The following is a 72089-nucleotide window of genomic DNA, read 5'->3' as shown; positions in this document are numbered from 1 at the left end:
AGTCTCTTGTCATCCTCACAATTCATTTTATTCTGAGTTTGGTTTGGTCTCCTGGATGAGAGACAACTTCCTTCAGCTCAACGTGCGCAAAACTGAGGCCCTCCTGATTGGCTCGCGTCAGCGCCTCCGCACCTCAGGCGCTGACAGCATCAGCATCCAAGACTGCACTCTCCACCTCTCAAAGCCAGTCAGGAACCTCGGCGTTCTGTTCGACCCTGAGCTGTCCTTTCTTCCTCATATCCGTGCCACAACTGGCACTGCCTTCCATCACCTCCGAAACATCACCAGACTACGGCACTACCTCACCCCTCACGCTGCTGAAACTCTGATCCACGCCTTTATCACTTCAAGGCTGGACTATGGGAACTCTCTCCTCGCCGGCCTTCCCGGCACCTCCCTCCACAAGCTGCAGGTCATTCAGAACTCTGCAGCTCGTGTACTGTCCCGCACCAGGCTTCGCGACCACATCACTCCCACCATCGCTCGCCTCCACTGGCTCCCCATCCCCCAGAGGATCGAATTCAAGATCCTCATCCTCACCTACAAGGCCATTCATGGCCTTGCTCCCTCCTACCTCTCCGACCTACTATCCCCTTACTTACCTGCTCGTACCCTCCGTTCCTCTGGCTCCGGTCTGCTCCACATCCCCCGCCCCAACTGCCCTACTATCGGTGGCCGGGCCTTCAGCCTCTCAGCCCCTAGGCTCTGGAAGTCCATCCCACAGTGCCTTCGCCTTGCTTCCTCCCTTTCCTCCTTCAAGGCCGGTCTCAAGACCTTTCTCTTCGACTGTGCCTTCAGCTCCCCTCTCAACTCTCTACCCTCTCCTCACTCCCTCCCTTCCCTCCCCTCCCCCTGACCATTTCCCCCCTGCTCGGGTCCCGACCCATTTGTCCAGCGCCTTGGGACGTCCTCCCGACGTGAAAGGCGCTCTATAAATGAAATCTTGTTGTTATTGTTGTTGTTGTATCCCTGAACTTTGATACTGTATCTACCATATCTAGATCAAGGTTGTTAATATATATAACGAAAAAATATAAATGTCTGAGCACAGATCCAAGAGTAAATATCCTTTCAACATTCCTCCTCGTCCAAAGAACATGGCCCATTATTAGTTTGTTTGTTGACTCACTTGAAAAGGAACCAGTGTCCAATGAAGAAATGCCTGATGGTAAAGTGCTTGGGCAGGTAGCTATTGGAAAGAAGTAAGAAAAAATCAGTTCAACCTTTGTGCGTCAACGGATATAATAGCCGAAAATACCAAATATTACTCTCAACAGAAAAGGAGAAAATGGTTAAACAAATAATATTTTCATGATTTGAGGCATTTGGCAGGACGCCATTTCTGCTGTTTCTTGCCATTTTGCTTCCCAGTGTGCAGATTTGCGTGCTGTCCATTGTGTTTCTGATTAAGAGGTGGGCATTTTCACGTAATGTACAATGGATTATAAAAGATGTAGCAGAAACTGAGTAGAGTAAGACAGAAATACAGTTCATCCCTGGTATCATTTGCGTAAATCTCCTCTACAAACCCTGCAGGACCTTAACATCTTTCCTGAATTGAGATGCATGAAACAGAATGCAGGGTAACCAATGATTTGTACAAACCCAGCATTATTGTATAAAACCCAGACAACCATTAGATTTTCTTTGTGGTCCTTTCCATTTGCACTGACACTTGTAAGAACTTATGTAGCTGCATTCTCAAATCGCTTTGCTCCTCTGCTCCTTGTAAGATTGCCTTTCAAAATGTGCTCTTGTCTCTCATTTTTCTGCCAAAGTTAATTATCTCACATTTTGCTTTATCAGAGTTCATCTGACATTGATCTGCCTATTGGACTAATCCATTTAAGACCTCCTGTAGTCTCTTCCTCACAATTCCCTGTACTCCGAGCTTTGGATCATCCGCGAACTGATATGGTATCTCCCATATTTAAATCAAGGTCATTAGTATATATGGAAAAAATGTAAAGGCCCGAGCACAGATCCAAGACTAAGTACCCTTTCAACATTCCTCCTCATGAAAACAACTCAACCCATTATTAGTTTGTTTGCTGACTCACTTGAAAAGGAACCAGTCTCCAATGAAGAAATGTCTGACAGCAAAGTACTTGGACAGGTAACTATTGGAAAGAAATGAGAAGAAATCAGTTCCACCTTCGTGCATCAATGGATATAATAGCTGAAAATACCGAACATTACTATCAACAGATTCAAAGAGAAAATTGTTAAACAAATAATATTTTCATGATATGAATGAGGCAATTGACAGGACACCGTTCATTCCTATTGTTTCTTGGTAGCCACTTTGTGGCCCAGTGTGCAGATTTGAGTGCTGCCCATAGTGTTCCCAATTCAATAGGATTATCAAAGCAGTAGCAAAAGTTGAGTAGTGTAACACAGAAGTACAGTTCATCCCTGGTATCATTCACATCAATCGCTTCTACAAGACCTTAGTATTATTCCTGAATTGAAATGCATGAAACAGAATGCAGTGTTCCACATGCAGCCGAACCATTGATTTCTACAAACCTAGAATTACAGCTTTACTTTTGTACTCCATGCCCCTCTGTACAAAACTTAGATGACCATCAGATATTTTGTTGTGTGATCCTTTCCAGTTGCACTGGTGCTTGAAAGAATTAATGCAGCTGCACACTCCAATCCCTTTGGTCCTCTGCTCCTTGTAAGATTGTTTTCAAAATGTGCTCTATTCTCTCATTTTTCTGCCAAATTTAATTATCTCACATTTTGCTTCATCAAACTTCAACTCTTCCGGATCTTCCTTTGGACTAATGTATTTAAGTCATCTGCCATTGATTCGTCTATTGGACTAATCTATTTAAGTCCTCCTGCAATCTCTTGTCATCCGCCCCACAATTCACTGTAGTCGCAGCTTGGGATCATCCCTGAACTTTGATATGGTATCTCCTTAGTCAAGGTCATTAACACATATGGAAAGGCCTGAGCACAGATCCAAGACTAATTATCGTTTCAGCATTCCTCCTCATGCATAGAACTCAACCCATTATTAGTTTGTTTGTTGACTCTCTTGAAAAGATACCAGTCTCCAATGAAGAAATGCTTGATTGAAATGTACTTGGAAATCCCGCTATTGAAAAGAAATGAGAAGAACTCCTTCGTGCGTCAATGGATATAACAGATGAAAATACTGAATATTGCTATCAATGGACGAGGAGAAAACTGTTCAACAAATAATATTTTCATGTTATAAGAAATCCTGCTCGTTGTAGCCACTTTGCATGCTAAATTGAGCAGAATTAGCAGAAGTAGCAGAAATTGAGGAGAATAACATAGAAATACAGTTCATCTCTGGTATCGTTCTCATAAATCTCCTTTGGGACCCCTGCAAGCCCTTAACGTCCTTTCTGAATTGAGATGCCTGAAACAGAATAAAGTATTCCACTTGCAGCTTAAGTTTTTGTACAAACCTAGAATTATTACTTTATGTTTCTATACAATGTCCCTTTGTGTAAAACACAGAGTGCCATTCGTTCTTTTGTTGGCCCTTCCCGCTTCTGTTGCCACTTTCACGGACTTATGTACCTGCACTCCTAAGTCCTTTAGCTCTTCTGCTCCATGTAAGATACTACTGTTCAAATACTTCCTTTCTTCATTCCTTAGGACATCTTCTCAAAATGAAAGGCACTGTAAATTTGTATTGTCTTGTTTTTCCTGCCAAAATGAATCCTCTTACGTGTCACTTCATTAAAGTTCATCTGCCACTGATCTGCCCATTGCACTCACCCATCTCTGTCGTCTTACGATCTCTTGCCATTCTTTTCACTCTTCACTGTACTCCAAATTTGCAATCTTTGGAAATTTTGATGCTTTACCTCTTGGGTCTATATTCAATATTCCTCCTTAACCAAACAACTCAACCCATTATCAGTATGTTTGTTGACTCACTTGAAAAGGATCCTGAAGCTATTGAAGACATGCTTGAATGCCTTGGCATTGGATATCCTGTTGTTGAAAAGAAATGAGAAGAATTCAGAACCACCTTTGTGCATCAACAGATATAACAGCTAAAATGCTGAATAATACTATTAAAGGACAAGTAGAAAACTATTAAACATGTAATATTTTAGTGATATGAGGCATTTGGCAGAACACTGTTCCTGCTATTTCCTGGTAGCCACTTTGTGTCCTAGTCTATAGATCTGGGGGGTGCCAGTGTTCCCACTTTTTCAATTTAAGTGTTGAGTGTTCTCATGTAGAGGATTATAATAGAACTAGCAGAAATTGAGTAGAATAACACTGTAGATTTAGGAGAGCAAAATATTGATATTAACCCAGGTCCCTTGTAAACCTTTATTGATTTTTTTTGCCAAGAAAGTATCCAATTCCCTCTTGAATTTGTTTCCTTTTAAAACCCAGGCACTCCCACTGACAGAGGGAAGTAATAATAATAATAATAATAATAATAATAATGATAACGTGACCCACATATGGACCTGGGACCCAATGTCCTACGGCTTTGTCCAATATAACTGATTCCTTAATGATTTCCTGCTCCACGTACTTTAGACGCTTGAAGAGTACTCTGAATTTCAAGATCCTCACCGAAACATACAAATCCCTCACGTCCTAGCACTCCCCTACCTCTCTGACCAGCTCATACTCCATTCCTCTGCTCACTTACTTCGCTCAGCGAACACAAGTCTGCTCTATAACCCCAATTGTACCACACCACTATTGGTACCCCCAACACACTAATTCTAGCCAGGCTCAACTGATTCCCTATCACTGAATGGATCAATTTCAGCAAATCCATTCATGCCGATCAATGTCCTCGAGTCTCTGATTCCCCTAACAGTGGAAATAGCTTCTCCCTATTCACCCTGTTAAAACTCCTCATCTTTTTGTACCCCTTTATCAGATCCCCTCTCAACCTTCTGTGTTCCAGTGAAAACATAATCAAATACTTCAGTCTTGCCTCATAACTAAAGTCCCTCATCCCTGGTATCATTTTTGTAAATTTACTCTGCAGCCCCTCCAAGACCTTAACGGCCTTCCTGAATTGAGATGTCTGAAACACAATTTTCCACTTGCAGCCTAACCAATGATTTGTACCAAAGACAGAATACCTTTAGAGTTTTTCTTGTCCCTTCCCACTTCTGTTGCCACTTTCAAGGACTTATGTACACACATTCCCAAGTTCTGTTTATGTTTTTGGTCAGACAGATGTCTAACACGTTCAAAAAACCATAACCCCTTTGTCAACCATTAAGAGTCTCAAAGCCAAACAGAGTTCCACCCATCCCACCCACATATGAACATTAATATGTTTGTTGACTTGGGAAAGGAAAGAAACAAAAAAGTAACCAGACCAGATGTTGGCAAGGAAGATGTGCTTGGTTGAAATGGGCATGGCCGTGGCATACCTGTTATTGAAAAGAAATGAGAAGAACTTAGTTTCACCTTTGTGTCACCATGAAAGGACAAGGAGGAAACCTTTAAATAAATAATATTTTAGCGATCTGAGGCATTTTGCAGGATACTGCTCCTGGGGTGGGGAGATCCGGATAGGTTAGCGGGAATTTCCGGTTAAGTGTGATTACAATGCCAGGAATGCATTGTAGCATAGTATTTACTCGCTCGCCTTGCAAACGAGAGGACCCAGGTTCAATTCACTGCAGGGCAAAACCTTGGGCAAATTTCCTTGCTCCACCTACCTCTCTTTACTTAGCAGTAAGTAGGAACCCGATTGTTAGTCGAATGGCTGATTGCTCTCCGGGGGTAATAATCCCTCAAATAAAATGTGTTCACTCAATCTACGACTTTTTGTAATACACCACTGTGTGCAATTGGCTGCTGCAAGAATCTACCTAATTTCCACTTGAATCTGCTTACATGTAAAAGCCACGCACTCTTGCTCAGTAAGAGAAGTAGCCCACATGTAAACTTGGGAGCCTCTCTGACCTACTATCCCCCTACCACCTCTCCGACCTACTATTCCCCTACTTACCTGCCCGTACCCTCCATTCCTCTGGCTCCGGTCTGCTCCACATCCCCCCGCCCCAACCGCCCTACCATCGGTGGCCGGGCCTTCAGCCTCTCAGCCCCGAGGCTCTGGAACTCTATCCCCCAGTGCCTTCGCCGCTTCCTCCCTTTCCTCCTTCAAGGCCGGTCTCAAGACCTTTCTCTTTGACCGTGCCTTCAGCTCCCCTCTTGACTCTCTACCCCCTCCTCGCTCCCTCCCTTCCCTCCCTTCACCCTGACCATTTCCCACTTGCTCGGGTCCTGACCCAATTGTACAGCGCCTTGGGACATCCTCCCGAAGTGAAAGGCGCTCTATAAATGGAATCTTGTTGTTGTTGTTGTGGAGCCAAAGTACTATACTTTTGTGCAACATAACTGACTGCTAAGTGGCTTTGTGTTCTTCATTCTGTGAACAGTTTGGACATCTACAACAAGATCTGATGGGCTGAAGGTGGGAGGAAAACACACACACACAGACAGTCACTGCACCAAACAACATCATCAGAGGTTGTTGAAGATTTTAAACAAAGGTAAAGAGAATTCTAGATATGGCCTGATTATATTACTTGAGCATGACATCTGGGATATAATAATAATAATCCTTGCATTTGATATAGTGCTTTTCACATTTTCCAGACTCCTAAAAGCGCTTCACAGAATAGACTGTAACGTGAATTGACTATATATATTTGTGGGCGAAACACAGCAGCCAATTGCGCACAGCAGTCATGGAATGAAGTGACCAATTTATCATTGTATTTTTTTCTTGAGGGATTATTATCAGACGTGTGAAGTAAGAAAACTTGCCCAAGGTTTCACCCTGCCAGGAATCGAAACCAGGTCCCTCGCTTGCAAAGTGAGTGCTCTAACCACTGAGCTACAGGACTCCATATAACCTCAACTCATGCAGCCCAAGATCTTGTTTACTTTGTTTGCTGTTGCCTCACACTGGACACAGTGAATTACGTTTCAACAACTAACATCCTATGGCTCTTATAGTTTTCCTCCTTAGCCAAAGAGCTCAAATCCATGTTTGCTGACTCACCACGACAGCCAGGGATTGAACCCGACAGAGAAGTGCCTCGACGTCTTCCTTGTGCAGAATCTGCCATTGGAGAGAAAATAAATCAGTTCCACCCTTGTGCACTAACAGATACAACAGGTGTAAGTACTGATTATTGCTTTCCAAGCAAAAGAAGAAAACTGCTAAACAAATAACATTTTGGTGATATGATATTGTGTAGGTCACAATGTAGGGAAAATTCCTATTGGGTCCTGATAGTGTTTTGGCTACCAACTCATCACTAACTCATCATATTTGGGGCTTATAAACACGCACAACAACAACAACAACAACAACAAAATTACATTTATAGAGCGCCTTTCATGTCGGGAGGACGTCCCAAAGCACTAAACAGTCAGCTGTTGGAGCCCGAGCATGGGGGCGGGGTGGTGTAGGGGCGAGGGGAGGCAGAGAGGTGTGAGGGAGATCAAAGGCACAGTCAAAGAGAAGGGTATTGAGACCGGCCTGGAAGGATGTGAGGGAGGAAGCGAGGCGAAGCGACCATGGGATGGAATTCCAGTGTGTGGGGGCGGGTCGGGAGGGAGACATGGAGTAGGCCGGAGCCTGATGAATGGAGGGAGCTGGCAGGTTGGTAGGAGTCAGCAGGTCAGAGAGGTAGGAGGGGGCAAGGCCATGGATGGCGTTAAAGGTGAGGACGAAGAGCTTGAACTCGATCCTCTGGGGGATGGGGAGCCAGTGGATTTGGGCAAGGGTGGGAGTGATGGGGTTGCGGAGCCTGGTGCGTGAGAGTACACGAGCTGCAGAGTTTTGGATAATCAGCAGCTTGTGAAAGGAAGCGTTTGGAAGGCCGCACATTTGTTATCAAGAATGTTTTCAAATCTGTACAGAATCTAACATAATTAGTGTGAATGTCTGGATGAACGTACAGAGTGTGTGTCACCTGGTGATTGACAGACCTTTTTTGGTGGCCAATCAGGTGTCTGACACATGTGAAAACCCATCACCATTCTTAAGAAAATCCAAACCAAACAGAGTTCCATGCACCGTAGCTGGAAATTTCTGGGTATTAGGCACTATACCATAGAGGGAAATTTGAATTTGTTCTTCTGCGGCAGAGAAGCCAGTAGAGCTGAGTAAAGGATGAGAGTAATTAGACTTGTGGTCTAGTGTGGCAGAGGATGCAAACTGCAGAGTTCTGGATGGTCTGTAACTTGTGAAGAGAGTCTGGTGAGACTCCTTTATCCAAATCCTTTATTGATGTGATTGCTGACTAACCACACAAGCAACAAAATGAATCCAATGAATACTCACCTCTCCGGTTTGCTCCTGTCATTGGAGAGAGAAGAAAACAACTCAATTCCATCCTTGTGCACCAACCCCAAACAGCTAAACTTACTGAATCTTACTGTCAAAGTATAAGTGGAAACCTGCTGGACAAATAATATTTAATGATATTATTATAGGCTTATTATAAGTGATGTAGCCCAGGATCCTGTTTGCTTTGTTTATTGCTCCTTAACGCTGTTTGAACACCGTGAGCAATGACTGAGCACCAAGTCAAGTCGAGGTCTCTTTCAGTTTTACTCCTTAGTTAAGTTGCTCAAACCCATTATTTGTAAGTTTATTGACTCACCACGTGAGGAATGAAATGATCCTGACAAAGACATTCCTCGTTGTCTTCTGCATGGCAATGCTGTCATTAGAAAGAGAAGAGAACTCAGTTCCACACTTGTGCACCAAAAAATACAACAGCTGAAATGCTGAATGCATTCCCGTCTAAGCATATGTAGAAAAAAACGCTAAACAAATAATATCTAGTGATCTGATGTGTTTCGTAGATCACTGATGGGGAAATTACTGCTCTCTCCTGGTAGTCATTTCAGTGACCTACTCATCTGGAGTGTTGACTGCAAATGGATCAATATTATATTATATGTACTTTAAATACATTTGCCCACTGTTTCAATAAAACAAAACTATAATGTGATTTTGATTGTCAAGATAATCAAGCTCAACAAGACAGCTATTTCTTTACAAAGAAATGTTTTATAACAATATAATAATAATATCCTTGGATTTTGTATAACACCTTATAAGTCTTCGAGACGTCTCAAAGCACTTCACTGTAAAGTGAATTCACGGTACATTTTGTGGGGGAAACACAACAGCCAATTGCCCACAGCAGTGTCCCACAAACAGTCGTGAATTGGGTCACCAAATTATTAATATTTTAATTTTGTTTTGAAGAGATTATTACCTCCCGGAAAAGCATTTTGCCACCGGGGAACCTAATGTCTTTCTTTCAAGTACTGTCATTAATTTCTAAGTCCCAAGGATTTACCTCCAGTGTGGGTGGGTCGAGAGGAAAGTCTTCTAAATGCAGGTGTGATTGGTCTGGAAAGTCTTCCTGGCATGCTCAGCCTACTTGCTTGTGATGCTGCCAGTGAAGAGAATAAAATCACTTCAAACACGATAGTATTAAACATTGGGCTGATTTGTCTCATTATCTTCTGTCTACTAGCGTTATTTGCTTTAAGTTCTCATTCTGTGTTTCCTGAGCTAAAATAAGGTAAAATCTCATGATCTTTGAAATCTAGTGAAAGTGGAGAAACCATTAATTCTACTGAGTTGACTGGAAGTCTGGAAATTCAACAACAACAACAACAGGGGGTGAGGTGGTGGTGAATAATAGAGTGGTCAACAGTGTCAAAGGCAACAGAGAGATCGAGAACGACAAGAACAACAACAACACCCCAACTTGCATTTAATTCATTGATTGAGAACTCCCAGCACAACTTCTGAATTATGGTGGCGAAATATCTTTGTCTATCCTCATTTTTTGATTTTACAATTGAACTATTGGCAACTGTGCTGACCTACTGATGTTAAAAGAATATCTCCCCAAGACACCAAAATTCCACAAGGATCAAATTACTTACATGCTATTAATCTATAAGCATTTTTATGAAGATTGCATTGATCGTCTTTTCTGGTGAAATCACGACCGTCACCAGTTCCAACAACCCCATCACCACCAACTGATCATAGGAGTCCTGTGGCTCAGTGGTTAGAGCACTCGCTTTGCAAGCGAGAGACCTGAGTTCAATTCCAGGCAGAGGGCGAAACCTTGGGCAAGTTTCCTTACTCCACATGCCTAATAATAATCCCTCCAAAACTAAAAACAATAATAAAATTATCTACGACTGTTTGTGGGACATTGCTGTGCGCAATTGGCTGCCGCGTTCGCCCACAAATATACAGTCAATTCACTTTACAGTGTGTTCTGTGAAGCGCTTTGGGACGTCCTCCCGACGTGAAAAGCGCTATATCAAGTGCAAGGATTATTATTATTATTATTATTGTTATTATTCTGTGAAGCGCTTTGGGACGTCCTCCCGACGTGAAAAGCGCTATATCAAATGCAAGGATTATTATTATTATTATTATTGACACTGATATTTCAATGATACTCAAGGTATCAATTTGTCTACCCAAATAGCTGTCAACCCAAATAATAAAAATAATAAGGTATAAACATAGAAGTCGCTGGGAACATGTAAGCAGGTCAGGCAGCATCCACGGAGAGATGAAAATGAATTAACGTTTCAGGTCAATGACCTTCCATCAGAACTGGGGGATGTTGGAAATGAGTAGATTATAAGGATAAACAGAGAAGGGAGCAGGGAAAGAAAGACAAAGGAAATGTTTTAGATGGAGGACAGATGATGATGAGATTAGAAGTGTTGATGGTGCATGACAAAAGGCAAGAGTGGGAGATTATAGAATGAATAGATGCGTCTAGGAAGAGGGTGAGGGGTGGCGGAGGCAAGGCTGAGAGAAAAAGGGAGCTGTGGTTAGGGTGTGAGGTGATTGAAATCAATATTGAGGCCAGAGGACTGTAAGGTGCCCAGGAGGTGGGTGAAGTGCTGTTCTTCGACCTTGGTTGAGCTTTGTTTGAACAGCAGAGGAGGCCATGGACAGAAAGGTCACAGTGGGAGTGGGAAGGAGAATTAAAATGGCAAGCGACTGGGAGCTCAGGGTTGCAATTGCAGATGTTTGGCAAAGCAATCACCCAATCAGCGTTTGGTCTCCCTGATGTAGAGACCACAGCTTGTGCAGCGAATACAGTAATATTACTGTAAATGCTGAAAGGAGAGGGGAAGGAAGCATGTATTTGGTGGTGGGATCCCATTGGAGGTGGCGGAAATGGCAGAGGATTATCCGTTAAACATGGAGGCTGTTGGGGTGGAAGGTGAGGACTAGGGGTACCCTATCACGGTTCTGAGGGGAAGGGGAAGGTGTGAGAGCAAAGTTGTGCAAAATAGGGCACCCATTGTCAAGGGCCCTGTCTACCAGTGGTAGACAGGACAGATAATAATAATAATAATGTCTTGCATTTGATACAGCACCTTATCACGTTATCACTTTAAAAAAGATGTTAGGGCATTGGAGAGGGTGCAAAGGAGGTTTACTAGGATGGTACCAGGAATGAAGAACCTTAGTTATAGTTGGCGAAACTAGGATTATTCTCCCTAGAGCAGAGAGGATTAAGAGGGGATTTAATAGAGGTTTTCAAGATCATGAGAGTATTTGATAGGTTGAACTGGAAAAACTGTTTCCACTGGCACGTGAGTCAGTAGCCCGAGGACATCAATTTAAGATAGTTGCTAAAAGAAACAGAGGGGAGGTTAGAAAACAAATTTCACCCAGCGAGTTGTTCGGATCTGGAATGCATTATCTGAAAGGGTAGTGGAAGCCGATTCAATAACAACTTTTAAGAGGGAAGTAGATGGGCATTTGGGGAGGATAGGATTGCAGGCTATGGAGAGAAAGCTAGCCAGTGGGATTCGATTGATCTTTTAGGAGCTGGCGCAGATGCGATGGGCTGAATGGCCTCTTTCTGTGCTATATGATTCTATGATCTTATTTTGTGAAAATGAGCAGAAATATGTGAGGTACACAGATGAAATCCCTGACATTGGCTGCCTTTAATAGTCAACTGGGAAACTTTCCAACTGACTCCGCTCTCTAACGCTACTCCTAGATTGTACAGTGCTGGAATCTATCCAGCTAAAACCGCATAGCTTGCCATTAATATCGCTCTCTGGCAAGCTTTCCCGCTGCTTGTCCAGCTGGGACGACCCTATCCATTAGGGCTTTGGCTTGCAGAGTTAACAGGAGCTAAATTGGATGACTCCCTGCCCCTAGTGACTGGTTTGCCCTCCAGGTCCTGCCAATGAGCCAGGCTGTCTGTGCTGTCATCACCAGTGCCCTAGAATACTGCAGACTCACCTGGCTCAGGAACCAGACACAAGAGATGGTGATGGGTGTCACCCGGCTGACCAAAAAATGTTTTAATGTTTAGAGTTATGATTCTTTTTGGGTGTGAACAGCTGGATAAGAAATCACATTGTCACCAGGAGGACTTCACAGTTGAGATTGAGTTTCTGGATAGGCACAACCACAACTGCCCACATGAAACAGCAAGCTCACATGAGAAGATTGAATATTTTTCATTAAAGATCTGATCATCTGTGAACAACACTGAGAGTGAATAAAAGCCACCATGTCTGTTACGCACATGGGACAGACACAGAACCAAGCCCATCCTTTGATACATTCCCTTTCTTCAATACTGGAATACACTTGATATGCGCCCTTCCATCTTTTGTTAAAACATCTTTTGTCCAGTTGAGGAACCTGACAGAGCGGGAATGTGTTAGTAAAGTTACTTTTGCCCACAAAATACACAGTCAATTCACTTTACAGTATATTCTCTGAAACGCTTTGAGACGTCTCAAAGACATGATAAGGCGCTTTATCAAAAGCAAGTATTATTATTATTACTTTGTTTCCTGAACTGAGCAGTTTGACAAGAAATAACATTAACAAGCACATCAAGATTAAAGCAGGACTCTTTGATGGACCAAACACGACTGACCATATGAACCACCAAACTCAAATTTTCACACAACCTAATGTCTTTCATTTAAGAGTTGTTTTCACTGTTTTCTCCCACATGTTTAGTTGGACCCATTCAGGAGTGTGTTCCTCTGAGAATAAAGCTATAACATTGCTGTTGTAGCTTTCTTTAAAGATGATCCACTGCTGCCAACATGAGACACCAAGCTCATGTTATCATGATATTTTCTCAATGTCTTTCACTCAAGTTCCGTCGCTCAAGTCTTGTTCTAGCAGAGTATAGAGGTCTGTGCAGCACGTTGGCAAATTCCCTGATATCAGAACCTCTGTGTCTCCCACATGTTTATAATAATAATAATAATAATCCTTGCATTTGATATAGCGCTTTTCAGGTCGGGAGGACGTCCCAAAGCGCTTCACAGAACACACTGTAAAGTGAATTGACTGTATATTTGTGGGCAAACGCGACAGCCAATTGCGCACAGCAATGTCCCACAAACAGTCGTGGATTGAAAATGACCAATTTATTATTGTTTTTGGTTTTGGAGGGATTATTATTAGGCGTGTGGAGTAAGGAAACTTGCCCAAGCTTTCGCCCTGCCTGGAATTGAACTCAGGTCTCTCGCTTGCAAAGCGAGTGCTCTAACCACTGAGCTACAGGACTCCATTTTATTCTCTGCCTCCATTCTAGATTCTGCAATCATCACTTTTTTTGACTCACATTTTTTTGGTCCACCTGTGGCCTTAAGAGGACATGTGTTACATGAAGAACCTGACAGAGAGAGAAAATGTGTTAGCATTTCGAGTTATGACAAGATATGGCAATAGTACCAAGGAGGACATCAAGGTTGAGACTGGGTTCCTGGGTGGGCAGAACCACTCCTGACCACATGAAACACCAGGCTCACATTTTCATTAAATTTGCTATTTTCATTCAAGCTCTGTCCAATATTTATAAACCCCAAAGGTGTTACCTTGCATGCGGATGCTTGAATTTGAATACTCAGATAAGGAGAAATATAAAATAGTGTGGGGAAAGAGGAAGGAGAATTGGACTAAATGGAGTAGATTTTGAGACAGCAAGCACTGGGATAAATGGCCTCCTTTTGTGGTATAAATTTGTATATTCCATGGTCAGAGCAGTAAGACATACCTCTAAATGTGCAGTCATTTTTGATAGACGAAATGCATAAGACCTATATTTCACAATATGTAGGTTCCACACATCACCGGCATAAGATATCCCTTCACATGAACTAATCTGTTCCCTTATTAAAGTTCCTACAGCAAGTTTCCTTAACTGCTCAAAGCTCTTGGACAAAGGGTCTTTCAAGTTGCTGGGATCTAATTTATTCTCTGCCTCCATTCTAGATTCTGTAGTCAATCAATGGCACTTTTTTTGACTCACTTTTTTTTGGTCCACATGCGTTAGATGAAGAACCTGACAGAGAGAGAAAATATGTTAGCATTTCGAGTTATGATGTTTTTTACTTTGAGATTGACAAAATATGGCATTAGAGTTCTGTAGCTCAGCGGTTAGAGCACTCGCCTCGCAAGCGAGAGACCTGGATTTGACTCCGAGGCAGGATGAAACGCCGGGCAAGATTCTTACTCCACACCCCTCGTTTACTTAGCAGTAAGTAGGAACCCATTTGTTAGTCAATTGGCCAATCACTTTTCCTGGGATAATAATTCTGCCAAAAAATAAATAAATAATAAATTGGTCACTCAATCGACGATTATTTGTGGGACACTGCTGTGCGCAATCGGCTGCTGTGTTTCGCATACAAAATATACAGTCAATTCACATGACTGAAAATCCTGCAAAGCATTTTGAGAGGTCTTGAAGACATGATAAGGTGCTATACCAAATGCAAGGATTATTATTATTATTATTATTATTATTATTATCGCCAAGGAGGACATCAACGTTGAGACTGGGTTCCTGGGATGGCAGAACCTTTGCTGCCCACATGAAACACTAGGCTCACGTTTTCATTATATTTGCTGCTTTCATACAAGCTCTGTCAGCAATTTATAAATCCCAAGCTATTATTACCTCTCCTGACGGTGCTTAGAGAAGAATGTCTTTTTATTCCACATCTGCTAGGCCTGGCATGTGTTGATGAAAAACTGAGCCTCCTTCTTCCTGGTGTTGCCAATGAAGAAAACAAACTTATCTCAGACATTTTATATTTAAATATCTAACCGCTGACTGAATATCTTCTGTCTAATTTATTATATTTATTTTCTTTTCTCATTTTGTATTCCCTAAGCTGCACGAGGGCCAAATCTCTTCTCCTCTGAACTACAATAAAAGTAAATAGAATCCACTAATTTGTTTGCACTCCGTTTGTACTGGCACCGAACAGAAACCAGGCCCTGTTTTTGATACATTCCTTTTCTTCATTACTGGAATAACAACAACAACAAAAACTTGCAATTATATAGCACCCTCCCAGAGCGCTTAACAATGGCGGAGCCTGATATCGAGCCAGGTGGAGGGGGAAAGTGACCATAGGCACCGTCGATGAGGAAGTTTTCAGGTGCAAGCTGAAAATGGGGAAAGAGGGGGCGAGGCGAAGGGATTGAGTGAGGATGTTCCATAGCTTTGGGGCTTAGTGGCTGAAGGCACGACCGCCGATGGTGAAGCAGAGGATTCGAGGGACAAAGAGGAGGCCGTAATCAGTAGATATACAGTATATCATTTGAATCTTCCATCTCCAGTTTAAAGACTTCCCATTGCTGATCTACATTTCTATTTGCCAAGTTTTCACATCAGTTCCAGTCAGGTTCCACTGGCTCCCTATTACCAAATGGATCAATTTCAAGATCCTCATGCTCTGAAAGTTTGTCACACTCGTCTTCAAATCTCTTCATGCCCTGGTACCTCCCTACCTCTCCTGCCTGCTTACTCCCCAACCCACAACCCGCTCCTGCTTGTCCCTCATGCCCTCTGTTCCACCATCAATGGCCGTGCGTTCAGCACGCTACCTCAATCCCTCCGCTTTGCCCTATCCTTCCCCATCTTCAGGTCGCACCTTCCTCTTTGACCTCGGAGAATTGGACTGAATGGAGTAGATTTTGAGACAGCAAGTGCTGGGATAAATGGCCTCCTTTGGTGGTGTAAATTTGTACGTTCCATGGTCTGAGCAGTGAGACGTACCTCTAAATGTCTCACTTTTAAAACTGTCTCTAAAATACCCCTCCCCCCAGCTCTGGGATGCTACCCTGCATGAGGGGTGTTATAAATGCAAGTTGTTGTTGTTTTACTTCCAATTCATCTGCTCATGTTCCCTTTCATTTCAATGGAGTTTACGTGAAGCATTAAGGAGCATGGCGAAGATGATCATCCTCTCTAGTCAGCAAACCATGGTTCTGCTCCCCAGTGACCATTCAAAGCTCTTGAGCACAGGAGCTTTTGAGCTGCTGTGGTCTAATCTATTCCCTGTCTCCAATATGGATCCTGCAGTGGCACTTTTGCTGAATCACCTTTATTCTGTCTGCTTCCAGCCTTCGGGGAACATGTTTTACATGGGGAACCTGTCAGAGAGAGAATGTGTTAGGATTTAGAGTTGTGATGTTTCTGAGTTTAAGCAGCTTGAGAAGATAAGGCATTATCACCAAGAAAGACATCAAGGTTGAGACTGGGTTCCTGGGTAGGCAGAACCACTGCAAGTGAATAGAATTCACTATTTTTTGTTACGCAATTAAGACTGACACAGAGTAGTACCTGACTCCTTCCATTTCTCTGAAATTTAGTTGAGGTATTATGGGACAAGTAAAGTGAAGTAAGAGTTGAAGTAAAGGGTAAGACATTAAAATTAAAAGAAATGGCAAGATTAAATAAACTGTTGCACCAGGTTTGATGCGCTTAATATTTTCCAGTTGTGGGTTCAAGCCCCATGTCAGGACATGGAATCCATACGGTCTATGCAGTCTGGGGATGTCTTACATTGTCAGGGGTTCTGTTCTTTGGATGAGATGTTAAATTGAGGATCTGTTGCCTGTTCATGTGGACTATCAAAGATCCCATGGCACTAATTGAAAAGAGAGGGACTTCTTCTGGTGTCCTGGCCAAGAATCCCCCAAATATAATTGATGGCTGTTAGTAGGACATTGCTGTGCGAAAATTGTCAGCAACGTTTGCCCACACAGGATACAGGATATACCTGTGAAGCGCTTTGAGACATCTCAACTACAATGTAAGGATTATTATTATCATTCACTCTCTAGATGCTGCAGTGGTAATTTACTGACTCACTTTTTTTTCTGGCTTTCGAAGGACAACCTCTAGAGGAGGAACCTGCCAGAAAGACAATGGATTAACATTCAGAGTTACAATGTTTCTGAGTATTAGCAGCTTAGCAAGAAACGGCATTAATTCAAATACAATACAATTTACATTTGTATAGTGGCTTTCACCCCTGCGGAGTTCTCAAAGTGCTTCTCAGCGCTAGATGGGTACCCGAGCTGGGGTGGGAGCTAAGGGGGATGGGGAAAGATGTCTGAAAAGCACAACAACAACAATTTGCATTTATATAGCGCCCTTCATGGCAGGAAGCATCTCGGAGCACTTAACAGTGGCAGAACATAACACCAAGCCGGGGAGGGGGAGGTAGTTCGAAACAGTGACTGTCTAGTGCCTTGGGATGTCCTCCTGATGTGAAAGGCGCTATACAAATGTCATTTTGTTGTTGTTGTTGTAAGCACAGTCGATGAGGAAGGTCTTCAGTCGTGATCTAAAAGAGGGGAAGGAGGGGGCAGGGCGGAGGGATTGGGGGAAGAGAATGTCAAAGCCTCAGGGCGTAATGGGTGAAAGCACGGCTGCCGATGGTGGAACGGAGGGGATAAGGGACAAGCAGATCACTCGGTACTTAATACCTCAACTAATTAGGTGTATCAAGGCCGAATCTGATCATTATTTAATTTTTTTTCTGTCAGCCAGGTGTCCGACAAATGCGGAAACCCATCATCATGCTTAAGAGTATCCAAATCAAGCCGAGATTTCCATATATCCCTCCTACACATGGAAATTCCAGAGATAGATTGTTGGAATGGAGGGTGCACTCTCTCCCTGGGGGGATGCATCCGGCTTACCTAAAATTTATTTTACTTTAATAATAATAGTAAAAATCAAAATAAGGTCAATTTGGTTTCCTGTTTTGATCTATTAACAACTAATTGACCAAGAAAACTGTGGTGAGCACATGGCAAATTGACCAATCCTTTCTCATGGCAAACATTTTATTTAGACTATATGTGGATAATGAATAAGGTACTATATCAAATGCAAGGATTATTATTATTATTATTATTATTACTTATTGCAGGGAATTGCACATTCCAAACCCCCTTCTGATGTTATTTAAAAATTCCTTACTTTGAGAAAAAAAATCAAGAGTTCCTGCTCTCCCCACATGTTTAGGTCCAGTTGCTCAGCAGTGTGAGATCTCCTACAGATGGAGCTCTGACATTACTACCATAGCTTTCTTTCAAGAAGAGCATCCTTCCACTAGCAAACTGTGTTTCACTCCTAAATGACCATTCAAAGCACTGGTGTGATCTTTTAATAGTCAACCCGGGAAGTTTCAAGCTGTACGGTCCAATTCATTTTCTCTCTCTCCGTTCTAGATTTCACTGTTAATCAGAAGTGTTTTTGCTAACTCACTTTTTTTCTGTCTACTTCCAGCTTTAGAGGCCCTTACTCTAGACGAGGAACCTGACAGAGAAAGATAATTATCATTACAAGTCAACATTTAGAGTCATCATTAATTTTCAAAATGATTCTGGGTCTCAGCAGCAAGACGATAAATGGCATTATCACCAAGGAAAGAGTTAAGTAAGATGGATGCCGCCCATGTGAAAGTGAGTAAAAATAAGGTACTGAAATGTGAAAGTGCATCTGGTGCACTTGTTATCGTGTGATTACACAAGGAACAGAACTGGGGCAGGAATGTGGCTTACCCTCACTCACCGTCTGAAGGTCGGGAGCATTCTTGTGTTGGAGACACTGCTAGCACATGCATAAATAAGATTCAGATTTGGGATATAATTCAGGGTGTTTTAGCCAGTGTCGGTGAGATGCAAATCTGACTGACTCCCAAACTGTCCGCTGCTCTCCCAGGGGATATGGTAACTGATCAAAATTTATTTCTCGGAAATCTGTACATTCCCATTATGGCATCTTGTGGTAGTGTGTCATTGCTCTTTGTGTAATCATTGACTGTGGAACTACAATAAAAGAATTGTTTGACATTCAAATTGTGTGCACACTATTTCATCATTAATTGAATAATAGATACAACATTTCCTTACAAATTGGTATCCCAGATGGGACCTCAATGTTAACACCTGTTAAGAGGTCCGAACCTAAAAAGTTCTTTCAGTCAATGGTTGTCAGGAGTAGCCAGTAAGCTAATCACTGTCAAATAGTGGAAGGTGGATAACGTAACTTGTAATTAGCACGGTTTAAGAAACCGCTTCATGAGCATTGGACTCTGAAGCCTGGTGCAGGACATGACCAGGGATGTTTGTGGAGGCTGCCCACAGGGATGAGCATTGTGTAAAGCAGTATAATGAATTGCTTCAAGAAAAGCTAGAGAAAAAAAAAGAAAGGGCGCAATTATACAGGCACTTTGGGTTGGGTAACAGATCCTGCATAAGAAAGTTCAGTGCTTGTTGGAAAATTTGAAACAACTGAAGTCAGAGAGACTTGTGTGATAAGGTTCTGCAGAGGAGATTGCGCAAGAAAGTGGAACAGCGAGAATCTGAAGTGAAAGTGGTGAAAGTAAAGGAAGTACTGAGTAGGATCTGTCAACAACTGGGAAAAGATAATGAAACATTACAGACAGCTGGAGGATTTAAAAATAGCGAACACATATCAGTCTCAGCAAATGACTAATGTAAAGTGAGGTCCCTTAGTTGTCCACGATAAATACAACAACAACTTGCACTTATATAGCGCCCTGAATGCAGGTAGCGTATCAGTGCACATAACAAAGGTGGAGCCTGATTCAAACCGGGTGGGTGAGGTGGCTGTAAGCAAGCACGGCCGAAGAAGAAAGTTTTCAGGTGGGTCTTGAAAAAGGGGAGAGAGGAGGCAAGGTGGAGGGATCGAGGGAGAGTGTTCCAGAGTTTTGGGGTGTAGTGACTGAAAGCGCGACCTCTGATGGTGGGGCAGAGGGTGCGAGGGACAAGCAGGAGGTCGGTGCCAGTCGAGTGGAGGTGCCAGCTGGTGGATTGGGGAGTGAGAAGGTTGGAGAGGTAGGGAGGTGCCAGAGAATGAAGGGATTTGAACAGGTGTGAGGATCTTGAAGTCGACCTGTTCGGTGATGGGGAGCCGGTGGAGCCTGGCCAGAACTAGTGAGATGTGGGTATGGAGTTTGGTCTGGGTCAGTAGGCAGAAATGTAAGAATGTGATAAACAGATGGTGAGTACAATTAGGTATACAGAGGGCAATGATAGCAGCCACCTGATCCCACCTCCAAACAACCCCACTGACTGTCCATATGAAGGAAGTGATGAGGAAGACAGTGATGGGGAGAATATTTATTGGGATGATATGGCTAAGAAACGTTGGGATTATGGAGCAAAGTTGAGGGAAATTTTAGAGAGCTGAAATTAAAGCAGTGAGATGACCACTGACTCCTTTGGAGGCACTTGATCAATTAAGCTTGCTTAACTGCTACGTTGCAGGGCCTTGGGACATCCTCCCAATGTGAAAGATGCAATACAAATGTCATTTGTTGTTGTAAAAAGATAATGTGGTCACTCAATTCATGACTGTTTGTGGGACACTGCTGTATGTAAATGGCTGTCGGGTTTCACCCATAAAATATACAGTCAATTCACTGTAAAATATATTCTGTGAAGAGCTTTGGGACGACTTGAAGACGTGATAAGGCGCTATATCAAATGCAAATATTATTATTAGAAGTTAGTGCAGGTTTTAGGGTACGTATATAAGTTTGTAGCGATGAAAATCCGAAAAAGTAAACAAACAAAATGTACATGGATAACACAATATAAAATTCAAAATTACATTTGTATTGAGCCTTTCACATCAGGAGGATGGCCCAAGGCGCTAGAGTAAAGGAACTAAAGGAGTAAAGGAAGAGGAGTATGAAATTGCCAATTCAATAATGTTAAAAATCTATGAGATGTACGCCTGTTTGCAAAGACAAATGAGACAATACCTGCCATAGAAACACAGGAACAGAAGTAGGCCATTCAGACCCTCGAGCCTGTTCTGCCATTCTATTAGATCATGGCTGATCTATACCTCAACTCCAATTACCCTATACCAATGATGCCAATGAGACATGGTGTGAAAAGCAAATCCCAACATGCCTCTATGTTTCCAGACAAAGGGCTAGTAATAGCTGAGATACCAGGAATCTTAGTTGATGATATTGTTTTTGATCATGTATTTGTGTCAGTTGACTTTTGAAATTGAACCTTGAGCTACCATCTGGTGTGCAATAAAATGTTGGCGTACCTACACCTTTAAAGCGACTGGACTGAAACGTTCTGTCAGTTTCACGAGGAACAGGTAGAGGCTTTCGAATCGATTGCGTATATGCAACCAAAAACCTTTGGACAGGAATACAAGAACATGTTCGAACATTGTGCTTATTTTAATTTGCTGGCTTCAAAGGGCACACGCTCAAATTGCTATTGATTTGCATATGATGAGGTTTACGGGAGTTTTAAATCGAGAATTATTAAATGTTTCTGATATAACATTCGTATAGTTTTGATATAATATTAATATAGTTTTGATAACAGTTTGAAACATAATGAATAAGATACATAATTTGATAAATGTAAAAGTTGTGTGATCAGCAACCTTGACCTACACCATCAGAAGTCTATTAGATTAATAAAAGGTAACGGGGCTGATCTGCATACGGCATCAATCAGCCGTAATCAAATTCAATTGGAAAATGACACTTAACAATTGGAGACTCTAAACAAAAGAGAAATCAGCAGTGTTCCATTTCATACCAAAGTGCAGAAGAATCTATATGCCAAGGGTTTTCACCCCGATCTGGGAAGGCCATCGGTTCTGTCTGAGACACACAGATTGTATGACACTTAAATCCTATTCTCGTCGTCTAGTGTCATATGGGGACTGTAAGGAAAGAGTTAAATAAGATGGATGCCACCCATGTGAAAGTGAGTGAAAATAAGGTGTTATTGTACAAGGAACAGAACTGGGGCAGGAATATGGGTTACCCTCACTCACAGTCTGAAGGTCGGGAGCATTCTTGTGGTGGGGCACTCCTAGCACACGTATAAATATGATTCAGATTTTGGGTATAATTGAGGGAATTTTAGCCATTGTCGATGAGATGTAGATCTGACTGACTCCCAAACTGCCCGCTGCTCTCCCAGGGGATATGGTAACTGATCACAACTTATTTCTCGAAAATCTGTTCATTCCCATTATCGCGTCTTGTGGTAGTGTGTCATTGCTCTTTGTGTAATCATTTACTGTGGAACTACAATAAAGGAAACGATTGTTTAACATCCAAATTGTGCGCAAACTATTTAATCATTAATTAAATAATCGATACAAACATTCCTTACAGTGGACATCGAGGTTAAGATGGGATAATTGGATGGAGGCCACTTAAGTAAATCACACACTGTCCTGTAAAGAACCAAGTTGAAGGCAGATGTCAATCGAATAGCTAATGAGGAAACTCTGATGACTTGGGACAGCAGCTGCTGTAAGGCGTGACCTGAAGTTTGGGTTTATGAACAAATGTTCATATATCCACGCCGAGTGTCCGCCTTATTGGTATGCAGAGTTAAGCAGATGTTGCTCAAGCTCCGCACCTCCAACTGGTGAGACCATTTCTTAATGGATGATATTGTCTGTCTGAGCTGTGGGCATGATAGTGGTGGCAATGCCCTCATGCAATCCTGAGACTCGTTGATTTCCAGGTACTTGTTATCCACCTTGGTTGTCAACTTGCTGAGCAAGGCAGGTCCACAGTACTCCAGGATACTACTGATGACAGACCAATCAACCTGACAACTCAATCATTAGGACTAGTAGACGCACACCAGTCACTGGGAGTAGGGATTCATCCTTCTAAACTCCCATTAACACTGCAAGCCAATGCCTTAACAAGTAGGGTAGTCCAACTGGATAAACGGAATGAAGCTTCCACACAGTGCTTTCACTGAAAGCTATGCCATTTTATGCCATGATAGCTCAATAAACTCCAGCCGTATTGCAACACATTCTAGGAGCATTAAGGCTTGCATTTAATACTCTCCCATATTGGGTAGGTATGTGTATCCCTCCAGGACAAAGTGCTCATTACATTCCAGATATGGAAATATCCATATGTAGGTGAAGTACATATATGGAACTGTGACTTTCATCCAAGGACTCCCTCAATTTATAAACCTCTATGCATTACCTCGAGCTCGGGCGATTGGAGCAGAACATCTCCTTCCTGATGTTCTTTGTGTGGCAATAGATCCTGGGAAACTGAATCTCTCATCTCTCAGTGCTAACAATGAAGAGACAAAACATATTTCAAAGATTATACAGTTAAACATATAACTGTAGAATAACTTGTCTAATAATTATAGCAATTCTATTCTATTATTCTGACACGATGGGCTGGATGACCTCTTCAGTGCTGTACAGTATCTGATTGTGTGTGTGTTCCATAAGCTGCCTCAGAGCCAGAATGGATCATCACAGAACGGGAGCTAGTTACAGTAGGTGGGGCCACTGCACTGCAATGCAAAAGCAGCTTGATTCTGTGATGGATGGTTAGTGGAGTGAGTGTTCTGGAGGGAGGGGATCGGATGGTCGAAGGGCTTTTTTCATCCAGACAAAGCTTGTGAACTTGGAACTATAATGAAAGTGAATAGAATCCACAGTTGCTGTTCTACACAAAGAACCACAGAAACGATGGCAGAGAAGAAGGTCATTGCGTCTATTCTGGCTCCCTCAAGAGCAATCCTTTCAGTCCCAACAAAACAGGACCACAAATATTAGTACCAAGCTCGACCTTGATACATTTCTCCTTCTTTATTACTGGGATATACTTGATCTGTATGCTTGTAACTGCAGTTAAAGTACTTCACTGTAATTTAGGATCTTTGGCTTTTTCTCTTTGTTTTCTACTCTGTTGTTATAACGGAACCTAAGTATACTGCTGCCAGAGTATCCAAAATACAATAATAACTTATATTGATACAGTGCCTTTCAAACTTTAACACTTTTGCTAACTCACATGGAAGCCCTTCTATGCCAAGAGAGGGTAAACTTCCGCGACTGGCAAATGTTGAGCTTAGATCTGAATGCAAAAAAACACAGAATCATTGGCTAGTGTTTTTAAACAAAGAAAATGTCAACCCTTACCCAGCGAATCGATCATCTGTCATTACATTGGAAGCAATGATGTTGTGAGATAGATGCTTAAATAACTCAGCACACAGACAAAATATAGAACACTATATTGGTACCCAGGAGTCAAAATATCTGGATCAATCATTGACAAGTTTGCTGACTTATGAACCAGATGAGTCATTTCTTGAATTTGAAAATTGATTTCCAGTTCATCACTATTATTAAACAAAAAAAGAACAAACCAAGAACATCAATATTGAAGATTATAATTGAAATGAAAGTAAATTAATATTAATAATCCTTGCATTTGATATAGCGCCTTATCACATCTTTGAGAAAGAAGGAAAGAGGGAAGACAATGTACCATGATAATGCCCCATTATAACACAGTATTTTGAATTGGTGAAATTACATATTTGTTTAGATTATTGTTAGGGTCTTAAACTGTATCCTCTGTGTGATGGGAAGCCAGTGGAGTCAGGCTAGGATGGGGGTGATAGGGTTGCGGGAGAGGACACGGGCTGCAGAGTTCTGTATGATCTGCAGCCTATGGAAGGAGGAATTGAGGAAGCCGACAAGCAGGGAGTTTGCGTAGTCGAGCCTGGATGCTATGAATGTGTGTTTGAGGGTCTCAGTGGCCTGTGTTGTGAGACAGTGGCAGAGCTGGGCATGTTGTGAAGGCGGGCGAAGCAGAGCGGGCCATGGCACGGATGTGGGGTAGAAAGGATAGTTGAGGGTCGAACAAGACCCCAAGGTTCTGGACTGGCTTAATAAGATGGAGTGTGCATTCTTGGCTGATGATGCTGTCAGTGCCTGAGGTGTGGCGGCGCTGACAGGAGCCAATTAGGAGAGTCTCAGTTTTGTTCATGTTCAACTGTGGAAAGTTAGCTCTCATCCAGGACTTGATGTCTGACACACATTTTGTCAGGACAGCAGTGCTCCTGGAGTTAAGGGTGGAGGCAGAGAGATAGAGTTGGGTGTCATCCGGACACATGTGCAAATTGACCCATGTCTGCGGTTGATGTTATCAAGAGGGAGCATATAGATATGGAAAAGGAGGAGTCCAAGGACAGAGCCCTGAGCAATTCCACATGAGTCGGTGCGTGGGCTAGAGGAGAAGCCGCTTGTGGAGATAAAGTGGAGACGGTGTGAGAGGTAGGATCTGAACCATTCATGAACAGAAACACAAATGTTGAGGAGAGAGGAGAGACGGTGGAGGAGGATAGAGTGGTCAATGGTATCGAAGGCAGCAGTGAAGTCAATGAAGTCAATGAGGACAAGGAGGCACTGGTCCAAGATTGATAAAATGTCATTTGTAATTTTGACCAAAGCTTTTTCTGTGCTGTGAGCAGCATGGGGAAACCTGATTAGAGGGGTTCGTGAAGGGAGTGGCGGGAGAGGAAGGAGTGAAGGTGGGAAGCAATGATTCGTTCCAGGACTTTGGAAAGGAAAGGGAGGTTGGAGTTGGGGCGGTAGTTTGAGAACAGGAATTGGTCCAGGAAGTCTTTTTTAAGGATAGGACTGATGATGGCCATTTTTAGAGAGGTGGTAATATCGCCAGTGGATAGGGAAAGGTTTATGATGTCTGTGAGAAGGTGGGGTAAGGAGGTGGAGCTGGGAGGTAAGGAAAGGTGTAGGGATGGGGTTGAGGGAGCAGGTGGTCAGTCTCATGTGGTTTATGGTTGTGATGAGAGAGGAGGAGGTTTGAAGGTGTGGAGGGAGGGTGTGTAGGGGCCGGGGTGAGAGGGGGAGATGGGGAGTGGGTAGTAGATGGAAGGGCAGATGCAGCAGAGTGGATCCCCTCAACTTTGGTTTTGAGGAAGTACAGCATCTCCTCGCAGTTGGCATTGGAGGAAAAGATAGGTGAGGCATGAAAGGATGGACGGAGGAACTGGTTAGTGATGGAGAAGCGGAGCCTGGGGTTGTCCTTGGCCTTCAGGATTGTCTTTGACCGTGCCTTCAGCTCCCCTCTCGACTCTCTTCCTCCTCCTCGCTCCCTCCCTTCCCTCCCCTCACCCTGACCATTTCCCCCCTCCTCTCTCCCTCCCTTCCCTCCCCTCACCCTGACCATTTCCCCCCTGCTCGGGTCATGACCCAACTGTGCAGCGCCTTGGGACGTCCTCCTGACGTGAAAGGCGCTCTATAAATGGAATCTTGTTGTTGTTGTTGTTGTTGTCTTGCAGTAGAAGGACGATTTACCACCCTGCGAATAGCAGGCACATGTCATGTCTAAAATTAATATTGTATCCCAAGATATTACTTCCTAAGAGAAATATATCTAATTTGTTTTTGAAACTCATCATCAATCTTCAACACTTTTGCTGACTCACCAGTGGAACATGATCCAGAATATGTACTGTTGTCAAACGTTTCGCTTGGGATTGTATATCCAAACACGGAATCATCACCAAGCGATACTGTTATTAAATAAAGAAAAGGTCAAACTCAGCACATCAATCAATCTAAATATTAAAGGGTCTGAGGGTTGTTATTCAAGTACAAGTTGAGTACCATTATATTTGTTATTCAATTACAAGTAGGATAGCATTCAACAAGCAATGATTTCATGAGATGGGCAATTAAACAATGTTTTACATAGACAGAACATAATACAACTTGCAGCTATCGAGTATTATCAATTCCATTCCTGGTGTCCCACTGAAAGTCATTGACCAATGAATGGTCCAAAATTTCAAGTGACAATTAACTGGAACTTACTGGGTGAGGCATTCCAACACCATGTTGGTACCACGTACCTTCACTGTTGAAAACAGAAGATCGCATATCTAGATTCTAGATTTAGAATTAATCATTAACAGGTTTGCTGTCTTACCATCCCGCATAGAATCGTACATGAGACTGGAGTGGTCTGCAAGGACTGATGAGGTATATGCTGGACCATTGCATTCCTGTTCTGTTACTAAATTTAGAAAAGAATAAGTCAATCACATGAGTTCCCCCTTATTGGAATGCAATGCCCACACTCTCCCTGTGAGTGTGGGCATTACCTAAATCTGGAGGGTAATAGGCACAGGTCAGCAAGAGCCAAAGCTTTGGGACACCAGAGTGCGCATTGGAATACTGCTGGAGCTAATCCAGCTAAAGCTGCACAGCTTGCCTTTGAAAACATTGTCTTTTGAGCTTTCTCACTGCTTGTCTAGCTAGTTCTATCTCCCCATTAGAACTTTGGCTTGCAGGCTTAACAGCAGTTGAGTGGGATTTTGCTCACTATCTCGAAAACTGGACCACTCAGTGGGACATGATGTGTTGATGTTATAGCTAGTTTGTCAGACTGGCTCAGTTGGTAGCACTCTCACCTCTGGGTCTCTGGGTCAGAAGGCAGTGGGTTCAAACCCCATGTTATGACTTGAATTCACAAGGTCTATGCCCACACATCAATATAGTGTGTTGTATGTGATGTATTGTCTATCCCAGCCATTATACAGTGCAGCCCCGTTATAGCACAATATTTTGAATCCATAAAATAACAAGGTGGGACAGTGGATTAAACTAACAATTGATCATCATTCTTTAATACATTTGCTGACTGACCAGTAGTCCCCTCCGGGCTTCGTATCTACCTTTATTGTTATGCAGAGTTAAGCAGCCGTTGCTCAAGCTCAGCACCTCCAACTGGTTAAACCATTTCTTAATAGGTAGGAATGTGTGTCTGAGCTGTGGGCAGGATGATTGTGGCAATGCTCTCATGCATTTAATGCTGAGCCCTGTTGATTTCCAGGTATCTGTTATTCACCTGGTGATGGCTGAAACTTATGCTTTTCCGATGTTAAATGCAAAAATACAATACTATACAAAATTACATTTGTAAATTGCCTTTCATGTTGGGACATCCGAAGGCTCTTAACAGTCAGGGATTAGAACCCGAGCGAGAGGGGATTGGGTTGGGATCAGGGAGGGTGAGGGCAGAGAGTGTAGTGGTCGAAGGTATAGTTGAAGAGAAGGGTCTTGAGGTGTGCCTTGAAGGAGGCAAGGAAGGAAGTGAGGCGGAGGGAATGTGGGATGGAGTTCCAGAGGGTGAGGCTGAGAGGCTGAATGCCCAATCGCCGATGGTGGGGCGGGCCGAGCTGGGTACATGGGGCAGGCCTGTTGGGAGATGGGATCAATCTGGTTGATAAGGAGTTAGCAGGTCTGAGAGGTAGGAGGGGGCAAGGCTATGGAGGACCTTGAAGGTGAGTATGAGGATTTTGAACTCGATCCTCTGAGGGATAATAATAAATAATAATAATCCTTTCATTTGATATAGCGCTTTTCACGTCTTCTCGACGTCTCACAGCCCTTCACAGAATAGACTGTAAAGTGAACTGACTGTACAGTAAGTGAATTGTCCTGGATGGGGAGCCAGTGGAGCTGGGCAAGAGTGGGTGGGATGGGGTCATGGAAGAGGACACAAGCTGCAGAGTTCTTGGGAAGGGTAACAAGCAGGGCATTGGCATAGTCAAGTGTGGATGTAATGAAGACATGCATGAGGATTTCGGCGGCCTGAGAGGTTAGGCAGTGGCAGAGTCTGGCAATGCTGCAGAGGTGAAGGAAGGCAGAGCATGAATATGGAGGAGAAAGGACAGTTGAGGGTCGAACAAGGCGCCTAGCCTCCTAACAGGCTTGGTAAGATAGAATGTGCATCCGTGGATGTTGATGCTGCCAATGCCTGTGGTGCGGAGGCGCTGGTGCAAGCCAATCAGGAGGGCCTCAGTCTTATTGACGTTCAACTGTAGAAAGTTGGCTCTTATCCAGGACTTCATGTCTAACAGGCAGGACATCAGTGATCATCAGTGGTCCTGGAGTCGCAGGTGGAGGCAGAGAGATAGAGTTGGGTGTCATCCGCGTATATGTGGAAGTTGACCCCATGTCTGTGGATGATGTCACTAAGAGGGAGTATGTACAGGTGGAAGAGGAGGGAACCGAGGACAGAGCCCCGAGGAGCACTGCACGAGATGGTGCGGAGGCTGGAGGAGAAGCCATTTGTGGAGACAAAGTGGAGCCGGTGTGAGAGATAGATTGTGAACCATTCAAGGACAGAACCTTGATGATCGAGGTGAGAGGAGAGGTGGTGGAAGAGGATAGAGTGGTCCACAGTGTCAAAGGCAGCAGAATGGCCGAGGAGGTTGAGGAGACAGAGGGACCCCTGTCACAGATGGACAGAATGTAATTTGTTATCTTGACCAGGGCTGTTTCTGTGCTGTGGGTTCATAAAGGGAGTGGCAGGAGAGGAAGGAGCAAATCTGGGAAACAACAACTCTTTCAAGAACCTTGGAAAGGAAAGGGAGGTTGAAGGTGGGGTAGTAGTTTGTGATCAGGGATGGGTTCAGGGAAGGCATTTTTAGGATGACCAACTTCTAACTATAATGACCAACTGGTAACTATCCTCCTTGAGGGGAAGGTAATCGGGTCTCCTCGATGAACTGAGCTGGTTCGATGGAGATAATGTGTGTTACAATGGAATTCAGCCAGTGCTTTCAATGAAAGCTATGTTATTTTAGCTGATTAAACTCCAGCAGTACCATAATACACACTCTCAGAGCAACAACCTGTGCTTAATAGTCTCCTATATTGGATAATTATGTGTGTCCCTCCAGAACAGAGTGCTCATTACATTCCAGACATGGAAATTTCCATGTGTAGGTGACATACATTTAATGGTGAGAATACTATTTGATGTGTTTCTGCTTGTATCAGTCGGCTGTCCAAAAAAAAATCCACTTAGACAGAATCACCTTTTCTCACAGGAAACACCCAGCCCATATTATTTAAGTCACAAGACTTGATGTCTTTCATCCAAGGGCTCCCTCAATTTATAAACCTCTATGCATTACCTCGAGCTGGGATGGTTGGAGCAGAACATCTCCTTTCTGATGTTCTTGGCCTGGCAATAGCTCCTGGGAAACTGAACCTCTCTTCTCCCAGTGCTAACAATGAAGAGAAAAAACATATTTCAAAGATTATACGGTTAAACATCTAATTGTAGAATAACTTGTCTAACCAGCTTTTGTCTAATAATTATACCCATTATATTGTTCTATTATTCTGACACAATGAGCTGAATAGCCTCTTCTGTGCCGTACAGTCTCTGATGGTGTGTTCCATGAGCTGCCTCACAGCCAGATCTGGCCATCATAGAACAGGAGCCAAGAATAGTAGGTGAAGCCACTGCAAAAACAGCTTGATGCTGTGATGGATGGATAGTGGGCAGGTGTTCAGGACGGAGGTGATCGGATGGGCTGAAGGACCTACTAAGGACCTTCTTCAGAAAAATCTTGTGAAATTTGAAAGTGAATAGAATCCTCCGTTACTATTGCAAACAAAGAACCACAGAAATGGTGACATAGAAGAAGGTCATTGTGACTGTTCTGGCTGCCTCAAGAGCGATCCTATCAGTCCCAAAAGACCAAACGTGGGTCCGCAAAGAACAGTACCAAGCTGAACTTTGATACATTTCTCCTTCTTTACTACTGCAACATACTTGATGGGTATTCTAGTACATCCAGTTTAAGTACTTCACTAGAATTTACTTGCTTTGTCTTTCTCTTTTCCTTTTCTATTTTGTTCAAATAACCTAATTATACCGTGGCCAGAGTTTCCAAAATAGAATACAAGTTCACATTTCACTTTGGGAGGATGTGACAAGGCCCAAATATTTTCCAGCTCAATTCTGTCCTGAATCTACAACTCATCGTCAACCTTGAATATTTTTGCTGACTCACATGAAACCCCTTCTATGCCAAGAGAGGGGAGATTTCTGCGACTGAAGTCGAACGTTGTGCTTAGATCTGAATGCAAAAAATACACAATGATCACTGAGTGTTTTCAAACAAACAAAATGTCAACCCTAACCCAGCTAATCGATCATCTGTCCTTATGTTGGAAGCCATAATGTTGTGAGATAGATGCCTAACCAACTTCTGGCACAGACAAAGTATAGAACACTATATTGGAACACAGGAGTCAAAATATCTAGATGGATCATTGAAAAGTTTGCTGACTTATGAGCCAGATGTGTCATTCGTTGAATTTGAAAATTAATCAACAGTTCATCAATGTTATTAAACATAGAAAAGGACAAAACAAGAACATCAAGTATTGAAGATTATAATTGAAATGAAAGTAAAGAGCATTCTACATCCAACAATGTAAATATTGGCTTTGTGTTGTTAAATATATCTCCACAGAGGCAGCAATGCATACTGCTTATTGGAATCCAAATAGAGGTCGAATCAGTGCTAGCAAAATAGTCATGTAAAGAAGGAAAGAGAAATGATGTCATATAAGATAGAAAACACAGAAAAGGAGGTACTGAGGTCTTACCTGAGGTCTAGAAAAATGGACATGGAAACGAGAAAGAGAGAAAGAAGGAAAGAGGGAAGACCATATATAGTGCAGTCCCATTATAACATAGTATTTTGAATCCATGAAATAACAAGGTAAGATAGTGGACTTGACTGAAAACTTAAGAACATAAGAATATAAAAATTGTTAGATGAAAGAAGACCAAGGTCCAATTCGTCTTCTACCAACAACAACAACAAAATTACATCTGTAATTTACATTCTTCCACGACCCTGGCAGTCGCATATGCATGTCACGCACCAAATTATCCATCTTTAACACTCACCAGTTGGACATGATTGAGACAATGCACTTCTGTGGCTGACGTCAAACGTTTCATTTGGGATTGTATATCCAAACACGGAATCATCACCAAGCGATGCTGTTATTAAATAAAGAAAAGGTCAAGCACAGCACATCAATTATTCTAACTATTAGAGGGTCTGAGGGCTGTTATTCAAATACAAGTTGCGTATCATTATATTTGTTATTCAATTACAAGTAGGATACCATTCAACAAGCAATGACTTCATGAGATGCACAGTTAAACAATTCCTTATGCAGACAGCAAATAGTATAACTTAGAGCTATCAATGATTAGCAATTCCACTTCTCGTGTCCCATTGAAAATCATTGGCCGATGAATGGTCCAAAAATGTATTTATTTAATATTTGGAAGGGATTATTATCCCCAGAAAAGCAATCTGCCAAATGATTATTTAACGAGTCCCTATTTACTTACGTACAGTGGCATGTGGAGCAAGGAAGCTTGCCCAAAGTTTTGCCCCACCTGGAATCTAACCCAGGTCCTCTCGCTTGCGAGGTGAGTGCTCTAACTATAAAGCCACAGGACTCGAACAACAACAACAACAAAATTACATTTATAGAGCGCCTTTCACGTCGGAAGGACGTCCCAAAGTGCTGAACAGTCAGGCATCGGGGCCCGAGCACTGGGAGTGGTGGTGTAGGGGTGACAGATGGTAGAGAGATGGGAGGGCAACCAAAAGTACGATCGAAGAGAATATTGGTACCATTTATTGGTACCATTTACATTCACTGTTGAAAACACAAGATACAATACCCAATATCCAGGTTTAGAATTAATCATGGACGGTTTTTGCTGACTTACCATCCCGCATAGAATCATACATGAGACTGGAGTGGTCTCTAAGGACTGATGAGGTATATCTTGGATCACTGGATTCTTGTTCTGTAACCAAATATAGAAAAGGACAAGTCAATCACACCAATTCCCCCTTATTGAAATATAATGCGCACTCTCTCCCTGGAGGGATGCATCCTGATTACCTAACTCTGGAGAGCAATAAGCACAGGTCACTGAGAGCCAAAGCTTTGGGACACCAGAGTGCACGTTGGGGTACTGCTGGAGCCTATCCAACTGAAGCCGCATAGCTTGTCTTTGAAAACCCGGCAGCCAATTTGCACACAGCAATGTCCCACAAACAGTCGAGGTTTGAAGTGACCAATTGCAAACAAAATGTTTTGAAGGATTTTTTACCCCTGTAAAAGCAAATCTACAACCACCTTACAACCGGGTTCCTACTTCCTGTTCGGTGTGTGGCGTAAGGAAACTTGTCCAACATTTCACCCTGCCAAGAATCAATCAAACCTAGGTCTCTCACTTGTGAGGTGAGTACCCTAACCACTGAGTTACAGGGTGACTGGAGCTGAATGGGAAGATTCCCTTCCCTTTGTTACTGGTCTGCCTTTGTGAGTCCTGCCGCTGAGCCAGACTGGCTGGGCTGTCATCAGCTTGGACTACTGTGGAACTGCCCGGATCAGGAACCAGACTATTGAGACCACCACACAGATCACCAACTGTATTTGACATATGCACCAGTATTATATTGGATAACATCAAGAGGGACAAACTTGGCATATCTGTTCTTGGCATTTCTAAAAGATTGAAGTGTTTCTTTTTCAAACAATATATTGTGCAGTAGGAATCTCGTGCATTTTGCTCACTATCTTGAAAACTGGACCACTCAGTGGGACATGATAGAAGCTGCCCGTAAGTGTGGTATTATGGCTATTTTGTCAGCCTAACACAGTTGGTAGCACTGTCACCTGGGTTAGAAGGCAGTAGGTTCAAATCCCATGTTGGTACTCAAACTCACGAGGTCTATGTCCACACACCAATACAGTGAATTGTATATGCTGTGCAGTCTTTCTCAACCACTATACAGTGCAGCCTCATTATAGCGCAATATTGTGAATCCATAGAATAATAAGTTGGGACAGTGGATTTGACTGACAATTGATCAGCAATCTTTAATGCATTTGCTGACTGACCAGTAGTCCCTCCGGGCTTCATTGCTATACAGTTTATTGGAATCCAAATAGAGATAAAATGAGTGCTAGCAAAATAGTCATGTAAAGAAGGAAAGAGAAATGATGTGATATAAGAGAGAAAACACAGGAAAGGAGGTACTGAGGTCTTCTTACCTGAGGTCTAGAAAAATAGACATGAAAATGAGAAAGATGTAAAGAGGGAAGACCATATATAGTGCAGCCCCATTATAACATAGCATTTTGAATTCATGAAATAACAAGGTAAAACAGTGGATTTGACTGACAACTTAAGAACAATTAGATGAAAGACGACCAAGGTCCAATTCATCTTCTACCAACAACAACAACAAAATTACATCTGTAATTTACATTCTTCCACAACCCTGGTAGTCGCATATGCATGTCACGGACCAAATAATCATTTTTTAACACTTTTATTTGACTCACCAGTTGGACATGATCCAGACAATGCACTACTATGGCTGACATCAAATGTTTCATTTGGGATTGTATATCCAAACACGGAATCATCACCAAGTGATGCTGTTATTAAATAAAGAAAAGGTCAAGCACAGCACAGCACATCAATTACTCTAACTATTAGAGGGTCTGAGGGCTGTTATTCAAATGCAAGTCGAGTATCATGATATTTGTTATTCAATTACAGATAGGATTCCATTCAACAAGCAATGATTTCATGAGATGCACAGTTAAACAATTTCTTACGCAGACAGCAAATAGTACAACTTAGAGCTATCGATGATTAGAAATTCCACTCCACGTGTCCCATTGAAAATCATTGGCCGATGAATGGTCCAAAAATTTATTTATTTAATATTTGGAAGGGATTATTATCCCCAGAAAAGCAATCTGCCAAATGACTAACAACCAAATTCCTAATTACTGCTCGGTGAACAGGGATATGTTGAGCAAGGAAGCTTGCCCAACGTTTCGCCCTACATGGAATCTAACCCAGGTCCTCTCGCTTGCGAGGTGAATGCTTTAACCATAAAGCCACGGAATTCCACAATATTGGTATCATTTACTTTCACTGTTGAAAACACAAGATACAATATCTAAATTCCAGGTTTAGAATTAATCGTTGACGGTATTTTCTGATTTACCATCCCGCATAGAATCATACATGAGACTGGAGTGGTCCCTAAGGACTGATGAGGTATATCTTGGATCATTGCATTCCTGTTCTGTAACTAAATGTAGAAAAGGACAAGTCAATCACACCAATTCCCCCTTATTGGAATGCAATGCGCACTCTCTCCCTGGAGGGATGCATCCTGATTACCTAACTCTGGAGAGCAATAAGCACAGATCGCTGAGAGCCAAAGCTTTGGGACACCAGAGTGCACGTTGGGGTACTGCTGGAGCCCATCCAGCTAAATTGGCTACCTTGTTTGCCTACAAATGTCACTGCATTTACAGTTTATCTTGTGAAGTACTTTTGAGATGTTTTTACAATATGATAAAGTATGATCAGAATCCTGTAGCTCAGTGGATAGAGCACTCGCTTTGCAAGTGAGAGACCTGATTTCATTTCCAGGCAGGGCGAAACCTTGGGCAAGTTTCCTTACTCCACATGCCTAATAATAATCCCTCCAAAAAAACAAAACAATAATAAATTGGTCACTTCAATCCGTGACTGTTTGTGGGACATTGCTGTGCGCAATTGGCTGCTGCGTTCGCCCACAAATATACAGTCAATTCACTTCACAGTATATTCTGTGAAGGGCTTTGGGACGTCTAGAAGACGTGAAAAGCGCTATATCAAATGCAAGGATTATTATTATTATTAAAGCCACATAGCTTGTCTTTGAAAACCCGGCAGCCAATTTGCACACAGCAGTGTCCCACAAACAGTCGAGGTTTGAAGTGACCAATTGCAAACAAAAATTTTTGAAGAATTTTTTACCCCTGTAAAAGCAAATCTCCAACCGACTTACAACCGGGTTCCTACTTCCTGTTCGGTGTGTGGTGTAAGGAAACTTGTCCAACATTTTACCCTGCCAAGAATCGTACCTAGGTCTCTCACTTGTGAGGTGAGTACCCTAACCACTGAGTTACAGGGTGACTGGAGCTGAATGGGAAGATTCCCTTCCCTTTGTTACTGGTCTGCCTTTGTGAGTCCTGCCGCTGAGCCAGACTGGCTGGGCTGTCATCAGCTTGGACTACTGTGGAACTGCCTGGATCAGGAACCAGACTATTGAGACCACCACACAGATCACCAACTGTATTTGACATATGCACCAGTATTATATTGGATAACATCAAGAGGGACAAACTTGGCATATCTGTTCTTGGCATTTCTAATAGATTGAAGTGTTTCTTTTTCAAACATTATATTGTGCAGTAGGAATCTCAAGCATTTTGCTCACTATCTTGAAAACTGGACTACTCAGTGGGACATGATAGAAGCTGCCCATAAGTGTGGTATTATGGCTATTTTGTCAGCCTAACTCAGTTGGTAGCACTGTCACCTCTGAGTCAGAAGGCTGTGGGTTCAAATCCCGTGTTGGGACTCAAACTCACGAGGTCTATGCCCACACACCAATACAGTGAATTGTATATGCTGTACAGTCTTTCTCAACCACTATACAGTGCAGCCTCATTATAGCACAATATTTTGAATCCATAAAATAATAAAGTGGGACAGTGGATTTGACTGACAATTGATCATCATTCTTTAACACATTTGCTGACTGACCAGTAGTCCCTCCGGGCTTCGTATCCACCTTCATTGTTATGCAGTTAAGGACCTGCTGCTCTAGCTCTGCACCTCCCACAGGTTAAACCATTTCTTAATATGTAGGAAAGTGTGCATGAGCTGCGGGCAAGATGGTTGTGGCAATGCTCTCATGCATTTAATGCTGAGCCCTGTTAATTTTCAGATACCTATTTCTACCTGGTGAGGGCTCAAAATTACACTTTTCAGATGTTAAATGACCAACTAGTAATTATCTTACTTGAGGGAAAGATAAGCGGGATCTCCTGGTACTGCTAGGTGTACAGTGGCGTGTTAAGTAAGGAAACTTGCTCAATTTTTGGTGCTGCCTGGGAATCGAACCTAGGTCTTCTCGTTTGTGCTTTAACCACAAAACTACAGGACTTCATGAGATTAGAAAGATAAGAAGGGAGGGACTATTATTTGAACGGAAGGAAAATAACATGCGTGTTAAATTAAAAGGATATGGGGTCCTGATTGACAATAAATTGAAGCTTTCTCAACAATGTTCCGTGGCAGGGAGTAACACAAACCAGATATTGGGATGTATCAAAAGATCAATAGAGAGCTGAAATAGTGGGGTAATCTTGCCACTATATAAATCATTGGTGAGACCATACTTAGGTACTGTGTACAGTTCTGTTTGCTGCAGTAGGAAAAGGATATTGGAGAAATCGAGAAGATACAGAGGAGGGCAACCAAAATGATTGAGTAAATGGAGGGTCTGGACTATGAGGAGTGACTAAGTATATTGGGCATGTTCACGCTAGAATAGAGAAGATCGAGAGGCGACATAATTGCTGTCTTTAAGATTCTAAAGGGGCAAGATAATATAGATCATGACAGGCTATTTCAACCTGTCTAGAATATTAAAAACCAGAGGACATGACCTGCGATTGAAGTGGGGTAAATTCAGAATGAATCTATGTAAACACTATTTCAGTGAGCGAAGAGTGAACCCGTGGAACAGACTCCCTAGGTAAATTGGTGAAGCAGGAAGTGCCGATTCTTTCAAACACAGATTAGATAGTTTTACTTCAGGAAATAACATTATGGAATATAGCACATAGGTAGTTTGGGACATATGTGCATGCGACTGCCAGAAAGGTGGAAGGCGAACTAGATGGACCTTGGTTTTTTTTCATCTAGCATTTCTTATGTTCTTAAGAAGCATAGGAAAGATGGGATAGATGGGAAAGATGGGATAGATGGATAAGTAGGAAGATAAAAAAGACGATAAGAAAAAATACATACAAATATATGGTGAGAATACAATTGAACAGGGTAATGTTTTTCTACTTGTATCAGTCGGCTGTCCAAAAAAAACCGCACAGAGACAGAATGACCTTTTCCCACAGGAAGCACCCAGCCCGTATTTTTAAAATCACAAGACCTGTTGTCTTTCATCCAAGGGCTCCCTCAATTTATAAACCTCTATGCATTACCTGGAGCTCGGTAGGTTGGAGCAGAACATCTCCTTCCTGATGTTCTTGGCCTGTGAATAGCTCCTGGGAAACTGAACCTCTCGTCTCCCAGTGCTAACAATGAAGAGAAAAAACATATTTCAAAGATTTTACAAGGTATACTTAAACGTCTAGCTGCAGAATAAATAGATTAATTAGCTTCTGTCTGATAATCATATTGTTTAATTTTTCTGTTGTTCTATTATTCTGACATGATAGGCTGAATGGCTTCTTCTGTGCCACACAATATCTAAATATATGATCCATGAGCTGTCTCACAGCCAAATCTGGACATCATAGAACAGGAGCCAAGAAGAGTAGGTGAGCCCACTGCAATGGACTCATTTAATTGGAATTAAAAAGCATCTTGATGCTGTGATGGAGGGATAGTGAGGTGGGCGTTCTGGAGGGAGGGGATCGAATGGTCGGAATGGCCTTCATCATCCAGACAAATCTTGTGATCTTTGTACTATAATGAAAGTGAATAGAATCCACCATTGCTATTGAAATGATGACACAGAAATGATGACACAGAAGAAGATCATTCAACCGATTGTGTCAGTTCTGGGTGCCTCAAGAGCAATCCTGTCAGTCCCAGTAGAGCAAAGATGGCATCATAAAGAAAAGTACCAAGCTCAACTTTCATACATTTCTCTTTCTTTATTACTGGAATATACTTGATCTGTATTCTTGTATATCCAGTTTAAGTACTTCACTAGAATTTACTTACGTTGTCTTTTTCTTTTCCTTTTCTATTCTGTTCTTATGACTGAATCTAATTATACTGTGGCCAGAATTTCCAGAATACAATACAAATTTACATTTATACATTGCCTTTCACTTTTGGAGGATGTGACAAGGCCCAAATATCTTCCAGCTCAATTCTGTCCTGAATCTACAACTCATTATCAACCTTGAACAATTTTGCCTACTCACTTGGAAGCCCTTCTATGCCAAGAGAGGGCAGACTTCCGCGACTGGCAAATGTTGAGCTTAGATCTGAATGCAAAAACAAATCATCACTTACAGTTTTCAAACAAAGAAAAGGTCAACCAAACCTGGCAAATTGATCACCTGTCTGTACGTTGGAAGCAATGTTGTTGCCAGGCACAGAGAGAATATAGAACACTATAGAGCTATCAAATAATATCATCTCCTTTTCATGTATTGGTGAGAAACCACATGGATGTTTTCCAATGGACTTCCCAAGCACTTTAACGGTCAGCTTTTAAAAACACTGTGACTCACTGAATGGGAAATCCCACCACTATGTTGGTCTCACATATCTTTATATTGGAACCCAGCAGTCAAAATATCTGGACGAATCATTGAGAAATTAGCTGACATATGAGCCAGATGTGCCATTCATAGAACTTGAAAACTAATCAGCAGTTCACACTGCTATTACTCAAAGAAAAGGTCAAAACAAGAACATCAAGTATTGAAGATTATAAATTAAATGAAAATAAAATAGCATTCTACAAACAACAATGTAAATATTGGCTGTATGTTAAATATCTTTCCACAGAGGCAGAAATACGCACTGTTTATTGGAATCCAAATAGAGGTCAAGTCAGTACTAGTAAAATAGTTATCCAAAGAAGGAAAGAAATATGATGTAACGTAAGATAAAAAACACAGGAAGGGAGGTACTGAGGTCTTACCTGGGGTCTAGAAAAAATAGGCATAAAAATGAGAAAGAGAGAAAGAAGGAAAGAGGGAAGACCATATATAGTGCAGCCCCATTATAACACAATATTTTGAATTCATGAAATAGTAAGGTGAATAGTGGATCTGACTAATAACCTAAGAACATAAGAACTGTTAAATGAAAGAAGACCAAGGTCAATCCAATTCGTCTTCTACCAATAACAACAACAAAATTACATTTGTAATTTCCATTCTTCCACCACTCTGGCAGTCGCGTACACATATCATTCCCCAAATTATCAATCTTGAACACTTTTGTTTGACTCGCCAGTCGGACATGATCGAGGCAATGCACTGCTTTGGCTGACGTCAAACGTTTCATTTGGGATTGTATATCCAAACACGGAATCATCACCAAGTGATGCTGTTATTAAATAAAGAAAAGGTCAAGCACAACACATCAATTACTCTGTTAGATGATCTGAGGGCTGTTATTCGAGTACCATTATATTTGTTAATCAATTACAAGTAGGATACCATACAACAAGCAATAATTTCATGAGATGGATAGTTAAACATTTTTTTACACAGACAAAAATAGTTCAACTTAAGCTGTCAAGCATTATTAATTCCATACCTTATGTCCCATTGAAAGTCATTGATCAATGAATGGTCCAAAAATTTCAAGGGACAAATTAACTGAAACTTACTGGGTGAGAAACTCCAGCACCATAATAATAATAATCTTTGAATTTAATGTAACACCTTATCATGTCTTTGAGATTCTCAAAGCCTTCACAGAATATACTGTAATGTGAATTGACTGTATACTCTATGGGCGAAACGCAGCAGCCAATTGCGCACGGCCGTGGCTCACAAACCGTTGTGGATCGAGTAACCAAATTATTATTATTTATTTATTTAATTTTTGGAAGGGATTATTATCCCCGGAAAAACGATCTGCTGAATGACTAAAAACTGGGTTCCTACTTACTGCTAGGTGTACAGTGGCATGTGGAGTCAGGAAACTTGCCCAATGTTTCGCCCTGCCGGGAAATGAACCCAGGTCTTCTCGCTTGCGAGGCGAGTGCTTTAACCATGAAGCTACAGGAGTCCACAATATTGGTACCATTTACCTTCACTTATGAAAACATAAGATACAATACCCAGGTTCCAGGTTTAGAATTAATCATTGATGGTTTTTGCTGACTTACCGTCCTGCATAGAATCACACATAAGACTGGAGTGGTCTCTAATGGCTGATGAGGCATATCTTGGACAATTGCGTTCCTGTTCTGTAACTGAACGTAGAAAAGGATAAATCAATCACTCCAATTCCTCCTTATTGGAATGCAATGCACACTCTCTCCCTGGAGGGATGCATCCTGATTAACTAATTCTGGAGCGCAATAACCACAGGTCGCTGAGAGCCAAAGCTTTGGGACATCATAGCGGGAGTTGAGGTACTGCTGGAGCCTATCCAGCTAAAGCCGCATAGTTTGTCTTTGAAAACACCGTCTTTTGAGCTTTCTCACTGTTTGTCCAGCTAGGTTCAACTTCCCCGTTAGGTCTTTGGCTTGCAGGGCTAATAATAATAATAATAATCATCCTTGCACTTGATATAGCGCCTTAATCACGTCTTTGAGACATCTCAAAGCACTTCAAAGAATATAATGTAAAGTTGATTGACTGTATATTTTGTGGGCGAAATGCGGCAGCCAATTTGCACAAGCAGTGTCCCACAAACAGTCATGGATTGAAGTGATCAATTAAAAAAAAATTTGACGGATTTATTAACCCTGGAAAAGCGATCCTCCAATCGACTAACAACCAGGTTCTTACTTCCTGCTCGGTGTGTGGCATAAGGAAACGTGTCCAGCATTTCACCCTGCCAAGAATCGAACCCAGGTCTCTCACGTGCGAGGCAAGTGCCCTAACCACTGAGCTATAGGGCAACAGGAGCTGAATGGGAAGATTCCCCACCCTTAGTTACTGGTCTGCTTTTGCAGGTCCTGCCGCTGAGCCAGACTGGCTGGGCTGTCATCAGCTGTGCCTTGGACTACTGTGGAACTGCCTGGATCAGGAACCAGACTACTGAGACCACCACACAGATCACCAACCGTATTTGATGTAATCACCAGTGTTATATTAGATAACATCAAGAGGGACACACTTGCCATATCTGTTCTTGGCATTTCTGATAGAATTAAAGTGTTTCTGTTCGAAAAATGATATTGTGCAGTAGGAATCCCATGCATTTTGCTCACTATCTTGAAAACTGGACAACTCAGTGGGACTTGATAGATGCTACCCATAAGCATGGTAATATGGCTATTTTGTTAGCCTAAATCAGTTGGTAAAATAGCAAGGTGGGACAGTGGATTTGACTGACAATTGATCATCAGTCTTTAACAGATTTGCTGAACTGACCAGTAGTCCCTCCATGCACCTTCATTGGTGTGCAGAGTTAAGCAGCTGCTGCTGAAGCTCTGCACCTCCAACTGGTTAAACCGTTTCTTCCTTGCTCAAATTTACACTTTTCAGATGTTAAATGACCAACTAGTAATTATCCTCCTTGAGAGGAAGATAAGTGGGTTCCCCTGCTAGGTGTACAATGGCTTGTGAAATAAGGAAACTTGCTTAACTTTTCGCGCTGCCTGGGAATCAAATTGAATCAAATCTTATGAGTCAAATGCTTTAACCACCAAGCTACAGGACTTCATGAGATAAGAAAGATAAGACGCGAGGGACTATTATTTGAATGAAAGGATAATAATATGCATGTAAAATTAAATGAACCTGGGGATCCCGATTGACAATAAATTGAAGCTTTACCAAGCAATGTTCTGTGGCAGTGAGTAAAGCAAATCAGATGTTGGGATGTATCAAAAGATCAAAAGCAAACCGAAATAGTGGGATAATCCCGCCACTGTATAAATCATTAGTGAGACCATACTTACAGTACTGTTTACAGTTCTGATCCTCGCAGTACAAAAAGGATATTGGAGAAATCGAGAAGATACAGAGGAGGGCAACCAAAATGATTGAGGGAATGGAGAGACTGGAATATGAGGAGCGACTAAGTAAATTGGGCATGTTCACCCTGGAATAGAGAAGACTGAGAGCAGACATGATTGCTGTCTTTAAGATTCTAAAGGGGCAAGATAATATAGATCATGACTGGCTATTTCAACTTGTACAGAATAGTAAAATGAGAGAACACGGCCTGCGATTGAAGTGGGGGTAAATTCAGAATGAATCTACCTAAACACTATTTCAGTGATCGAATAGTGAACCTGTAGAATAAGCTCCCTAGAGAAACAGTTAAAGCAGGAAGTGTTGATTCTTTCAAACACAGATTAGATGGGATATCGTACATAGGTAGTTTGAGACATACGTGCATGCGACCACCAGGAAGGTGGAAGGAGAACTAGAACAAAAGACCTTGGTCTTTTTTCATCTAGCATTTCTTATGTTCTTAAGAAAGATGGGATAGATGAATAAGAAGGAAGATAAAAAAGACGATAAGAAAAAATACATACAAATACATATAGTGAGAATACTATTAAACAGGGTAATGTGTTTCTGCTTGTGTCAGTCGGCTGTCCAAAAAAAAAACGCAGAGACAGAATCACCTTTTCCCACAGGAAGCACCCAGCCCGTATTTTTAAAATCACAAGACCTGTTGTCTTTCATCCAAGGGCTCCCTCAATTCATAAACCTCTATGTATTACCTGGAGCTCGGTAGGTTGGAGCAGAACATCTCCTTGCTGATGTTCTTGGCCTGTGAATAGCTCCTGGGAAGCTGAACCTCTCGTCTCCCAGTGCTAACAATCAAGAGAAAAAACATATTTCAAAGATTTTACACGGTATACGTAAATGTCTAGCTGCAGAATAAATAGATTAATTAGCTTCTGACTAATAATTATATTGTTTAATTTTTCTGTTGTCTATTATTCTGACATGATAGGCTGAATGGCTTCTTCTGTGCCACACAATATCTAAATGTATGATCCACAGCCAAATCTGGTCATCATAGAACAGGAGCCAAGAAGAGTAGGTGAGCCCACTGCAATGGACTCATTTAAAAAGCATCTTGATGCTGTGATGGAGGGATAGTGAGGTGGGCGTTCTGGAGGGAGGGGATCGAATGGTCGGAATGGCCTTCATCATCCAGACAAATCTTGTGATCTTTGTACTATAATGAAAGTGAATAGAATCCACCATTGCTATTGAAATGATGACACAGAAATGATGACACAGAAGAAGATCATTCAACCGATTGTGTCAGTTCTGGGTGCCTCAAGAGCAATCCTGTCAGTCCCAGTAGAGCAAAGATGGCAACATAAAGAAAAGTACCAAGCTCAACTTTCATAAAGCTCTTTCTTTATTACTGGAGTATACTTGATCTGTATTCTTGTATATCCAGTTTAAGTACTTCACTAGAATTTACTCACATTGTCTTTCTCTTTTCCTTTTCGATTCCATTCTTATGACTGAATCTAATTATACTGTGGCCAGAATTTCCAAAATACAATACAAATTTACATTTATACAGTCCCTTTCACTCTTGGAGGATGTGACAAGGCCCAAATATCTTCCAGCTCAATTCTGTCCTGAATCTACAGCGCATCATCAACCTTGAACAATTTTGCCTACTCACTTGGAAGCCCTTCTATGCCAAGAGAGGGCAGACTTCCGCGACTGGCAAATGTTGAGCTTAGATCTGAATGCAAAAAAAAAATCATCACTTACAGTTTTCAAACAAAGGAAAGGTCAACCAAACCTGGCAAATTGATCACCTTTCTGTACGTTGGAAGCAATGTTGTTGCCAGGCACAGAGAGAATATAGAACACTATAGAGCTATCAAATAATATCATCTCCTTTTCATGTATTGGTGAGAAACCACATGGATGTTTTCCAATGGACTTCCCAAGTACTTTAACGGTCAGCTTTTAAAAACACTGTGACTCACTGACCATCACTATGTTTGTCTCACATATCTTATATTGGAACCCAGCAGTTAAAATATCTGAATCAATCATTGACAAGTTTGCTGACTTATGAGCCAGATGAGTAATTTGTTGAATTTGAAAATTAATCAACAGTTCATCACTGTTATTACACAAAGAAAAGGACAAGCCTAGAACACCAAATATTAAAGATTATGATTGAAATGAAAATAAAATAGCATTCTATTGGCTGTATGTTAAATATGTCTCCACAGAGGCAGCAATACACACTGTTTATTGAAATCCAAATAGAGGTCAAATCAGTGCCAGCAAAATAGTTATTTAAAGAAGGAAAGCAAAATGGTGTAATATAAGATAGAAAACACAGGAAGTGAATTACTCAGGTCTTACCTGAGGTATAGAAATATAAACATAAAAAAGGATAAAGAAAGAAAAGAAAAAGAGAAGACAATCTGCAATGCAGCCCCATTATAACACAGTATTTTGAATTCATGAAATAACCAGGTAAAATAGTGGGTTTGAATGACAACTTAAGAAAATTAGAAAATAAGAATTGCTATGTGAAAGAAGACCAAGGCCAATCCACTGTATCTTCCACCACCCTGGCTGTCACATGCACATGTCATGTCCCAAATTAATACTGTATCCTAAGACATTTTACTTCCTAATAAAAATCTATCTAATTTGCTTTTAAAACTGATCATCAATCTTTAACAAAAATAGAAGTCGCTGGGAACCTTCAGCAGGTCAGGCAGCATCTATGGAGAAACGAAAGTGAATCAATGTTTTGGGTCCATGACCCTTCGTCAGAACTGGGGCATGTTGGGAGGGAGAAGCTTTTAAGGGCTAACAGAGAGGGGGAAAGGCAGGGCAAGAATTATAATGGAGAAAATGGGGTAGAGGGCAGGGGATAATGAATTAAAGAGGTGGTAATGAAGCAAAAACATATCAGTTTTCAAGTGAGACAGCGATTTATGTGTATTACCACCAATGTGGTTTACTGCATTCGCTGCTCACAATGTGGTCTCCTCTACATTAGGGAAACGAAACGCAGAACACCTCCATTCTGCCTGCAAGCACAACCCTGAGCTTCCGGTTTCTTGCCACTTTAACTCCTTATACGGTCTCTAACCTCTTTTGTCCACCATGGTTGCTTAACTGCACGATTGGGATTTTGCATTTTAGGGATATTGTATTGTATCAAATACTTTTTTGAATACTTCCCATTGTTCATCTGCAGGTTTACCCACCAACAAATTGGCCCAGTTTACTGTGGTCAATATATTTCTCATCCCATCGACGTTTGCCTTACTTAAATTTAAAACCTTGGTTTGGGACTCTCCCTTCTCGCTCTCAAATCTAATGTCAAATTCAATCATATTATGATCACTATTTGCAAGATGTTCCCTTTACTGTCAGATTGTTAACTAGATCTGGCTCATTATTCATCACCAAATCCAGTATGTCTTGTTCCCTCGTTGGTTCTAAAACATGTTGTTCCAAACAACTGTCCTGGATACATCTAGAAATTTGTTGCCTTTACTACCTGAGGTGTCCTGCTTCTCCCAGTCTCTGTGAAAATTAATATCTCCCATTATAACCATATTGCTTTAGCTACATGCTTTCCTGATTTCGGTATTTATACATTTCCCTGATGAGCACACCAGCCACTCTGGTATGGAATTGTAAGATTTTAATCTAGCAAAAATGAAACAATAAGTCAGGATGGTGAGTAACTTGAGGGAGAGGGGTAACATGGTCTTGCTGGTAATCTACTGAATGCGCACTGGGATGCTACCTTGTGTGAGAGGCGCTTTAGGAATGCAAGTTGATGTTGTTGAATGGTTGAGGTCACATGGCTGGAATGATTTGAAATTTCTGTATGAAATGTAGAAGCAGAAACATATATTTGTCACAGTGATGCCTGTGACTTAATTTTATCTGCTGACGTCCTTTGTGGAACTTCTTCAAGAACCTTCTGGAAATTCATGTAAATCACATCCACTCTTCTAGCTATTACCTCAGTGCCTCTGTCAAAGACTATTACATTAGTCGTTCACGATCTATCATTCAGAATACAATGTTGACTCCTCAGGATCAGCTCATGCTTATACAAGGGCTCAGATATTATAACAATATGATAATTATCTTAGAAATTCATATAGAGACTTATCACATCATTGAGGCATCTCAAATTGCTTTACAAGCTAACCTGTAAAGTGATGCGACAGTATACTTTGTGAGCAAACATGGCAGCCAGTTTGCACACGTTCTGGCCTGATGATTGATTCTACTAATTTTCATATTTGTGTTTTATAATTTCACTGAGATAAGTTAGCTGGTTTGACTTTCCCTCCCTTCGTACTTTAATCTCTTTCTAGAAGTGATCGCTTTATTTCCAGTATATAATCAGCTTTAATAAACAATGTACTCATTTGTCAGAAGCAGAGTAATATTTGTACAGCACCTATCCTGGTCTATCGTAACATAGAACATATTATGTGAGAATTCCTTGCCACATCTTAAACTCACACATCTTCATTCCTGACTCAGGCCACGTAACTAATGTTCAGCTCATGTATGTCCCGAACCTACAACTTATCATCAATCTTTAACACTTTTGCTGACTCACCAGCAGTCCCTTCTCCAGAATGAACAGGACATGATCCAGAAAATGTACCGATTCGAGTGCTGTCCAATGATTCACTTGGGATTGTATATTCAAACATTGATTCCTCATCATCTACCAATGGTGCTTTTAAAGAAATAAAAAGTAAAACCAAGTACTTTAATCACTCTGACTAATAAAGGTCTGAGGGCTGATATTAAAATACAAGTGCAGTACTATTATATTTGTTATTCAAATTCAAGTAGAGTACCATTCAACAAGCAATGATTTCCTGAGTTAAATAGCTCCTTACATAAGCAGAAAATCCCGGAGTCCTGTAGCTCAGTGGTTAGAGCACTTGCTTTGCAAGCGAGAGACCTGAGTTCAATTCCAGGCAGGGCGAAACCTTGGGCAAGTTTCCTTACTCCACACGCCTAATAATAATCCCTCCAAAACCGAAAACAATAATAAATTGGTCATTTTCAATCTACGACTGTTTGTTGGACATTGCTGTGCGCAATTGGCTGCTGCGTTCGCCCACAAATATACAGCAATTCACTTTACAGTGTGTTCTGTGAAGCGCTTTGGGATGTCCTCCCGACGTGAAAAGCGCTATATCAAATGCAAGGATTATTATTATAAAATAGTACAACTTAGAGCTATCAATCATTATCAATTCCACTCCTCATGTCCCATTGAAAGTCATTGACCAATGAATGGTCCAGACGTTTCAAGGGACAAATTAATAGGAACTTACCAGGTGAGAAACTCCAGCCCTATATTGGTAGCACATGTCTTCACTTTTGAAAATAGATAATACAATATCCAGATTCTAGGTTTAGAATTAATCATTGACAATTTTGCTGACTTATTACCCCACATAGAATCATACATGAGACTAGAGTAGTCTCTAAGGACTGATGAAGTACATGTTGGATCACTGCATTGACAATTCACAATATATGGTTATTAAAACAACATGGACATTTTGCCTATAAATTGCCCAAGAATTATCTTTTATCATCCTGGGGTCGTACGCATGCAGAAATCCATTACCATGCTTACTTACAATTGATCATTGACTGTTTGCTGACTCACCTTGGATGGAATTCATGAAGCCGGGGGAGCCTCGAACAATAGATTCGTCAAATTCTTCATCCTCACATTCTGAATGTAATGCTAAACAAAAGGAGAAAGCAAGTACACCGCTCAAAAGAAAGGTAAGGCAGGGTTACATATCTCTACAACAACAACAACAAGATTCTATTTATAAAGCGCCTTTCACGTCAGGAGGACGTCCCAAGGCGCTGCACAGTTGGGTCATGACCCGAGCAGGGGGGAAATGGTCAGGGTGAGGGGAGGGAAGGGAGGGAGCGAGGAGGGGGGAAATGGTCAGGGTGAGGGGAGGGAAGGGAGGGAGCGAGGAGGGGGAAGAGAGTCGAGAGGGGAGCTGAAGGCACGGTCAAAGAGAAAACTTTATTTGATGTTTGCTTCACTGTTATCTAACACAGAGGTGTAAATAACCACTCCTCTCCTCATGTATCAATGAAACCATAGACACTTTCCAATGAACTGTTTAAGAATCTGAGCGCCACACTTTTAATGTACTGAATTTCACTTGCTGATTCACCTTGAATGGGATTGATGAAGCCGGGGGCGCCTCGAACAATAGATTCGTCAAATTCTTCATCCTCATATTCTGAATGTAACGCTAAACAAAAGGAGAAAGCAAGCACATTGATCAATTTTTTTTGTTGGAAGTTGGAAGGGTTGTTAATTTTGGCCAAATTTTGGAGTGCATTCAGAATGTATTTTCCAGTTCTAAGATCTGTGTAAGATCGTGGAATCCTGTAGCTTAGTGGTTAGAGCACTCGCCTCGCAAGTGAAAGGACCTGGGTTAGATTCCCAGGCATTGCAAAACGTTGGGCAAGTTTCCTTACTCCACACGCCTCTATCTACCTAGTGGTAAGTAGGAACCTGGTTGTTAGTCGATTGGCGATTTCAGGGGTAGTAAATAAATAATTTGGTCACTCAATCCACGACTGATTGTGGGACACTGCTGTGAGCAATTGGCTGCCGAGTTTCATCCACAAAATGTAATCAATTCACTTTTCAGTATTTTCTTTGAAGCACTTTGAGACGTCTCGAAGACATGATAAGGCACTACATCAAATGCAAGGATTATATATTATTATTTAGGGAGACTCACCGAGTTTATATCTCTCAAAAGAGAGGTAAGGCAGGGTTACATATCTCTAACTTTATTTGATGTTTGCATCACTGTTATCTAACACAGAGGTGTAAATAACCACTCCTCTCCTCATGTATCAATGAAACCATAGACACTTTCCAATGAACTGTTTAAGAATCTGAGCAACACACACTTAATGTACTGAATTTCACTTGCTGATTCACCTTGAATGGGATTGATGAAGCCGGGGGCGCCTCGAACAATAGATTCGTCAAATTCGTCATCCCCACATTCTGAATGTAATGCTAAACAAAAGGAGAAAGCAAGCACATTGATCAATTTCTTTTGTTGGAAGTTGGAAGGGTTGTTAATTTTGGCCAAATTTTGGAGTGCATTCAGAATGTATTTTCCAGTTCTAAGATCTGTGCAAGATCGTGGAATCCTGTAGCTTAGTGGTTAGAGCACTCGCCTCGCAAGTGAAAGGACCTGGGTTAGATTCCCGGGCATTGCAAAACGTTGGGCAAGTTTCCTTACTCCACACGCCTCTATCTACCTAGTGGTAAGTAGGAACCTGGTTGTTAGTCGATTGGCGATTTCGGGGGTAGTAAATAAATAATTTGGTCACTCAATCCACGACTGATTGTGGGACACTGCTGTGAGCAATTGGCTGCCGAGTTTCATCCAGAAAATGTAATCAATTCACTTTTCAGTATTTTCTTTGAAGCACTTTGAGACGTCTCGAAGACATGATAAGGCACTACATCAAATGCAAGGATTATATATTATTATTTAGGGAGACTCACCGAGTTTATATCTCTCAAAAGAGAGGTAAGGCAGGGTTACATATCTCTTTATTTGATGTTTGCATCACTGTTATCTAACACAGAGGTGTAAATAACCACTCCTCTCCTCATGTATCAATGAAACCATAGACACTTTCCAATGAACTGTTTAAGAATCTGAGCGACACACACTTAATGTGCTGAATTTCATTTGCTGATTCACCTTGAATGGGATTGATGAAGCCGGGGGCGCCTCGAACAATAGATTCGTCAAATTCTTCATCCTCACAACTACATTCCCAATCTGTCATGAAATAAAAAATATATTTATTGATTTACTTGTTGGAAGCTTCGAGTGGTTGTTTTCAGCACCTGCAGTATTTTGCCTTTTGTTACCCCATCTCTAACCTTTCTGATAAGAATTGCAGTGCTTCTGTTTGAAAAATTATATTGTGCACTAGAAATTGCATGCGTTTCACTCACCTTCTTGGAAACTGGATAATCAGTGAGACACGATAGTGGAGATCCGTAAGTGTGATATTATGGCTATTAAGTGTCAGTCTGGCTCAGATGGTAGCTTTCTCTCCTCTGGGTCCAAAGGCTGTTGGTTTGAACCTCATGTCAGGGCTTGAACTCACATAGTCTAAGCCTACACTCCAATGCACTTCCAGTGATGGGGGTGTGTTTCATTGTGAGAGCTGCAATCCTTCAGGTGAAAGGTTAAACCAAGGTCCTGTTACCTGTTCAGGTGGATGTTAAAGATCCCATGGCACTATTCAAAAACTAAAGGGAGTTTCTCCTGATGTCCTGGCCAACAATCCCCCAAATAAAATTGGTCATTCATTTCACGGCTGCTTATGGGACATTGCCATGCGCAATTGTGCTGCCGGATGCGCCTTCAAATACACAGTCAATTCATTTCACAGTAAATCTTCTTTGTGATGTGATAAATTGCTACATCAACAACAACAACAACAACATTGCATTTATAGAGTGCCTTTCACGTCGGGAGGATGTCCGAAGGCGCTGGACAGTTGGGTCGGGACCCGAGCAGGAGGTTAGGGTGAAGGGAGGGAAGGGACGGAGCGAGGAGGAGGTAGAGAGTTGAGCGAGGAGCTGAAGGCACGGTTGAAGAGAAAGGTCTTGAGACTGACCTTGAAAGAGGAAAGGGAGGAAGCAAGGCGAAGGCACTGGGGGATGGAGTTCCAGAGCCTGGGGGCTGAGAGGCTGAAAGCCCGGCCACCGATGATAGGGCGGTTAGGGCGGGGGATGTGGAGCAGACCGGAGCCAGAGGAACAGAGGGTACGGGCAGGTAAGTAGGGGGATAGTAGGTCGGAGAGGTAGGAGGGAGCAAGGCCGTGAATGTTGTAGGTGAGGATGAGGATTTTGAATTCGATCCTTTGAGGGATGGGGAGCCAGTGGAGGTGAGCGAGGGTGGGAGTGATGTGGTCCGAAGCCTGGTGCGGGACAGTACACGAGCTGCAGAGTTCTGAATGACCTGCAGCTTGTGGAGGGAGGTACCGGGAAGGCCGGCGAGGAGAGAGTTCCCGTAGTCCAGCCTTGAGGTGATAAAGGCGTAGACCAGAGTTTCAGCGTGAGGGATGCCGTAGTCTGGTGATGTTCCGGAGGTGGTGAAAGGCGGTGCCAGTTGTGACGCGGATGTGGGGAAGAAAGGACAGCTCAGGGTCGACCAGAACACCGAGGTTCCTGATTGGCTTTGAGAGGAGGAGAATGCAGCCTTGGATGCTGATGCTGTCAGCGCCTGAGGTGCGGAGGCGGAGGCGCCTCAGGACATCGGTGGTCGTGGAGTTGAGGGTAGAAGAGGAAAGGTAGAGTTGGGTGTCATCCGCACACATGTGGAAGTTAACCCCATGTCTGCGGATGATGTCACCGAGGGGGAGCATATAGAGGGTGAAGAGGAGGGGACCGAGGACAGAGCCCTGAGGGACGCCGCACGAGACAGTGTGGGAGCTGGAGGAAAAGCCATTAGTGGAAACAAAATGAAGACGGTTGAAGAGGTAGGACCTAAACCATTCAAGGAGGGCCTTGAAGGTTGTGGTGGGAGGACAAGCGGTGGAGGAGGATAGAGTGGTCGACCGTATCGAATGCGGCCGATAGGTCGAGGAGGATGAAGAGGCAGAGGGATCCCTGGTTGCAGATGGTCAAGATGTCATTAGTGACCTTGATCAGGGCGGTTTCCGTGCTATGGGCAGCACAGAAACCCGACTGGCGGGGTTCAAGAAGTGAATGGGTGGAGAGGAAAGAGCGCAGCTGGGAGGCAACGACTCTTTCGAGAACCTTGGACAGGAAGGGGACGTTGGAGATGGGCGGTTAGCTTGATAGCTACGACGCATCAAGGGAGGATTTTTTCAGTGTGAGAGTGATGGTGGCAGTGTTGAGGGGAATGGGAACAGAGCCAGAAGAGAGGGACAGGTTAATGGTATCTGTGAGAAGTGGGGCAAGGAGGTGGAGCTGGGAGATAAGGAGTGGAGTGGGGATGGGGTCCAGGGAGCAGGTGGTGGGTTTCAAGGACAGGATGAGGTTGGTGACAGAGGTTGGGGAAACGGGTTGGAAGGTGTGTAGGGGAAGATGGATAGGAGTCGGAGTGTAGGAGGGAAGGGGTGGGGGATGGTAGGAGTCAGAGTGTGTGAGGGAAGGGGTGGGGGGTGGGTGGAAGTTGGAGGGGCAGTGACCGCGAAGCGGATTCCCTTGATTTTAGATTCAAGAAATCCAGCATTTCCTCGCAGTGAAGGTTGGAGATGACCTGCGCGGGGTGGCGGGGGGGACAGAGGAGTCGGAATGTGGTAGAGAACAGAAGTCTGGGGCCAAGTCGTCCTTCTACTCCAGGATTATCCTGGAGTAGAAGGACGACTTGGCCGAGGCTAGAATGGAGCGGTAGGTTTTGAGGAGGTCCAGCCAGATTTGCCGGTGGACCGTTAGGCTAGATTTGACGCAGATGTGTTCAGCGGCCCGCACCTGGCTCTTCAGTGAGCGGAGGTGGGTGGTGAACCAGGGGGAGGAATGAGAGTAAGAGACAGTACGGGAGGTGATGGGGGCAAGAGTGTCGAGTGTGGAGGAGAGGGTGTTGTGGAGGAGGTTGAGAGCAGAAGAGGGGTCAGTGAGGGATGAAGGCCAGAGGGAGAGGAGTTCAGAGGACTCCAAGGCAGTGGTTAGGGATTGTGGGGGCAACTTCTTCCAGGGGCGGTAGAAGATGGTGGTGGGTCTGGTGGAGGTAGGGAGGGGGGTGGAGGTGGTGAAGGAGATGAAGTGAAGGAGATGGCCTTGTCGGTAATGGTGACATCCGAGACACTGAGGCCCCGGGTGATCACCAAATTGAGTGGGTGGCCATGAATGTGAGTGGTGGAGTTGATGTAGAGGGAGAGGTTGAGTGAGGAGAGGAGGAAGGAGAAGTCCGAGGAGGTGGAGCAGGAGGGGGTGAAGTGCAGGTTGAAGTCACCCAGGATGATGAGGCGATCAGAGCAGAGGCAGAGAGATGTTAGGAGGGTAGAAATGTCAGAGATGAAGGTGGGAGAGGTTTTAGGGGGCCGATAGAGGAGGAGGATTTTGAGTGAGAGATGGGAGGGGTGGGAGAGGGTGAGGTGCTCAAAAGAGGGGAAAGAGCCAGAGGAGTAGGGGGATAAGGCAAGTGGTGTCCTTGAGATAAGGGCTACACCACCGCCACGACGGTTGGGGCGAGGGATGTGGTGGGAGGTGTAGCCGGGTGGTGTGGCCTCCGTGAGGGGGAAGGTGTCTCTTGGGGTAAGCCAGGTTTCCGTTAAGGCCATGATGTCAACGCTCTCATCAAGGATGAGATCGTTGATAACCAGGGCCTTATTACAGAGGGAGCGGACGTTTTGTAGTCCGATATGGAGGGAGCGGTTGACAGAAGGGTGTGTGGGGGAGGGAGGGGGGTCCAGGTTGTGAGGCAGGGGTAGGGGGGATGGGGATGAGGGAGGAGAGGTTGGCTCCCCGGGTCTGTGTCCGGGGTGGGTGGCAAATGTGGTGGGGAATGGGGCAGTCGGTGTGGCTGCTGCTGGACAGCCAACGCCGAGGTCCACGGTGGGCCCGGCAGAGGATTCCAGGCTGGAACAGAGGGAGGTTGTGGGAGGGTCAAGTGGGGATAGAAGGCGAGGGGGACGGAGAGAGAGGAGGACAGAGCGGGAGAGATGCAGAAGGGGGAGGGTTTGGGGGGAGAGAGGAGGGGGGAGAGAGGGAGGGGGTGAGGGGGATCGGGTCAGAGCTGCAGCCATAATGCGCATGCGGGGACCGGGAGCGAGCGGTCAGGTGGACGACATTAGCCCATAGGGTGGGGCTGGGGCAACCAACCCAACAGGAACATGGTGTCCCCTGATGCGAGCCCTGGGGTCAAATGCAAATGATAATTATTATGATTGACTGTTTGCTAACTCACTTTCAATGGGATTCGCGAACCCGGGAGCGCCTCGAACAATAGATTCGTCAAATGTTCCATCCTCACATGCCAAATCTAATGAGAAACAGGAGAAAGAAAACATATCGATTTACTTGTCAGAAGTTTTGAAGGGCTGTTAATTTTGGTCAAATTTTGCATTGTATTGTATTTAGAATGTACATTCCAGTTTCAAAATCATATTCTGAATCTGTCACAAAACACAAGGATTGAATTATTGTAAGATTGTTCATTATAAGTTTAATTTAATTAAGCGTATGAAGGCATATCGTAGCCAACAATACCTCAAATTAAAAAAAAATGGCCATTCACTTCAGGGCTGTTTGTGGGACATTGCTGAGTGCAAAATTAACTGCTGCGTTCGGCCACCAATACAATCACTCTACTAGTCCTTGCCAGGTTTTCACTGTCTCAAAAACTCCCAATGGATGTATTCCAGTCTCATATTCCACTACAAATTGCTTTGTTCCCTAGCGATGTTGTTATTAAATAAAGAAAAGGTCAAGCAAGCACATCAATTACTCTAACTATTAGAGGATCTGAGGGCTGTTATTCAAATACAAATCAAGTACCATTATATTTGTTATTCAATTACAAGTAGGATACCATTCAACAAACAATGATTTCATGAGATGCACAGTTAAACAATTCCTTACACAGACAGCAAATAGTATAACTGATCATTGATTATCAATTTCACTCTGCATGTCCCATTGAAAGTCATTGGCCAATGAATGGTCCAAAAATTCCAAGGGAGAAATTAAGTGGAACTTACTGGGTGAGAAACTCCAACACCATGTTGGTACCACATACCTTCATTGGTGAAAATAAGAGATAGAATATCCAGATTCTAGGTTTAGAATTAAACATTGAGGGTTATGCTGACTTACCACCCCGTATAGAATCATACATGAGGAAGTATATGGAGTCCTGTAGCTCAGTGGTTAGAGCACTCCAGGTATTCAATTCCAGGCAGGGCGAAACCTTGGGCAAGTTTCCTTACTCCACACGCCTAATAATAATCCCTCCAAAACCAAAACCAATATAATAAAATTGGTCATTTTCAATCTACAACTGTTTGTGGGACATTGCTGTGCGCAATTGGCTGCCGCGTTCGCCCACAAATATACAGTCAATTCACTTTACAGTGTGTTCTGTGAAGCGCTTTGGGACGTCCTCCTGACGTGAAAAGTGCTATATCAAATGCAAGGATTATTATTATTATATGTTGGATCATTGCATTCCTGTTCTGTAATTATACACTGGAATATACAGCACAGAAAGAGGCCATTCGGCCAAACAGGTCTATGCTGGTGTTTAAGCTCCACACGAGCCTCTTCCTGCCCTTCCTCAACTAAGCCTTCAAGCATAACCTTCTATTCCTTTCTCCCTCATGTACCTATCTAGCTTTCCCTTAAATACATCTATGCTATTTGCCTCAACAACTCCTTGTGGTAGCATGTTCCACATTCCCACTACTCTCTGTGTGAAGAAATTTCTTCTAACTTCCCTATTTGAGCTATTTGTGACTATTTTATATTGATGGACCCTGGTTTTTGTCTCCCCCACAAGTGGAAACATCTTCCCTAACCTTTCATCATTTTAAAGACCTCTATCAGGTCACCCTTACCCTCCTCTTTTCAAGAGAAGAGTACAAGCATGTTCAGCCTTTCCTGATAGGGATAACCTCTCAGTTCTGGGATCATCCTTGTCAATCTCCTTTGCACCCTTTCCAATGCCTCTACATCCTTTCTATAGTAGGGACCAGAACTGCACAAAGTATTCTAAGTTTGATCTAACCAAGGTTCTATAGAAATTTACCATAACTTCCCTGCTTTTCATTTCTATCCCTCTAGAAATGAACCCCAATGCCTGGTTTGCCTTTCAGTGAATTGTGTATGTGTACCCCTAGATCCCTTTGCTCCTCTACCCCATTTAGGTTTTTTTTCAGGATGTTTGTGACTTCCTTATTCCTTCTACCAAAATGTACCACCTCACACTTTTCTACATTGAATTGCATTTGCCATTTAAATGCCCATTCAGCAAGTTTATTAATGTCTTGCTGTAATTTGTTGCAGTCCTCCTCTGTATTAACAACTCTCTCTGATTTGTATCGTCTGCAAATTGAAATTTTACTGCTGATTCCTGAGTCCAAATCATTACTGGATATTGTGAACAACAGTGGTCCCAATACCGATCCTTGTGGAACACCACTACCCACCACCTGCCAGTCTGAGTAGCTACCCTTTACCCCTACTCTGTTTTCTGTTTTGCAGCCAGCTTGCTATCCATTCTGCTATTTTTCCCCTGACTCCACAAGCTCTGACCTTATTCATTAGTGTATTATGTGGTACCTTATCGAACGCCTTTTGGAAATCTAAATATATTACATCTACCGCATTACCCTTGTCTACCCCTTGAAAGAATTTAATGAGGTTGGTCAAGCATGACCTTCCTTTTTGAAATCCGTGCTGATTATTCTTTATTATGTTTTCCGTTTCTAGATGTTTTTCTATTACCTCCTTCAGTAAAGATTCCATTACCTTTCCTATCACCGATGTTAAGATGACAGATCTATAGTTCCCTGGGCTTGTTCTATCTCCCTTTTTAAATATAGGCATAACATTAACTATCCTCCAGTCCTCTGGCACTACTCCCTTTTCTAATGAGTTATTATATATGTGTAATAGTGCCTCTGCTATCTCTTCCCTCGATTCTTTTAATATATGCGGATGCAATCCATCTGGACCAGGGGTTTTCTTCTCTCTGAGTTTCGTTAGATTTTCGATTATATCTCCCTTTGTATCTTAAATATATTTATATTATTTTCTATCTCTTCTTCTACTGTCATGTCCGCTTGATCCGTCTCCCTGGTGAATACTGAGGCAAAGTAATTATTTAATATTTCTGCCGTTTTGCTGTTGCGGCCTGTGAGTTCATCTTGTCCAGCCCTTAGTGGCCCTATTCCTATTTAGATTTTTCTTTTGTTTTTTATGTGTCTGTAGAATATTTTACTATTTCTTTTTATATTCCTTAATAATTTAATTTCATAATTCCTCTTTGCCTTCCTAATTGTTTTTTGACTATTTTCCTGACCTCTTCATATTCTTTTTAGTCATGCTCTCCCTTGTTGTTTACGTACTTAGTGAACACCTCTTTCCTGAGTCTCAACTTTGCCCTTATGTCTTTATTCATCTATGGTGCCTCATTATTATTTAGCATTGTCTTGCTTTTTAGTGGAATATATTTCTCCTGGACTCTATTGATCACTGTTTTAAATGTTTCCCACTGCTGCTCTATCTCTTTGTTTGCCAATATTGTTTTCCAGTTTATTTTCCCAAGTTCCATTCTCATCCCTTCAAAATCAGCTTTTTTCCAATCTATTTCCCTGGTCTTTGTCATACTGATGTGCTTCTCAATCATTATCTTAAACCGTATTAAGTTATGATTGTTATTGCCTAGATGTTCCCCTACTCATACTTTTCTTATCTGCTCTGGTTCATTTCCCATTACTAAATCCAGCAGGGATTTCCCCCTTGTTGGGCCGTTTACATACTGGGTAAGAAAGGAGTCCTGTACTCCTTGAAAGAACTCCATTCCCTTATCCCTTTTACCTACCTCTTCTAGCCAATTTATTTGGGGGTAGTTGAAATCCCCCATGATTAATACTCATTTCCCTAATTTGCTTGTATATTTCTTCCTCTACCTCCCTTCCACTGTTAGGTGGTCTGTAAAGTACCCCTCTTTGTGTGATTGATCCCCTCTTATCTTTTATCTCTATCCACACAGATCCTGTTTCTGTCTTACTGTTGTCTATATCCCTTTTTCTACTGCCATGATAACAACAACAACAACTTGGATTTATATAGCGCCCTCCACGACGGACGGCGTCTCAGAGCGCTTCACAGTAATGGATCCCGGGGCTGGGCCAGGGGATTGGGGAAGAAGGTAACCAAAGGTTGAAAAGAATGGTCTTCAGCAGAGACCTGAAAACAGGAAGAGAGGGGACGAGGCGAAGGGAGTGAGGAAGAGAATTCCAGAGCCTCGGGGCATAGTGGCTGAAGGCATGGCCGCCGAGGGTGGAGCGGAGGACTTGGGGGACGAGGAGGAGGCCAGACAGGAGGAACGAAGGCAACGAGGAACAGGTATTGTTTTGAGGAGAGAGTATGTTATCCCTAACAAGTACAGCTGCTTCACCGCTCTTTTTCCCATCTCTATCCTTTCTAAATATGTTATACCCTGCAATGTTTAATTGCTAGTCCTGTTCTTTTTGTAGCTACGTTTCATTAATCCCAATTAAATCTGGTTCCTCACTATGAATTATCGCCTCCAGTTCTCCTGTTTTATTTGGAAGCTGTGTACATTGCTGTATGGACAGTTTAATTCATTATTACTAATTGTTCTTCTCATTTTATTTTTGAAAGTCTTTTCACACTTCTGTTCTATAATTGTATTAATTCACTGACCATTTATATTCTCCTTATTTCTTACTTTTGTCAGGCTTGGGTCATTTCCTTCTGATCCCTCCCCCCCTTTTACTAGTTTAAAGCCTTTGCCACAGCCCTATTTACCCTTTCCGCTAGGACTTTGGTCCCTTTCCAGTTCAGGTGGAGCCCGTTCCATTTGTACAGCTCCTTCCTGTTCCAGTATTGGTACCAGTGTCCCAAGAAGTGGAACCCTTCTTTCCCACACCAATCCTTTAGCCACATGTTAACTTTCCTAATCTGTTTCTCCCTATTCCAATTCGCTCGTGGCTCGAGTAATAATCCAAAGATTATTATCCTCGAGTTCCTGTCTTTTTAACTTAGCTCCTAACTCCTGAAACTCCTTTTGCAGGACCTCCTCCCTGTTTTTTCCTATGTCATTTGTCCAAACATTGACCACAACAACTGGATCTGCCCCTCCCTTTCCAAATTCCTCTTCAGCTGCTTTGAGATGCCCCTTAACCTGGCACCAGGTAGGCAACACACCCTTCAGGGCTCTCGTTCTTGGCTACAGAGGCTATCCATTCCCCTAAGAATTGAATCCCCTATCACAACTATATTACTATTCTGCTCTTCCCCGCTTCGGACAGCCATCTGATCCACTGTGCCTTGGTCTGCATTGTGGCTGTCCTTCCCACAGTCATTCTCCTTGTGCTCACAGGAATCGAGTACCTCATACCTGCTGGACAGGACCAGTGTCTGTGGGATCTCCTTCTCTTGTTCTACTAGGTTCACACTACACTGCTCACTGACAGTAGCACCCTACTCTTCCTGTACCTGTGCTTTCCTATGGGATGTGACTGAGTTCAGGATAAAACTATCCAGAAATTCCTCCCTCTTCCTTAATCCTCAGAGCGTGTCTAACTCACAATCCAGCTCAATGATGCTGAGCCGGAGTGTGTCAAGCCAGAGACATTTCCTGCAGAAGTGATAGTCCAGGACAGTCTCATAATCCACAAACTCCCACATACTGCATTCCCAACATTAATCAAAGAAAAGGATAAGTCAATCTCTTTAATCAATATATCTGTTGGAAGCTCTGAGAATTGTTATTGAATCCAAGTGGAAAAGGATTCAACAAGCAAAGATATTATGAAATGACTGTCCATGAACTCTCTACCATACAGAAATTTGTGTTGTTGCGTTTGAGTGAGACTATTTCCTTATCAACACTGAGCTCACATGGAACTTTGGGAATCAAAGTACTACAAATATGGATATGAACATCAAATCCTCTGTCCTGAAACCCAGTATAAATGTTCATTGTATGACACAACGTATTGTTACATGGTTTTATGTTTTCGCCTTGTTGTGTAGTTAAGATGGACAGTTAAACAGCTATCCACAAAGACAGAACACAGATCACAGAGATGTCAAACAATATCAGCTCCGCTCCTCATGTACATGCTCCAATGAACAGTCGTTGAAAGTTTATGGACACTTTCCTATGCACTTTCTATGAATTTCAATAAATTCACAGGGAATTGAGGAAGGAAAGAAATCCCAGTGTCTGGAGTACAAATATTCAGATTCTAGCTTTACAACCAATCATTAACACATTGCTGACTCGCCACCCTGAAAGGAATCAAGGAAACCGGGCGCACCGCGAACGATAGATGTGTCAAATGTTGGATCAATGCATTCCGATCCTGTCATTACACAAAAGGACAAGTCAATCACATCAATCGATCAAACTATCTCTTGGAAGCTCTGTTATTGAATGTAAAATAGAAAAACATTCAACAAAAAAGAGTCCTGTAGAGTAGTGGTTAGTGCGCTCACCTTGCAAGTGAGAGGACCTGGGTTTGATTCTCGAGCTGGGCGAAACCTTGGGCAAGTTTCCTTACAGACTATTCCCAGTAAATCTCTTATGGGTGAGGATTAATCATCCTTGCATATGGACAGCGCTTTTTTCAGGTGAGGAGGATGTCTCAAAGCACTTCACAGGATTTACGGTAAAGTCTAGTGACTGAATATTCTGTGGGCTAATGTGGCTGTTTTTTAATGCATTGTTCATCCCCATTCTAGTTTTCTTACACTCAATGATTAGATTTATGACTCGCTGTCACTCGTTCCTTTCTAGAGCAATATGACAAACCTGAGCCAGATGGCAATCCTGGTACAGAGAGAAACGCTGGATCATTCAATGTTCCTGTTAATAAAAAACACAAAAGGACAAATAAATCACAACAATACTTCTATCAACTGGAAGCACTAAATAATAATAATCCTTGCATTTGATATAGTGCCTTATCATATCTTTGAGACATCTCAAGGCACTTCATCGAATATACTTTAAAAGGGGAATTGACTGTATATTTTGTGGACAAAACATGGCAGCCAATTGTGCACAGCAGTGTCCCATAAATAGTCATGAATTGAGTGACCAAGTCTTTTTTTTTGGAAGGGATTATTACACCAGGAGAAACCAACAACCAGGTTCCTACTTACTGCCAGTTAAGCAGAAGCATGTGGATTAAGGAAACTTGCCTAAGGTTTCGCCCTGCCTGGGAATCGAACCCAGGTCCTCCCTTTGCTCTAACCACTAAGCTACAGGACTCCACATTGTACTTATTTATTGTATTTGTACTTAACCTAAAGACTTAAGTAAAAACACAATAGTATTAAAAAAGTAATTTGATATTATGGATTGCGACAAAACTCCCTGCAGAGAAGCGTCAATTAATGGGGGACATTACTGTTGATAATTATTATAAGTTAAAAGTTTCCCTCCTAAAAGTTATTTATCAACAAAATTATGGCTCATATATAAACCTTTGGTAGCTCAAGTTAAAATTTAAATACATTTGAGAATCAGTAAAAAAAATTCCTAGCATGAAAAAAGTGGTGATTGATTTATTGTTCCATCCATTTTCTCTCATGTTATTTTTAAGAATTCTAAAAGATGTCGAGGCACAGCTGAAAAAAGACTATTTGGACCATTTGGTTTGATCCTTTGGCAATATTTAAGTGGTCTAACCAAATCATAATATCAAGCATTTTAAAAATAAGTATACAGTATGCTGGCCTCTATCACTCTTACTGACCCATTCCAGTTGTTGATTATCCCTTTGTGCAAGGAAGTAATTGCTGTTGTCTATCTCAATCTTATCTTTCACAATCCTACAACACAACTTGCAGTTACTTTCCCTATTCCATTAAATATCTTCTGTAGCTTGTCATGGTTCCATCTCAGACATCTCTTTCCGAAGCTGAAGAGCCCTTACTTGCTTGCTCCTCATATTTATAAATGTGAACTCAACTGGTTGGACAATGAAGCCCAACATCGTTTTTGCTTTGTTTATTTACTGCGTGATAGTGGTTCAACATTCTGAAGTCAACTAACATCCCTAGGTCTCTTTCAACTTCCCTCTTTAGTCAAATAGCTTAACCATAGTCTGTTGAAGAATTCCCCCATTCGAGAGCTGATAGTCCATTGCTTGTACTGTAGCATGCTTGCTGACTCACCACTGGAATGCAGACTGCTGTAATTAAATGAAGCACCTCTTGGTGGTCTTGGGCACGCTGAGCCTGTTATTGGAGAGAGAAGAGAAGAACTCAATTCCACCCTTGTGCGTCAACAGATACGACAGCTGAAAGTACTAAATAAGACTTTTATTATTTCTTTAAATTCCATTTCTTTAAATTCCACCTCTTCAATCGCACCAATGGTCACCTTCCCTCCCCCTTTTCCCTTGCTCAAGGTACAACCCTACCCCTGTACAGTTCTCTGAGATTCTAACCTACAAGTTGCTGTTAAACCTATGCTCGTACCCTTTGGAACTCCATCCCACAATTCCTTCACCTCGCTCCCCTGCTTGCCTATTCAAGGCCCATTCAACTGTGCCTTTGGTCACTCTACTACCCTGAGGAATATATAGGAACATAGGAACAGGAGTAGGCCATTCAGCCCCTCGAGCCTGTTCAGCCATTCTATTAGATCATGGCTGATCTGCACTTCAAGTCCAATTCCCCGCCCTTGCCCCATATCCCTTGATTCCCTTACCTAACAAATATCTATTCACATCAGTCTTGAAAATTTTGAATGGATTCAGCATCCACAGCGTTTTGGGGGAGAGAGTTCCAGATTTCCACTACCCTTTGGGTGAAAAAAATGCTTCCTGATTTATTGAATCCCTTTATTATTTTTAAAAAATGTCAATTAGATCACCCCTCAATCTTCTAAACTCAAGGGAATAGGGACCAAGTTTATGCAACCTGTCCTAATAATTTAACCCTTTAAGCCCTGGTATCATTCTGGTGAATCTGTATGACACCCTACTCACCCTGCACTCCACCCCTCCTGATCCCAACCCCCAGCTCCAAATCCCTACTGTCCAGCGCCTTGGAAAGTCCTCCCTATGTGAAAGGCACAATACAAATGTAATTTGTAGTCGTTGTTGTTGTTGTTGTATCTCCACTGTCTTGCTACATCCAAAAGAAACTTCTTTTTTTAACTTTTTTAACAACTGTGGTAAAATCTTACATTTTAAGCTAAAATGACTCCCTAGCCAGACTAAGAATTTCAGGCTTGGAGGTCCTTGATGAAGATATTAAAATGGAAAAAGCTCACTTTTTGACATTAAATCTATAGGTTAATTAATGGCCACCAGCACTTTCCAGCTGCAGACAACGTTTTAATAAAAATAGCAATTGAAATTTACATGTGCTGCAGCCCTTCCAAAATTCCACTACTGAGTGATTTGGTGTAAAGAATGTAACTTCTGCTCTCAGGGTTATGCTTCAGACAAAGCAAACTCCTGGATTCTGGGCATCCCACCACAGCACTTGGTCAAGAGACAATCTCCTTATTCTAACTTTGGTAAGAAAAGAAAACGGAGATGATCAGAAGAAAGTAAATCATGTCTCGGGATATAATGCACAGCTTGGGACACGACATGTCATGTGACTGCCAGGATGGTGGAAGGCGAACTGGATGGACCTTGGTCTTCTTTCGCCAGCAAATTCTTAAATAAACAGAAATGTTCTTAGTTTTGAATGTATTGAGGAGTCACTCTCAAATCTAAGTTGTGAGTTTCGAAAGCTAAGAACTTTACTTCTTCCCTGGCGGTGTCCTGCTGCGTGCCCTGAGCAGCAAGGAGAAGATCTTTTTCTTGCTCTGCGATGTCTTTGCCCACCTGCTGGCAAACTGTGCCTCCTTTGTGGTGCTAGAATAAAGAAGCATCAAAAAGTACTTAATGGAATGAGATTGATTAGGGTTAATGCCAATTTTGTTCAAACATTTCACATTAAAACATTGTGTGTTCGTTGAATGCCTCAATATATTTGTGCCAAATCATTTATTCTCTTTATCTGCCATATGTTATCCAAGCTTCACTGGGCAGTCAAGGTCACTAAAAAGGCACAGAACATATTTGCTAGGAAATGATATCAAGGATGGGAGCCTTTATTGATGAAGAGAGTTTAGACACATTGGGGCTGTTTTCACCTTATCAGAGAAAAATTAGAAAGAGACCTGATTGAAGGGTTTTGATAACGTAAGTAGAGAGAAATGATTTCTACTGGTTGATGAATTGGAAACTAGAAGGCAGGATTATTATTATGATGACAATGATGATTAAATCAAAGGGAGAGGTTAGTAGAATCGTATTTACAGAGTGTTATTAGGACGCGGAATGTTCAATCACAAACAATGGTTGAAACAGAATTCATTAAAACATTTAAAAGGGGATTAGACAATTATTTGAAAATGAAAAGGAAAAAAGCATATGCATGAAAGGGATTAAACAAATATATTTGAGAGAGCAGGAGCTGGCAAAGGCACGTGGATCGAATGGCCCCCTCCTATGACCTATGTTGAAAAATGTTATCATTCAAGTCGATAATTACTAGAGATATATATACATATTTATTAATTGTTTAACTGTAGATAGATTTAAAAAAATGATAATCAAAAAAGGAGAGGAATTTTTATTCCCCTCATTTATCTGCATTGAATTCAATTTGCCACTAATAAACAGCAAGGGACCAAAGGGGAGATCATGAAGATTTCAGATGTGGAATATTTTTCTGATACAGTGGTCAAGGCAGGATCTATATAAATTATCAAGAGGGAATGAGATACATATTTAAAGACTCTCTTCCCCCTCCTCGCTCCCTCCCTTCCTCCCCCTCACCCTGACCATTTCCCCCCTCCTCGCTCCCTCCCTTCCCTCACCCTGACCATTTCCCCCCTGCTCGGGTCATGACCCAACTGTGCAGCGCCTTGGGACGTCCTCCTGACATGAAAGGCGCTTTATAAATGGAATCTTGTTGTTGTTGTAAAGAGGAATCACTTGCTGAATTGTGGGGTAAGTGTGACTGAACTGATTGCTCTTAAAAAGGGCCAGCACTTATACTAACTCACTGTTACTGAACAGAAATAGACAAACAATCATAACTAAGGATAAAAGCACTTGTTGAAATCTAAAACAGTCAATCCAACAACAAATTACATGTTTATAATACCCTTCACGTCGGAAAGAAGTCCCAGGGCGCTGGACAATCAGGGGTTGTGGACTCAAGCTGGGATTTGGGGTGAGAAGGGAAGGAGGGATGGAGGCATGGGGGTTAGGGTTAGGGTTAGGATGGCCTTCAGAGAAAGTTCTTCAGATGGTCCGTGAAGAAGTCAAGAAAGGGGGTGAGGTGGCGAGATTGCGTGATAGAGATCCAGAGTGTGGGGGCAGAGATGCTGAATGCCCGACCGCCAATGGTAGGGCGGGATCTGCGGGGGACCTGAAGCAGAAGGAGTGGATAGGCTGATATGGGGTTATGAGGTCGGAAAGGTAGGGGCGGAGCAAGAGCGTGAAGGGCCTTCAAGGTAAGAACAAGGGTTTGGTACTCAATTCGCTGAGGAATGGGGAGCCAGTGAAGCCGGGCAAGAACAGGAGTGATAGGTTCCCGGAGCCTGGTGCGGGACAGGAAATGAGCTGCAGAGTTCTGAATAATCTGCAGCTTGTGGAGCGAAGAGTTAGGAAGTCCGGTGAGCAGGCAGTTGGAATAGTCAAGCAGGGACATAATGAAAGCGTGGATCAGGGTCTTGGTCTCCTGTGGTGAGAGGCAGTTGTGGAGGCTGGCAATGTTGAAGAAGTGTGGAAAGGAGGAATGGGTCACTCCCCGTACAAATGTGGGGTTTGAAGGATAGCTGAGGGTTGAAAAGGACATTTCGGATTGGCTTGGTGAGGTGAAGAGTGCAGCCAAGGTGATAGTGTCCAGCGGCTGAGGTGAGGAGGCCTTAATGGGAGCTGAGCAGGAGGGCCTCTGTTTTGCCAACACTGAGCTGGAGGAAGTTGGCTCTCATCCAGTACTTGTCAGATAATTGGCCACAATATCAACGTTCCTGGAATTGAGGGAGGAGGCAGGGAGATAGTTTTGGATGTCATCCGTGTACATGTGGAAATTGACCCCATGCCTGAAGTATGACATTGCCAAGCAGGAGCATGCATAGATTGAAGAGGAGGAGACCGAGGACAGAGTCTTGAGGGACACCACACGTGACAGTGCGGGGGCCAGAGGAGAAGCCGTTGATGGCCACGAAGTGCAGATAGTGGGAAAGGTAGGATTGGAACCAGGTAAGAACAGTACCATTGAGGTGGAGGTGAGAGGAGAGGCGGTGTAGAGGAATAGAGTGATCAGCAGTATCGAAAGCGACTGAGAGGTTGAGAAGGATGAAGAGACAGAGAGAGCCCTGGTCGCAGGTGGACAGAATGTGATCTGCCATTTTGACCAGGGCTGTCTCTGTGCAGTGAGCAGCATGAAACAAGATTGGAGGGGTTCATGGAGGGAATGCTTGGAGAGGAAAGAGCGAAGCTGGGAAGCAAGGATCCGTTCCACAGAATGGTTTGAAATGGAATGGTAGTTGGAGAGCAGAGATGGGTCAAGGGAAGGTTTTTTGAAGGTAGGGGTAATGACGGTAGTGCTGTACAGTACTTAATCCACTTTACAGCATATCATGTGAAGCGCTTTGGGATGTCTCGATGACATGATAAGGCAAATGCCTATCAAATGGCAAGGATTATTATAAAGTAGAGCAGAATTCAATGATGAAATAAAGAGATGTTGCCACAAACATGAAGGATAGCGACTGGAAAGAATTAAAGATGTTATTAAGATTAAGACTGATAGGGATCCAGTGCTAGTTTTGGGAGCCCTTCTTTGCATATTAATACCACCACCCCTGCCCGCGGCAATGCCAAACACTGTATTGTTAATTTACCCTAGCCAAGCTAATGCTAGGATATTCCTATATATATATATATATATATATATTCCTGAATATAAAGAAGTCCTTCTTCTTTAAAATTCTACCTAACAGTTTTTGGACAACTGGACTTCTGAGTTATGGGAGGGTTAGTTACTAAAAATACATATCACCCACAAAGAAACAAATCTACTCAACAAGAACTCTATGTTTTAATCAAGTTTTTGGACTCTGTTATAAGAATCATTCTGAGATTTTCAAAAAATCCTCTAAATTACAGTATTTTTTATTAAGTATACTACTACCTATCATTAATCAGTTGCTCTAATTGCAATACATTTTGGGGGGGTTAAATGACAAATAACAATAGCAACATATAACAATATTTCTGCCTTACAATTAGGCTTACACATAACAATATATAGTATCAATTATTAAGGATTGTATCTATGAAATTATTTTCTATGTAAGGGAAGGAAAATACAGGGGAAAACAATTAAAGTGTTAGTTCTTAGGAGTTCTGATTTTGCTTTTGGGAACTAAAGGCACATCTTAAAATAAGGTATGGTCTGAGAAAACCTTTTTGAATGATATCAAATGGACTGTTGATTATGTCACTGCAGAGACAGAAACTCACGTTGTCTGTTGTAAGCCAATTAGACGAATTATTCATCAATAGTATGCCAACATGTAGCTTTGTGAATCAAAGGTTTGTTCAAGAACATCTATAACAACAACAACAACTTGCACTTATATAGTGCCTTCCACGCAGGGTAGAGTCTCAGAACACTTAAATCTAATTCTGTATCTTAGAAGCCAGCAGAAATTTTCACTAAGTAACAACATAACTTATCACTTCTTGATTTTCCATTCCGCTTTCTCTGTGTATTCAAGATGTCCATATCAAAAGGTCATGGCTTCAACTTCAGAAGGGAGAAGGTAAAACACACAGTTTAGAGAGATAAAAGCTGCATGTAGAAGGCAGGGAATACATGCAACGGTTTGGCTCAGAGAGTTGGTGGAAACACTGTTGACAATTTCAGTTGACAGCTTTACTGTTGACAGTTTAAATGAGAAATGGCAACTGGTGACGAGGTTTGAGAGAGACCGATGGTATTTAGAAAATTGAACTGAAAGACCCAAAATGACCTTTTCCACTCTTGCACATTTCTGGGATGATTTTTCTTTGTGATCCTCTCATGTCAATGTTGAGATAATTCTTGTAAACCAAGAAAGATGAAAACTCGTAAAATCCTTTGACTGAGATATATAGTCTTGAGAAACAGAGAAGCATAACTTTGGAATCAAAGGTAGAGGCACCTTTATTATTTCTCCATCCCCAACTGATCATTAGTTCTCACACTGTCTCCACCAAACTACATCTCACAGGCTTCCCAATCTCATCATTCTTCCCTCAGCCCATTTGCCTTTGGGCTGTTTCATTTCAGAGAAACTCACACTGCTCTTCCTCTAATACAAGGATTCACTGCATTGGGCAGTCTTACTTTCTCTCGTAAATACGCACACGCAATATGTACATCCAGTAGTCAAAAGCCTATGGCTCACTGGAAGGCGGGATAAATTCAGAACAAATCTGCGTAAACATTACTTCAGTCAGAGAGAAGTAAACTTATGGAACAGGCTCCCTTGGGAGACAGTGGAAGCAGAAAATGCCATTTGTTTCAAGAAGAAATTAGATAGATTTTTGCTAGAAAATAATAACTCGGAATACAGTATAGTTTGGGACATGACATATCAAGTGACTGCCAGGATGGTGGAAGGTGAACTAAATGACCTTGGTCTTCTTTCGCCTAGCAAATTCTTATGTTCTTATCGAAGAAGCTCCCTGTTTACTGTTACAGCTGATGTCTGGGCCTTGGGTTCAAGGAATCATCAAGCTTGAGACGTCACATTCTAGTAGCACTCCATGGACCAACACACTGAAGGGACAACATATCAATCGCTGGCCAAATATTCCAAGTCCTTCTTCCCATTTCAGAACTTCCACCGGTCTAGAAAGTGACAGTCAATCAATAGTCACGTGTTTGTTGACTCACCACTCCTGTTAAACAAAGAAGTTGAGACAGGTCTTATCTGAGACTAAAACATCGCACCATCTGAGAAGCTATTTAGAGTTATGTTATGAGCAAAGTTGTTGGCATCATTTCCTGGTAATTCTCTCAGTGAATAGAGAAGTGATGATTGCCTACCTGTAGGAACTATTTCATTCATCAATACGATAACATCTTCCTCACAATGTAGGATCATTGTAGATCCTGCCTTTGTACATTTCAAAGGGAACTGTTCATTTAAAGAAGCTCCTATGACTATATCATCAACAACAACAAGATTACACTTGTATAGCGCCTTTCATGTCGAGAGGACGTCCCATATCACACTCATGTGACATCCCCTTCATGTTTATGTAAGTTGCAACACTCTCTGCATTCCTCTGTTTTTCCCTGAGCTCAAATATAAGATCATCTCTGATTGCTGTGTCCTCATTCCTAAAATTTCCAATCATTTTCCCATTCATTATTGTCTTAAAATTTTCTGAGGATTTCAACCATCCTCAAAGTGACAGTCGATCAATATTACCACGATTGCTGACTCACCACCATCAATGGAAGCAGCTCAAATATTTCCTAGCTGAAACTGAAACATCCCGACATTCATTCTTCCAAGCTGGCAATTCTGTCATTGAAGAGAGAAGAGAAGAACTCAGTTCCACCCTTCTCACCCACAAATGGAAGTACTGAATAATATTGTTACGGCACAAGTAGAAACTGTTGAATAAATAATATTTAATGAAATGAGATGTGACAGAGAGAATATTCCTACTGTTTCTTGGAAGACATTTTGACTATCTACTAGATCACATTTGATGTATCACTGGAGGCTTTGATAGCTCAAAACATGTGGTTTTGACATTGAATATCCTTTTCCTCTTCATGATCAAATGTTAAGTGACAGTAAGAATGAAAATACACACCGATGCTGGAATTTCTACCCAGAGTGTAGAGGCATGAATAATGTAGATGCAAAAAACTTTGATGACATGAAAACAACATGAAGGTGCGTCAAGCAAAGATAGTGATTAGAACTGTTTTTCACGTGTAAAAACTGGTTTGTGGAACTTAACTCATTTAAAAGATGAGTATCTGTTTGATTCAACAACAAGATTAGGCAACACGGGGATGTCAAGCACAGGTAAACAATAATCAAGTCAGGAGATTGACCAGGTTGAGTATTCATTGGGCTGAACCTGATTCCAAGTAGCAAGCTTTTGGGCATTTCAGTGCTAGCCTTAGGTAGACTTAATTCCCCAGTAAAAAAGGTGGTAATGTTGATCAAACATGAAGCATACAAGTCTGATGTTACCATTCTTCTTCCAGACTAAACTCACAGAGCAATCAACATTGCTACTTAAGAAGCTGTATGATGATGAGTGTCCCTAGAAAGTTGTGAATTCACAACAGGACGTGAGCTCATAATCTTGGCTGACATTCCCATTAGGTAGTGGGAAATCCATCTTTTGGATGAACTGAGATGCCAACTTTTGGATGAGATGTTTAACCGAGTTCCTGTACCTGTTTTCAGATTCCATGAAACTATTCAAAGAGTTGAGGAGGTTTTTTTGGTATCTTGCCTGGTCAACAAATCTCGTAATTATATGTTCCTTCTCGGCTGTTTGTCAGACCTTCCTAGTGGAAATGTCTGTCTTCAAAACAGGCACTAAACTTGACATGACTTTTGATGAGCTTTGAAATGATTTGATGTGATAAGATAAGGTGCTTCAGTGGTGCAACTGCATGTTCAGCACCAAAACTGCAGAGAAAACCGGTGTATTTTTAATTTTTGAGGAAGATAACAATAATGGGACAATAAGCAGAGTATCTACTTCAATTAAGGTTAGAAAGATTGTGTTATTCAATTAAAGAAATGCAGAGTTTGAGAACCAGCTAGTTACACTCTGTAGCATAGATCAAAATGATCGTTTCGTCCACTAAAATAGACAGTCAATTCACTTTACAGTATATTCTGTGAAGTGCTTTGAGACATCTTGAAGTCGTGATAACGCGCTATATCAAATGCAAGGATTATTATATAATGTCATCTTTCTACAAGATCCATCCTATCATCTTCCTATTATAATTCAGGTTGTTTTCTTAATGAATCTATGATCCAAACCTTAGCCATTCTTTCTGGTAACCTTTTCAGCTGTGAACAATAATAATAATAATCCTTGCATTTGATAGAGTGCCTTATTATGGCTTTGAGATGTCTCAAAGCGCTTCACAGAATGTACTACAAAGTGAATTGACTGTACATTTTGTGGGCGAAATATGGCAGCCAATTGCGCACAGCAGTGTCCCACAAATAATTGTGGATTGAATGACCAAAGTATTATTATTATTTTTTAAAAAATTTGTAAGCAATTATTACCCTCAGAAAAGCGATCCATCAATTGATTAACAACCAGCTTCCTATTTATTGCTAGGTAAACAGAGTAAGGAGTGAGGTGTAAGGAAACGTGTCTAAGGTTTCATCTTGCCTGGGAATTGAACATAGGTCCTCGCGCTTG

The sequence above is a fragment of the Callorhinchus milii genome, unplaced genomic scaffold (assembly GCF_018977255.1).
Source record: "Callorhinchus milii isolate IMCB2004 unplaced genomic scaffold, IMCB_Cmil_1.0 Scaffold2, whole genome shotgun sequence".
In the NCBI taxonomy this organism is placed as follows: Eukaryota; Metazoa; Chordata; class Chondrichthyes; order Chimaeriformes; family Callorhinchidae; genus Callorhinchus; species Callorhinchus milii.
This window is presented reverse-complemented; position numbering follows the sequence as displayed.